Source organism: Lepisosteus platostomus, chromosome 16, assembly GCF_059453375.1.
Source record: "Lepisosteus platostomus isolate fLepPlt1 chromosome 16, fLepPlt1.hap1, whole genome shotgun sequence".
In the NCBI taxonomy this organism is placed as follows: domain Eukaryota; kingdom Metazoa; phylum Chordata; class Actinopteri; order Semionotiformes; family Lepisosteidae; genus Lepisosteus; species Lepisosteus platostomus.
The window spans coordinates 8,965,699-9,037,496 of NC_142626.1; the positions used below are offsets into that span (position 1 = coordinate 8,965,699).

At 40.2% G+C, this 71,798-nt stretch overlaps 1 protein-coding gene, 1 long non-coding RNA gene and 1 pseudogene across 3 annotated transcripts; all 3 read left to right on the plus strand.

Moving 5' to 3' along the window:
- Positions 1 to 21,629: 21,629 nt before the first annotated feature.
- LOC148646817 (uncharacterized) lies at positions 21,630 to 34,274 on the plus strand. Its single transcript, XR_015927709.1, has 4 exons — positions 21,630 to 21,892; positions 23,167 to 23,268; positions 25,546 to 25,572; positions 33,875 to 34,274. It is a non-coding gene; the product is annotated as an uncharacterized LOC148646817 (long non-coding RNA).
- Positions 26,332 to 29,218, plus strand: LOC148646818 (uncharacterized). The gene has a single exon (XM_088609009.1). It carries the CDS (start codon positions 26,607 to 26,609, stop codon positions 27,270 to 27,272), a length of 666 nt encoding a protein of 221 aa, XP_088465135.1. The 5' UTR covers positions 26,332 to 26,606; the 3' UTR covers positions 27,273 to 29,218.
- Positions 34,275 to 51,311: 17,037 nt separating the features above from the next.
- LOC148646819 (uncharacterized) lies at positions 51,312 to 58,884 on the plus strand (annotated as a pseudogene). The gene is made up of 3 exons (XR_015927629.1): positions 51,312 to 51,444; positions 52,706 to 52,807; positions 54,857 to 58,884. The product of XR_015927629.1 is annotated as an uncharacterized LOC148646819 (transcript).
- The last annotated feature ends 12,914 nt before the right edge of the window (positions 58,885 to 71,798 follow it).

The window sequence follows — 71,798 nt, forward strand, 5'->3', positions numbered from 1 at the left end:
CCCGTGGTCTGTGATCAAATCCCACTGTGGAACCATGACTCTTTTTTTAACAAACAATTCTTTGAAAAAATGAAACGTTTCCCTTGGTCAGAGATTAAATAAAACCTCACTCGCACCAAACAAATTTATATTTCTAAATATCACAACATGATCGAATTTAAGTCATTTTAATAACAATTTGGGTGTCTCCTCTCGCCAGAAAGCTCTAAATTGCATTTTGAGTGCGGTTTTTGACTTTTTCTAAATTGCAACCCATAAATAAAGTTGATACAGTTTAGACTTATTTTAAACTGTATTACAGCAGCACAATGGACAATGCAACGTAAATTGCAAAAATGCACTTGGAATCTGTCCAAGCCCTACTTTGTCAGGCATTTTCTTTTACTGCAACGGAGATAAAAACCCTTGCTTTTAACAGACGTTTCATAATTTCTAGCTATGAAAATTATTTAAACTGCGACACTTATCATTCATTCCATTCCATTCCATTATCAGTCTTCCATTTCTCCCTAAACATTTTAAGCATTAAATTTTTATGAAACGGTACCCAAATATGCGATTGCTGTATGGAATGAATTTTAATTTTAAAAAATTATTTAACACGAAAATTAAGCTCTTTGCATCTTTCGCCTGAGAACAGTCACCCGTTGCTACCCAACGCAGAAACACAGCCACTAACTAGCAAAGAGAGGACATTACCTAGCCAATATGATAAAGAAATAAATGATTATTTTGTTTATTTCTTTTGCACATTTATTTGAACATTTCCATCGATTGTACGAGCACTTGGAAACTGTCCAATCCCTAGTTCATCAGGCATTTTCTTTTACGCTGCGGGCATTCTCCTGGCCTGACGCCGATCTATGTCTTCTAGGATATAATGCGAGCGAACTCTTGTTTTTATGTCCACTATAACAGGCAATCTCTTTTGCTTTTAACCGAGCGTCTAACCCCTCTGACTGGAGAAAAAAGACGTGCTGGTTTGCTATACATACTGTACCAGGAAGATGATTTCTTTCTATTCGAAACGTGTATTTTAAAAGTTTAAGAAGTAAAAACCTTACAGCGTACACAGATTTCTAAACTGATCAGGATCGTTATCTTTGTCTTATCCATAATAATGTTCACCACTCTGTCCAGCAAATTAATAATAAACTTTATTTTATATAGCGTTTTAAGCGAATAGGTAATTAGATTGCTCATAAACCTAATCACTTTTTCTACATAAACACAGCATGATTGCTCTCTGAAAATGCTTTTTCTTTTTATTTAGGCAGATTTCAACTATAGATCGTATTATTATAAACTTTCTTGGTAAAATGTATTTTATGTAAACCATGTTTGCTATTAATTCATTTAGGGCTAGAATATGTTCATTGTCTTCCAATCGAGTCGAGTTGACATTAGAAGCTTGCCACGCCCAGACTGTTACACCAACGCATTAGCATGTTAAAGCGATTTCATTGAGGAGCCTAGCTTTCTTAACTAGTAAGTACTGAACTTCCTTGGCTTTGTAGGGGGGAGGTGTCTTTCACTGGAAATCTCGCCCCCTTTTACTTTGAAAATACCTGTGAAACCAGTTTAATTCGTCACAGCCAGCACTCCCGCAGAGAGGGGGGTTGTACTCGTTAATGTCTTAGCCGGAACACATCATTATATCTCATTTTGTATTTCTATAAAAAAATCGTTTGCCCAGCTTAACACTATTGCTGTTGTTTTTATCCTGTAAAGCGCTTTGAGGAGCACAGCTTTTTCACCACTTAGATTACTTTTTGATACCATCCTTACACAAAGCAGAAACTTCTTGTATTTTCCAATGACATACAAGTGGAAAGATTACAGATTTTAATCGTCTTTTTTCTGAACCAGGGAAAATCTGATCATGTTTCTCTGTTAACAATAATAAAAAACTTTATTTTACATATCACCTTTAAAAGTGGCATCTCAAAGCAATACAGTAGATGTAAACCACAGATCACAAAGTAAATACCCAGACAAACGCAAACACGTTTTTAGAGAGAGCGTAAAACCTGGGCGTAACAGCTGTTCCTTTTTCTGATCACTCGCTCTCTGGATAAACGTCTCACCTGTCCTGTTCTTTGTTTTCCTAATTTGCTGATTATGCCTTCTGCGATCCACTCCTGCCCTAAAATGTTTAGGGAGAAATGGAATACTGGTGTGTATTTTTTATTTAAAGTACCGAGACCAGCCATATACTGTATGTTTATGTTCCAAAATTAATATGGCCTTCACACGCGTTACAGTATGCTCCTATTCTTTTTATGCTCAGGTACTAAGATTTCCCTTCAGTGGTAAAATTCCATATAAATATTCAGTGCTAAAACGGGCACAATAAAGACATTTACTGTAAATTTTTCTACGACTGACCAACAGACCACGAGTGCCCCTGTCGGTCAACCAATCACGTCCCTCGGTATTTTGCGTAGCCAATTACCTCCAGTACGTGTCTGTACCGCGCCCTTTGAAAGGCTGCATCTGTATGATATAAACAGGTGTCAGTCAGTATGCCAATGAACTCACAGAGGTACCCAGTCAGCAGCTTGTCATGATTTTTTTTTAATAATCTGATGTAGGACTGAACTTCTCTGTAAAACTGCCAGGTGGGGCAGTGGATACTTAACCCATTAGTGTTTTCATGCACTAATCATACTGTACACATAGAAGCAGGAATACAGTGACTACTTTGTTGAAACAGGAAGTTGTTACCACGTTGCAATCCCAAATAAATATGTCCCAATACTATATAATACCAATAGAATAACTAGGTTTAATTACATACAGTATGGATTTTGATTTTTTGCATCACGTTGTAGATTTCTAAAATATTTTTTTTTAATTTAAAGTAGAACATAGTTTAAAAAAAAGGCTGACTACATGAAAAAAACACTCTTTAATTTCACATTCTATAAAGTATTCTGATAAGTAATTTTCACAGATATCCATGCTGTGCATCAGCTACTGTATTAATGCTACTCTTCTACCGTGCTGTAATAGAGAGCATTATCAGATATGATATTTCAGTGTGGTTTGGTAATCTATCAGTTAATTTTAAATCGCAAATTACCTGCCTCATCCAGACAGCTTTGAAATTCATGGGAGTGAAACAGCACCCCTCCCTGCAGACAATCTTTGAAAAATCCATAATCAAACAGGCAGGGGAAATTATATCAGATCCTTCCCACATCCTCAACTCTGAATATCAACTTCTTCCTTCTGGCAAACGTTTTAGGGTTCCCAAATGTAAGTCAAACAGATACAAACATTCCTTTGTTCCACTATCCATTAAAGCTGTCAACGCAAATGTCAAGGATAAACACATTTTTGACTCTTACAACCCACTTGATTGCAATATGTTTTGTGATGTGTTATAAATGTTACATGTTGTTATGTGTTATACTGTACATGTGCAATAAAATAATGTGCAATGTTTTTTCTTTTCTTCTTTTTTTTGCATTCTATTTAAATGTACAGGAGTGCTGGGTATCCATAAAAAAATTCCCTCAGGGGACAATAAAATCTTATCTTATCTATCTTATTGCCAGAAAATGGGGGAAACATGCCCTAAACCAACCTTCTGGGCATATTAAATAGCCAATAACAGAAATATGCTTGAAATGTAAAAGAAGTATTATACATATATGCTGTATTTCTGTCCAGTGTCCAAATATGGAGTTTGAGGTTAATTTGGGACATGTGTTTAACTTTTTCATAGCTTAAGATGGAGAGGCCAGGATCACCAGATCCCAGTAATCTGTCTATGAAGAGCGATGACTCAAAAGAGCAACACATTGACTTTGGTGGATCCGTCATTCCAGACCCCAGGTGAGGTCACTCAGTCAACCTTTTTGACAGCTGGACAAGGCATAGGACTGTATGTTCCATAAAGTAAAGACTTCATATCAGGTAATGTACATACAAAAAATAGCTGAAAAGCAGTCTGACATAATTGGAGACCATTGTCCATGGATAGTGATATTATAGGGCTAAGTTTGCGAGCAAGGATCTGATGTGCAGTATTAATACATATATACTTGAATACAAATAGAATACAGTGATTGTTCAAGTGGAGAGTCACCAATGAATAAGTACAGATTAATCCTACAGTGAAACTCAAAAAGAAAAAATGTTTAATCTATTGAGCCTCTTCATGTGCTAGGGAATGAGATGAACAGTGCAGGTAATATCAAGCAACATAGGAGAAAAAATGTCCTGTCAGAATTGGCACAACAGATGAAAAAGTGACTAACAAAATGAAAATCTGTTAAAGTGTGAAAAGCTGTAAAATCTATAAACGATTGCAGAAAGAGTAGAGCTTTTCAAACAAATCTATTATTTTGTATAACATACTGTATATGTAAAACAGATATGTTTCTCCCTCATACTTGAAGAAGGCTAAAAAATCAACCAGATGAATTTTTTCTTTGTGCTTTTCAGAAATGTGTGGAATTAACCCTTTACTTTTTTCATGTGCAAAACTGTATTCAATAAAGGCATAAATGTATAAATCAATGCATTCCACAGGCCTATAGTCTATAGACTCAGAAACACAGTATGCTAATGCTATAATCTGCAAACACTATGATACCTAAACAGGCTAAAAAGAGAAAAAAAATGCATCCTCATAAATGGATGCTAAACAGAACTAAATCTTTCTTCCTATGACATCAATAATCTAAGTCTAAAGTAACTGAGAATCACCAAACTGTGGTAGATTGTTTTTAGCTGAAGATAATACAACAAAGGGAATGAGAATTTTCTAAAATAACATGAACACGAACTCTCTGATGATATTCAGATTGCTTAACATCAAGACTAATCAGATCAATGTACTTTGACGTGGTACACATTTTGAGAAAGAGGTGATGTTTCTTCTTCTCTTCATGTCTTCTCTGTTTATCTTTCACCCTGTCTCTTTCCTTCTGCCTCTTTTTTTCTTCCTTTGCTTCTGGATTGATGTTGTTTCCTACAGCTGTAGTGATCTTCATAAAGTGAATTAACCTGAGTAAATCACCAGCAATCGCCTTCAATCATCTATGTTTTCCTGCCTTGTCTCATCTTCAGATATGCAAACACTGTATGCAAAAATAGATTATAAAAGGTTATAAACATACTGTAGGTTATAAAATAGGTTAACATTGATATCGCTAGCTCAAAAACAATGCTTATGCATTTTAAATACCTTGGTATAGTGATCTACCCAAAAATCTTGCAGTCAGGATTTGCGTCAAGGAAAGCCTGCTACATCATTGTATAAAATTGTTTAATTTTGCCAATAGAAGACAAAAACTGAAAGCTGTACTTCACACTGCATGACTGTGTGGCAAACTGCAGGATTTCCATCAGGGTCAGTTAGAAGTAAAGCTGGTGTGAGGGCAGGAAAGAAAATGGGGGAAAAACACCCTTCTCAGTATAATTACTATATATACTGTTAGCAAACAGAAAGACCCCTGGAATGTAAATAAATACACCCATACCCTTGTATCCGAACCTAATTTTCTGAAAATATGTTTGGAAGGCAGTAGATCATAAATTGAAAATAAAAAATATATATTTCTTATGGAGAATATTTCACCCCATTCCGAACTGAAGACAAGTTCACTCAAAAAACACCCTAAACGTATAACACCATACATAGCAAGATTTAGTGAACAACACAGTTCTACTCAAATAAGCCACGTATAGCTGTAAAATAATTAATTATACCATATTTAAATTTTCCATTTTTTGTATAGAACGTTATCAGCTAGAACTATGTGGATGATGTTGACTGTTACCCCATAACGAACAGCAACTACAAAACACAAAAAAATACTTTGAAAAAGAGAGCTACTGTCTCATGGCATCCTTAACCACACCTGCCTGTCACCCACGTAAGAACAAACAGCTGTTTGATGGCGCTGAATTAGCTAAAATTCGTTCTTATAACGAATTACTATGTACAAATTATTTATGTTTGGATTAGCAAAAATTTGTATACCGAGTGTTCTTATACCGGAGTATGAGTGTACAGTATGTATGTAAGATATGTATAATAAATATGTATTTCTGTAAATGTCCAAATATGAAGTTTGAGGTTAATTTGGGACATGTGTTTTATTTCTTAGCTTTACGATACATAGGTTTAAGATAGAGAGACCAGTGTCGTGGGTTCCCAGTGTAGCGGCGAGGCTTATTAATAAGAAAGAATTAAGTGTTTCTGAGCTTTCCCAAATTAGGCCTCATCTCTCTGTTCATCTCTGTGGTGCAGCCACAGAGAAACTATTCATGCAGGCTGATTTAGGGTTCCTTTGATAAGGACAGCTTCCAAAGGGGGATGCACTTAGCTAAGCCTGGCTATCATGATCAATGGTCATCCATTGGTGCCTATCTGTCTAGGGAGTGCCAGATGGACATCAGGACTGCATTCCTAAGTGTCAGGAGTAAGTGACTCATACAAACTGGCTACCACAAACTACCTTGATCAACCAATCAGGGACTGGTAGGGCCGAGTAACCCACGTGTGACTCTGATGCCCATGGAACTTTCAGCCAATCAACGAGCTGAAGTTCCTCCAGGTAAAAACAGGCAAGACAGAGAGCCTGAGAGATTCAGTGAGATTCAGTAAGATTCAGAAAGGATTCAGGAGAATTCTGTGGACTTTTCTAAAGGGAATTCAAAGGAGAATTCCAGGGCAGGACGGCCCAGGAGCAGAAGGCTCCCAAGGGCAGGACATTCTCGCAGCGCGCCTCCTGACCATCCTGAGACTCAGCCCGGACAACCACGGAACGGCCAGTGTGTCCGAGTGCCAGAACTTTCCTTTGTTCTAAGAGTCTAGAGCGGAGGTTGCCAGAGAATAACCAGAGGATCCACCCGAGGTTAGCACCAGCAGCAGGCCTCATGAACAGGTCGGAACTGTGGACAGCTGAATCACTATTCAGAACTAGCTCTTCATCAGGAACGAACCGGTCCTCTTCCTGACTTGCTGGGACCCACAGTCATCTTTTCTCCACAGCCACAGCCTGGCGCGGAGCCAGAGAGCGCGGATTGGACAGCAACAGCCTGCAACTGTTTCTTTGTGCCTGCAGGAGATCTGAATCCCCAGAGATTGGATGAGTATTCAACTTCAATGCATTACAGCTCGAGAATTCAATTGTTATCCCAACCAGTTGATATCAATTTAATTCCTAAGAGTTATGTACTTGTTTTGAGTATCTAATGTAGAAGTTATAACCAAGTTCATTTACGAAATGGTCTTAATGAATGATATACTGAATGTATGTCCTCTTGATATGTGTAACACTTTGTAACTGATTGAATATATACCTTTTCTATTCTGATAACCCTCTTGATAAGATCTGTTAGGTTTATATGCATATTCTATGTATTAATAAATGTATCCTCGTGTATTAGTACCTGTGTGTGTGCGTTGTTTGAGTTATGTCGCATGGTTGGACTCTAAAGCCATCAAAAGAATCAACTATGTGATTTACTGCTACAATTAATAATTGTCTCAGTAAATGCCCAAACCCTACAGAACTGGTGCCTTCAGAGAGCCACTACAGTTACATATTTGGCGTCCCTGAGCCGGTTTTCTTACATTTATGGCGTCCCTGGGTGGGCGTGGCAAGACTGAAATGAGTCAACCAAGCGGAATAATTAAATATAAAACGCCGCGGGTTTCATACACGACAATACAGTGTGCTGAAAGCCGAAAGGAAAAAAGTTCCCCTTGCTCTTTAAGCAGTGCTTGATTGTTTTGTGATCTTTTGCGATCTACCGGGTTGATTGCATACTTGATCTTGTGGTTTTCTGTGGTAAAACTGTGATTTCGTACTTTAAAGTAATACTCTTTAAGTTTAACGATGGTTGCTAAAAGGTCTGAATTCGAGTCGCTATTAAGCGCTCTCTCTAGCAGCGACAGGTCTGACCACGATCTCTTCCATATTTCCGTCAGCAGAGAAGCTAGAATAAATCTCCATTCTCTGAGAGAGCTAGCGAAGGACATAGAGAGATTTGACCCCGCAGTGTCAGAGAATAATATCGAGAGCTATATTCAAGACCTCAGGTATACCCTGCAGTACCTGCCAAACGCCACAGAACAGGAGAAAGTGTTTCTGGTTAGAAAAACTACCAGCAGAGCTGTACATGAGTGGATGGCTAGGCAGATGAAAGAAGTCTGTAATGATTTTGAGCAGCTGTGTCAGGCACTTATCGAAGAATACAGTGCGTTTATTGACCCGACGGCTGCGATAGCCGCCGCCCTTAACATTATGCACGAGAGAGCAGAGTCCCCTCGCGAATATTACGAGAGACTTAGACGAACTTATTTTGCAGGGCGAAATGATGAGGGTTGCGAAGAAAACACACATTTCAAGGGTTTATTCATTGCGAATCTCCACCCATCAGTCAGAAAGATGATCTTAATGCATACAGATGCACAGACCATGAAAATGACTGATATTAAGAGATTCGTGCAGAAAGCCTGGGAGTATGATGTCCAAAGTCGCTCTGAGCAAAAAGCTGCTAAAGCGACTGTGTTCGCCGTCAGAGCCAGCAGGGTTAATTCCCCCCTGCTCGAAGGAGCACAGGCTCCTGAGCTGGCTAAGCCCCGTTCCAAAGCAGGCACACAGGACCGCACCCAGCGTCCTAAGTGCCATGAGAACACCGGGGTAGGGAAAAGGCTAGAAAAGGCTGAACAAAAGGATTCAGTAGCCGCCCACCTGGCCAGGCTTGAACAAGCTTTATTAGGACAGGGACAACTACTCCCCAAGGCTGCCGGAAGCGTGAATGAGCTGATACTCTCCACTGGAGGAGGCGGAGACCCGCCCCCTCTCCCTCCCTCAGTCTATCTGATTGAGCGGAAGGGTTCCTGCCTGGATGAGGTCAGCCACTCCCAAGCGAGTGCTGACTCCACCCCTGAAGTCACAGAGCAGGCAGTAAAACACAGAGGAAAAGCAAGAAGCTTTTACCTCAAGGCTGCCATGGGAGATGTCTTACACAATGAGACACTGATTGACACTGAGGTTGAGAGGTGTTTGATGTCACACGGCAAGCTCAAACGGGTAGAAAAAGAAAAGGGCATGCGACTCAGAGAGGAACTGTTGGTGGATCACCAGAAAGGCAAAGTGTGGAAACAGGTCAAGGCTCCTAAGCCTTCTGTACAGAAGGAAAGGGGGGCCAAGAGGCAGACTGTGCTCACACAGTGCCCACCGAACACAGAAGCCTATGTGAAGATTCCTTCTGTTCCCTCTGGACAAGAAATAAAAATATTTTCTTGTTCCCCGGATGTACAGATGCAGCCATTCAAAATAGGTGAGGTATTTCGCGGCATACCCCGGTGGGCGTGTCGCAGTATCACGCGGTATCACGCAGTTAACGTGGTGTCACGTGGTTTACTATCCGGCGTCACCTTGTAAAACCGCCAGGGGGAGCTTAACCTCTCATGTACAGCATTTGAGCCTTTAATTTTGAACTGTGTATTACAGCATGTTAATCATCAGTCATTAAAATGTTGGTATATTTTATGAAAGCAAGATTGCTCAGTTGGACAAAAGTACACAACCTACCTTTATCAGAAATATTTATGCATCAAAGCCTTTACTGAAGATATTACTAATAGTATTAATAATGGAACAAGTAATAGGTTTATTCCATGCTGAAAAAAAGAAGAAAGAGAACACAACGTTTCGGCCGTGGAGCCTTCTTCAGGTGTGAGAGAGACAGGGCAGTAGGCAAAGGTAAAGTAGCGGGAGAACAAAGGTTGAGAGGGAGGAGGAGTGAGAGGCGGGAGCAGGGGACAGAAAGAGAGGCCAATCAAGAGGTGTGAAGTCAGAATGGGTGCAGAGAGGTGTGAAATGAAACTTCCAATGAATGGAGAAAATTTAAAAGAACAGTAATCTGTCGTTAAGGGAAGGGAGAATGTGTGATCCTAGCTGCAGAATAATTTTAGTTTCGGTGGTCTTTCTGATGTATGAGTTCGGAAAACCGTCTTTGAGAACACAAACGGAGAGATTAGAGTGGTCGTGGCCGTCAGAGGTGAAATGAGAAACAATGGGCTTGGAGAGATCTTTAATCTTCACAGCCCTGACGTGTTCTCTGAAGCGGTCTCCGAGTCTCCTTCCTGTTTCCCCAATGTAGATGGCTGGGCATTTACTGCAAGAGATACAGTAAATAAGGTTGCTGGAGGTACAAGATGCTGTCTGGGTGATCCGGAATTGTCCTGAGGGGCCTTGAATGAGTGTGGTGGTGGCTGTGTACTTGCAGGTGATACAGCGAGCTCTTTTGCAAGGGAAAGTGCCTGGTGTGGATGGTTGCTGAGGGCGGTCAAGGGAGCTGTGGACAAGGAGGTTACGCAGATTAGGTGGTCGGCGATATGAGATGATAGGGCGATCAGAAAAGAGGGCCCCAATGGAGGGATCATCCTGTAGGATGGAAAAGTTCTGGTTAATGGTCCTGGGGATAGGAAGTGTGTTAGGGTGGTAAGGAAGCACCAAAGGAATGCGGTTGTTACGGCGGGAGTTCCTGATCGGGTTGATGGTCCGGGGGGTGTTTTTGGCTCGGGCAAGGGCCCTGTCAATCACACTGCTGGGGTATCCTCTGTTGATAAAAAATGAGTACATTTCGAGGGCTTGGTTTTCGAAGTCGATGTCGTCGCTGCATAATCGTCGTAACCTAAGGAACTGTGAAAAAGGAAGAGAGTTTTTAGTGTGGTTGGGGTGAAATGAGCTGTACAGGAGGTAGCTGTGTGAATCCGTGGGTTTGTAATAAACTGAAGTGGACAGTCGGGGGTAGTTGATAGACAAGTGGATGTCTAGAAACGGAAGAGCGGTGGAAGAAATGTTAACCGTATATTTGAGGGACGGGTGGAAGTTGGTGAAATGGTGCAGGAAGAATTCAAGCTGATCGTTGGAGCATGTGGCGGCACCGACGCAGTCATCAATATATCGTTTGTAGAGGTCAGGGACATAGCCAGTGTAGGAAGCGAAGAAGCGTTCTTCTACCCAGCCGACAAAAATGTTGGCATAGCTGGGTCCCATTCTGGTGCCCATGGCAACTCCACTGACCTGTTGGTAAAAAAGATTATTGAAAGAGAATGCGTTCAGTGTGAGGACCAATTCTGCAAGGCGTACCAGGGTGTGGGTGGGTGGATCAAGCACTGTGCGTTTGTCCAGTGTGTGCTTGAGGGCTGTAAGGCCGTCATTATGGGGAATGACGGTGTACAGAGATGTGATGTCCATGGTAAAAATGTGGCATTCGGTACCCTGAAATTGGAAATCATTGAAAAGTTGGAGCGCGTGGTTGGTGTCTTTGATGTATGAGGGAAGATCTTCAACCAGCGGTCTCATGAGGCTGTCGAGAAAGGCTGAGATGTAAGTAGTTGGACAGTTACATGCTGATACGATGGGGCGTCCAGGGGTGTCCGGTTTGTGGATTTTGGGGAGGAGGTAAAATTGAGATACCTGTGGGTGTTCCATGATGAGCCGGTTCGCCTCCTGGGGGAGCTCGTTGCTGCTGATAAGAAGGGAAATGGTGGATACCACTTCCTTTTGGTAGTCAGTGGTAGGGTCCTGTTGGAGAGGGAGGTAGGCAGAAGTGTCGGTTAGTTGTCTAGAGGCTTCAAAGATATATAGATCTTTACGCCACACCACAACAGCACCTCCTTTGTCCGCTGGTTTTATGACGATATCATCCCTGTTGCGGAGAGACTGGAGGGCCTGATTTTCTCCTTGGGTGATTATTAATTTATTAATAATGGATGACTTTGGACAAGCTGTATACTCAAAGTATAATTTCTTTAGCACATTTGTACAAGCACTTGGAATCTGTCCAAGCCATACTTTGTCAGGCATTTTGTTTTACTTCAACGGGCATAAAAACTTCCTTGCTTTTAACAGGGCGTTTCATAATTTCTAACTACGAAAATGATTTAAAATGCGACACCTATCATTCAACTAGAGCTTAAAATATCACAAGGATCCTCAAGAGCACAGCAAAGAGTGTATTAAAAGACACTTGTATTTATCAACGCTTTCTTTTCCGTATACCAGATTTTATGGAACCACTTCAGAGGGGTGTCAGCCAGTCAGATTCCAGGAATCGGCACTTTAAAGGAAACATACACACCGGTATTCCATTTCTCCCTAACGATTTTAAGCATCGAAGTATTAAACTAGCATGTGAAATAGCGTGTGAAAAAGTGGTAGTTTTAAGCTTTTCTGCTAATATAATATGGAATCGCGTATCTAAAGAATTTAATAACGGTATTCGTGTGCTGCGACAGGGCTGTGTAGGGCTGTTTTGCCTCCCTTTTCATGCAAGCTGTCTTGTAGCCTACTGGTCTACGTGTGTGACTACCAACTGGCAGGTTGTGTGTTCAAATCCAGCTGGTGCTGGACTTTTCTTTTAACAAACATTTCTTCGAAAAAATAGAATAGCGATATTATGGACAATCAATTGACTTTTATATTGCAAAATATTGCAACATGATCGATTCTAAGTCATTTTTGACAACGTCCCTGCTTCTGCTTCCTGCTTCTATTGTGTGTGTGTGTGTGCAACAGAGTAAATTTTTGTAGAGAAATGGAGGCTGGACAGTATGCGTTACAATATAAACATTTATATTGATTTAAATCGTGTTCTGATTTAAATCGCAAACGCGTGTTTAATTATATGTGTTTTTTAATCATAATCAGGCTAATGCAACATAAATTGATACAGTATCTTTGTCTTCTAAGTATCTTAATAAACTTTCAGCATATCTTTCTACCCGTCAAGATTTATATTTCTTGGGATTTTGGGATCAAACGTGGAAGGATTAGATTATAATCGTTTTTATTTGTCAAATACGTGATTGTATTTCTGAATGTTATGTGACACCTACAGTAGTTCACTGCTTTAAATACATCGAATTAAGAAAGTTATGTGTAGCACTTTAGATCTTTTTTCTGAACCAGGGAAAATCTGATCATGTTTCTCTATAACAATAATAAAAACCTTTATTTTACATATCGCCTTTAAAAGTGGCATCTCAAAGCAATAAAGTAGATCGAAAAACAGTTAAAAGGGACCAATTTAAATACCAGACAATCGCAAACGCGTTTTCAATAAAATAATTTTATTCATTCAGCAGTTTGTGAGAGGGACATCCAGCAGAGAGAGAGACACACACCGGTTTTCATTGACAAAATTGTTTTTTTTTCAATTCCTCTTGTCTAACAGGAATGTTTTGTTTGTGGACAGACTGTTGGACTAGAGGAAAAGACCGCCTCCTCCTACGAAGCATTAATCGCGTATCTAAGGAAAATTGCAGTATACCTTTGCTCATGCACATCATTAAACAGTATCTCATTTTGTATTTCGATAAAAAAAATAGTTTGCCCAGCCACTATTGTTGTTTTTGTTTTTATCCTGTAAAGCGCTTTGAGGAGCGCCACACCATCCTTACATAAAGCAGAAACTGATTGTATTTTCCGATAACATACAAGTGCAAAGATTACAGATTTTAATCATCTTTTTTCTAAACCAGGAAAAATCTGATCATGTTTCTCTATAACTATAATAAAAAACTTTATTTTGCATATCACCTTTAAAAGTGGCGTCTCAAAGCAATACTGTAGACCGTAAAAACAGTTAAAAGGGACCAAATTAAATACCAGACAATCGCAAACGCGTTTTCAATAAAATTATTTTATTCATTCAGCAGTTTGTGAGAGGGACATCCAGCAGAGAGAGACACACACCGGTTTTCATTGACAAAAAGTAATTGTTTTTTTTTACATTTTTTTTACATGTTTTGTTTGTGGACAGACTGTCCACAAATGTGAGACTGTCTTTCTCAGACTTACATTCCCGAATGTCCCCCGCCCCGGTCAACAATCCTAGGAAGAACACGAAACAGCCTGTTAATAAAATTGTTACAATTTTGTTCGGTCAGTTCTTCCTCCCAGAATTTATAGATCGCATCGATCAGTTCCTGCTTTGTGACGGGCTTAGCGGTTTTCCGAACGTAGTCTTTCAACGAATGCCAAACCATTTCTATCGGATTTAGATCTGGGGATTCGGCTGGAGTTTTCACCCAGTTCACTCTTTCTGCTATAAGCCTCGCCCTTGCTGCTGTGTGTTTCAGATCGTTGTCTTGAAAGAGACGGTGCCTTGATCCAAACTGCTCCCTGATATATGGGGCAGCATGCTGTGTGACCACGACTTCCTCGAAGAATACACGGTCCATAATTCCTTCGAAAATAAGAAGTGGTTCCGGGCCTCTTCTAGATATACCCCCCCAGACGTGAACCTTCAGTGGATGTTTGGGCTTTGGCTTGTCCACATGTCTCCCCTTTTTGCAAAATGCCATTGTTGAAAACTGTTCCAGAGCCACTGTTGTTTCATCGGTAAAAAGTACATCCTTAAATGCCTCCCCCTGTTCAATCCATTGGAGCGCTTGCTTGAGTCTTTCCTCTTTGTTTTTTAGCCTTATCATGGGGCATGTGTTGGTTTTTCTGTATCTCCATCCAAGCCTCCTGCGTACTCTTCTTATTGATGTCGGGCTTATATTCGCACCTAGGTCAGCCCATAGCCGTCTTTGGACTTGCATCGCCGGTAGCTCATCATTTTCATCGGTCAGTTTGTCGATAGCTCGCACAATAGGACTTGAAAAAAAAGAGATCAGCAGTTAGTTTTAAAAATAATGTGCGTAGTTGTATTTACATGCAAGAAAGGTATTTTTAGAAATTTATTTACCTTTGAATCGTCCTCGGTTTAGATTCTCTTTGCCTCCTCTCCCCTTTATAATGCCGTCTCACTGTGCTTTCAGAAACGATGTCCATCGAAGCCAACTGCTGTACAATGTCCCGTGTTGACTTCCCATTTCTTTTCATCTTCATTATTTGGTGTGAGAGAGACTTCGTGATTTTGGTCATTGTCCGTCCCTTTACCAAAGTGATACAGTGGTGCAGCTTGAATTCTGTACCTATATACTGTATGGTATGGTACAGATAAAACTTACACCATACCGATGAGCTAATGCCAGGGAAAGACACTCCTATTTTATTTAAATCACAATACGCCAGGAAATGTGTCTGATGTATTAGCAAGTTAAAACAATTGGGTCGAAAACCTGGGCGTAACACCATTTCCTTTTTCTGATCACTCGCTTTCTGGATACACATCTCACCTGTCCTGTTCTTTGTTTTCCTGGTTTGCTGATTATGCCTGCTGCGGTCCACTCCTACCCTCACACCTAAAGAATACTATTTTAAATTTCTTGGCGCAGTTCATTAACCCTTGTATGTGCTGTCCGCGCCCAAAATGCAATTTAAAAAAAGTCAAAAACCGTGCTCAAATGCAATTTAGAGCTTAATAAGATACACTCCACAGGCAAAATTAAAGACAATTAAAATCTGCAATGTATTTAAGGGGCTTAAAAGTAAAAGGAGATGCTTCATATTGCTTGACTAATTTTAAAAACTAAGTTATAAATGCAGACGCTCCCTCGGTGCCGCGCCGGGTGTAAATATCAAAGTATACATTCCCAACAAGGATTGTACCCATCTGTCATGCAAATAAAACACCTTGAATTGAATTGAATTGAGGGAGAGAGGGGGGTAGTGGGACAGAGATACTGTAGACAGGACTCAAGGCAAATAAGATACTTATGGGTACGCAGGCATTCACGACAGCAACATACGAAACGTTTGCACGTACTGTATAAAGTTATTACTTGGTTTTCAAAGTGCAATGAAATACAATATTGTTGTTGCTGCTGTTCTGTTTGTTTTTATCCCGTAAAGCGTTTTGAGAAGCCACCTTTAAAGGTGATATATATTGTAGAACCGCTGATTCTTTTGGAATGTGTTCCGCAGGAGATTCAAATTTTTATTTATTTATTTTTTAATCGCGTATCTAAGGAAATCTCAGTATAACTTTGTTCATGAACAAACAGTGGCATGTTACATTATCATTGGTTTTTTTAACAAGGCTCGCCAGCTAATGTGAATCGAAACCTGTCTTGCTAGCTTTTAAAGTCGTGCGAGGTGTAAACGACAATTGAAATAGAGAAAAAGACCTGACTGACAAGCCGATACATACTCTTAGAGTTTGATTAATAGGGAATATAATACAAAAATATAGTACTAAAAAAGGTACTACCACTTTTAAAGGTGAAATGTAAAATAAAGTTTTTTATTATTGTTATAGAGAAACATGATCAGATTTTCCCTGGTTCAGAAAAAAAGATCTAAAGTGCTACACATAACTTTCTTAATTCGATGTATTTAAAACAGTGAACTAGTGCAGGTGTAACATAACATTCAGAAATACAATCGAGAATAGTTTTGTGGTATTTGTTTAGATGAAACGTTCCTAAAACGTATAACGTAATAAAATTAAGACGATTAAAATCTGTAATCTTTCCACTTGTACTGTGAGTCATCGGAAAGTTTCTGCTTTGTGTAAGGATGGTATCAAAAAGCAATCTTAAGTGGTGAGAAAGCTGTGCTCAATGTATTTAAGGGGCTTAAAAGTAAAAGGAGATGCTTCATATAGCTTGACTAATTTTAAAAACTAAGTTATAAATGCAGACGCTCCCTCGGTGCCGCGCCGGGTGTAAATATCAAATATCTACGCCGGGGGTAGGGGGACAGAGATACTGTACTGTAGACAGGACTCAAGGCAAATAAGATACTTTTATGGGTACGCAGGCACGACACGACAGCAACATACGAAACGTTTGCACGTACTGTATAAAGTTATTACTTGGTTTTCAAAGTGCAATGAAATACAATATTGTTGTTGCTGCTGTTCTGGTTGTTTTAATCCCATAAAGCGTTTTGAGAAGCCACCTTTAAAGGCGATATATATTGTAGAACTGCTGATTCTTATGACATGTTACATTATCATTAGTTTTTTTAACAAGGCTCGCCAGCTAATGTGAATCGAAACCTGTCTTGCTAGCTTTTAAAGTCGTGCATGTGTAAACGTCAATTGAAATAGAGAAAAAAAGACCTGACTGACAAGATTTAATTAATGCAGATCAGTAAATCAAGGGACAAAACTACTATTGCGAACGGGTCCTCAATGGGCTTTGACGTGCTAATGCGTTGGTTTAACAGTCCGGGTGTGGCAAGCCTCTAATGTCTCCCGACTTCGGCAAAAGGCACCCGCCTTTCATTGGAAGACAATGAACACACTCTAGCCGTACATGTGAATATAGCATAAAGACACCAAGGGATTGAGTGAGCTCCCATCACAAAAAAAAACTGCGAACCTGCACTACAGCGACCATAGTACAGTATGGAGACCAAGACCTTTTACGGGAAGAGACGGGGTGCTTCAGCCTCCCCAGCTTCCAAAGAGCGAAGGGTAAGCAAATACAGCAGACTTAATCTGAAATACGCGATTACAGCGCATATTACAAGGTATTATTGCCGTTTTGAATTTTGAATTCAATTATAAATATTTCTTCGTAGCCTGTTCTTCAAGAAAACACCGCACAGGCGAAACAATCTACCACCAGGACAGTAAAAAAGAAAGCGGTAAGACGGAAAAAAAGAAAAGTTTATTTTGACTTCTGTTCCGCGACTGATGAATACTACTGTGTGACTTTATTTCTTACATGAATTATGTTATTTTGCCACAGGCCGTGGGTCTCTGCTCTCGGCCACTGGCCAGGGTGCCAACCTGTAGAAGCAGCACCTGTATGGAGACATTTCGGCAGCAGCGGGAGCAGTATGATGCATTACTGGGGAGGATTGGGAGGCTAGAGACACTCCTGAAAATGCAGAGGAAGGAGACAGTATGTTCCAGCAGTCAGTTGAGCAGCTGTCTCCCGAAAAGTGCCTCTCCCCGCCGCGCAGGTTGCAATGCCTGGCGGAAGCTCTGCCCCCCGCAGAGCACACACCGCCTCAGGACACTCCATCCCGGCCTCTCAGTTCACCACCGCGCAGGAATCTGTTGATGCCGTCCCCGCCGTCTATCTCCCCCCAGGAAGCACAGCGGAATTCACAGACGCCAGTGGGACCGATAATTCTCCCAGATGTCCAACTGCTACCCATCACTCAGGAGATGGAGGGGGGGTTGTACCTGCAGTGCATCGGCATAGACGGGAAAGCAAGAGCCGACCGCTACGCCGCCCTCGTGTTTCGAAATCTTGTGACTTTTGAAATTTACTGGGGGTGGACCACGTCTGTAAATTTCGATGGGTCCAGAGGCAAAAGTGCCTTGCCTTGCAATCTCCGGGAAACCATTAGTACGATGGTGAATCGGAGATTCTCAACCCTTGCTGCGTGCGACTGGAAAAGAATTCGTGATCGGATCAACGAAATGCTTCGTAGGAGGAGGCGCTCTTTTCCTCTAGTCTAACAGTCTGTCCACAAACAAAACATTCCTGTTAGACAAGAGGAATTGAAAAAAAACAATTTTGTCAATGAAAACCGGTGTGTGTGTCTCTCTCTGCTGGATGTCCCTCTCACTCTCTGCTGAATGAATAAAATAATTTTATTGAAAACGCGTTTGCGATTGTCTGGTATTTACTTTGGTCCCTTTTAACTGTTTTTCGATCTACTTTATTGCTTTGAGATGCCACTTTTAAAGGCGATATGTAAAATAAAGGTTTTTATTATTGTTATAGAGAAACATGATCAGATTTTCCCTGGTTCAGAAAAAAGATCTAAAGTGCTACACATAACTTTCTTAATTCGATGTATTTAAAGCAGTGAACTACTGTAGGTGTCACATAACATTCAGAAATACAATCACGTATTTGACAAATAAAAACGATTACAATCTAATCCTTCCACGTTTGATCCCAAAATCCCAAGAAATATAAATCTTGACGGGTAGAAAGCTATGCTGAAAGTTTATTAAGATACTTAGAAGACAAAGATACTGTATCAATTTATGTTGCATTAGCCTGATTATGATTAAAAAAACACATATAATTAAACACGCGTTTGCGATTTAAATCAGAACACGATTTAAATCAATATAAATGTTTATATTGTAACGCATACTGTCCAGCCTCCATTTCTCTATAAAAATTTACTCTGTTGCACACACACACACAATAGAAGCAGGAAGCAGAAGCAGGGACCGTTGTCAGAAGGGAAGAAGGTGACTATTCATTGTTATCAAAAATGACTTAGAATCGATCATGTTGCGATATTTTGAAATATAAAAGTCAATTGATTGTCCATAATATCGCTATTCTATTTTTTTGAAGAAATGTTTGTTAAAAGAAAAGTCCAGCACCAGCTGGATTTGAACACACAATCTGCGCGTTGTTAGTCAGGCACATAGACCAGTAGGCTACAAGGCAACTCGTATGAACAGGGAGGCGAAACAGCCCTACACAGTCCTGTCGCAGTACACGAATATAACCATACCTTTATTAAATTCTTTAGATACGCGATTCCATATTATATTAGCAGAAAAGCTTAAAACTACCACTTTTTCACACGCTATTTCACATGCTAGTTAAATTTAATTTATTTATATATTATATTTTTATATCTCTGACCAAGGGAATTTGATTCCATATTATATTCCATATTATATTGCCTATTAATCAAATTCTAAAAGTATGCTTTTGTTTACTCTGATAATGAGCGTATTCGCAGAAAAGCTTAAAACTGTCATTTTTCTCACAAAGTATATTGTAACGCAACGGGGGTTCAGGCGGGCACCCTTGCCGCATTAGGTCGGCCCTCCACGGTCGGGGGCTCGAACCCAGGACTCCCGTGTCACTCAACAGGGACCCAGTCTGGTGAGCCAAAAAGAGATCTCTCTACAGCCTAGTAGCTGTAGTCCTGCTATCACAGGGAAGGGCGGCGACGTCAACGTTCTGGTAAGCCGGCTCTTACACACCCTGATGGCCGTATGCGTTACAATATAAACGTAATATGGTCAGAAGGAAAAATGTTTCCGAAATAACCACATGTAAGACTTTGATGCTTAAAATGTTAAGGGAGAAAGTGGGATACTGGTGTGTATTTTTTCTTTAAACTACCAATACCAGCCATATACAGTTTACATAATAAGTTTATGTTCCTAAATTAATATCGTTGAGCATGTGAAAGGCATGGTGAATCGAAGATTCTCAAGACTTACTTTGTATGATTGGAAATTAATACAGGATCAGATTAACGAAATGTTGTGTTGTTATTTTTTGTCAATGAAAAAATAATGTCTTTTAGTTTACAAACAGTTTCAAAGAGAGTAGACCATGGTAGTACTTTGAGCTTACAGCCTGTCCAAGTTCATTCATTATTAATACTATTAGTTATATCTTCCGTAAAGACTTTGATGCATAAAATATTTCTGCATATTTTTAAATATTTATGACAAAGGTTGTAGGTTGTGTACTTTTGTCCAACTTAGCTATCTTGCTTTTATAAAAAATACTGACTTTTTAATGTTTAATGATTAACTTGCTGTAATACACAGTTGACAATTATTAAAAGTCTGAAGAGTATACAACTTAAATTCTTAATTGGAAAAAGATTGTATTTCAGGAGTGACCGGAATTTCAAAGCATGCATTTTCTGTCAATAGCTCAAATGCTGTACATGAGAGGTTTAGCTTCATTAGTTCCACCTGGCGGTGATTCCTGAAACTATTATCATAATTGCAGTATTATACCATATAACGCGATATGATCCATTATGATGCATTGTGAGGTGACACGCCAACCGTGTTTTACCGCAGCATACCCCGCTCGTTTTGAATGACTGCATCTGTAAAATAGCCAGAGCCTATCAACACTCAGACCAAGGCCTATGTATCCAGATGCTAATAAACCTATGAGTATGTCTTTGTACTATGTGAGGAAACTGGAGCACCTGGAGGAAACATTTGAAGTCCATGTAGATAGCATGATAAGGTCTGTAATGGAGCCCAGGGCTTCAGCTGTAAGAGGCAGCAATACTAACCACCACTGTATCACTCTACTCTTTCAGTTCTTCAAATTACATTAAAATGTTGTTTTAAAGTGAATGCTGAACTGTCACAACCTAGTTTCTATTCCATTGAAGATCTTTCCTCCATCATTCTTGGAGAGAAGGGGGAACACAAATGATTGGTATTAAGAAGAAGGAGAAGGACATATTTGCTCCCAAAGAGAAGCCTTAAGAGTTTCCCATAAAGTTCCATAAGAAATGTCTGGGGTGGTGTTTGTGTCTAAAAGTATTTCTATCTGGGAAATAATAAATTAGATAAAATCCAGGTCAGAGAGCAACAACAGGTTGATTCTCCAAAGGTGGACATGTAGGATCTTCAACTGATAGATTTAGTTCTGTAATAGGGGAGTTTTACTATTTGCAACTGAAAATGAAATTACTGTTTGAGCATTAAATTATTGTGTGAGATAGACATTGTTGAAAGAGAGAAAGGAGGACATTTGAAAACTGCCATGAAAGAGTGTAAGAAAACTCCAGGCATCAGAGATAGTGTAAAAATAAAGAAATGATGTAAAGTTTAATGCAGTCTTATTGACAGGAATACGCCTAGAGGAGCAACAGTTTAATGTAGAGTTTAGAACAAAGTTAGAGTCTCCCTTAAGCATCAAGTGATGAGAATCCAAGAAAAAAGTTAATTAGGCTCCTGTCATCCCTATTAGGGTAATAGACATTTGTTAAGATTACTGGAACATTGATCAATTTACCTGTATTACATACCTTACTTTATGATTTTAGACAACCTGAGATACAATGAAAGGTATAGCCTTGTGCAAAACATCCCGTGGGCCTCTGCAGTTTCGTATCCTCTCCTAGCAGTTTAGCAGTGAATCCAACACGAGCACGGTGTGCAGCACTGGGAACTGAATCTGTCAGCCAGAGTCCACAGACGCACAAGAAGAAACTACAGATTACGTTGCTTGCAGATATTAACACCATAAACAAAGGTAAACAAAACAGTTTTTATACATGTACACATTGTAAACAAGGAAGAAATACCTAACATCTTATTTTAAATTGAGTTAAGAATGTGCTTAAAATATTTTACTTAACTGACTATACAGTAGGTGGTGATTTAATTAGGTCATTGAAGATTTATTATTGTCATTGTTCCCAGATTTGGAGGTGGCTGAAGATGTCCTTACCTTAATCATGCTTCTCCTTTACCAGCTTTGAAGATTAGTCAAAAGACATTTAGAGCATCTGCAATTTTATGTACAAATGAGACTAAGATGAACCTTTCCCAAAGTAATGGAAAGGTAAAATGTTATCAAGAATATGCAGAACCTCCAAAGAACATTACCTCTTCTGTGAAGCAATAACGGCATTATGCTTTGCAGTTTTAATTGTCTGAAATCAACCAAATAGAGACAAAGCAAATATATACAACATTATCATTATTCCTCTTAGATGATTGCAGTGCACTATGTTCAAGTCCAACATATACAGTAACAGTAGTTTAACAGTACTTTTGGTACTTTTTTTCTTCTTTTAAACACTGCCTAATTTCAATGTTATTTTACATAAATACAGTATTTGCTTGATACATAAATTCTGCATTCAATACAGATGTATATATGTTACAAAAGAGTTTGGAGTGGGAAATAAAATGAGTATATTAGTATACACATTTTATTGATTCTATATTTTCTATAGTCAGGATAGAAGTTAATACCATTGCCATAACTCTTTACAAATATTAATAACTGTAGCAAAGCTGAGATTGTAAGCACAGGTAAGTCATCAAAGGGCGGAGTTATTTTTATCAGGAGAGACACATTCTTTGGATTCTCACAGGAAAATCAAGGAATTCGCTGCACCATGTGAGGAACCCAAAGAAGGCTCCACAGCCAAAACATTGTGTTTCCTTTCTTCTCTTTTCAACAGAGAATAAACCTTTACTTGTTCCTTTGCAGCCTACAGATGCTGATGCAGCTACGCACTTGAACTACTTCTTACTTCAAGTAATCCTAGTAAAACATTAATAAAACATAAATGATTTTTTTTTTTGCTGCACAGTAGTTAACATTGCTGCTCATAGAGCTGGGGCCCTGGATTTACATCCTTGGGTGATGTCTACATGGAATTTGTACATCCTCTGCACGTTTGTTTAGGTTTCCACTAGGTACTTACTGTATTGGATAAAAAGTGACTAGAAATGAATGGTTTAGAATACAATGGTATGTGAATGTAAGTGTTTGGCTATCTCATGTTTCCTCAGCTGAGTCTGTGACTTCAGGTGCCCACCCTGATCTTCCTGGCCTCTATCAGTCAGGACTCCACCTTCACTCATTATTGTGAGAGTTTTTCTTGCTGCTGGCTGGTAAAAGCAGTTCTTTTAAGCATTGCAAAACTATGCTATTTCTGCTTTTCTGTGTGTTTAATGTCTGTACTCCAAAATTTAATCTTTCACTGTAGTGATACCTTTCACAACAATTTATAACATTTAAGTCTCTGTATTTGAGATTAACAGACCAAAATAATCTCAAACCATCAAAGGTATTTTGTACCAAGTATATCAATACAATAAGATAATAAGAAAATTGGTCATTTGTACTTTACAAATTATAAAAAGAAAATCTTGTGATAGGAGTTCTATTTGTGATGTTTATAACACTATGACAACAGTGGTGTAGATAATGAAATTTGTTGTTACTTGATCTGCCTTAAGGCACTCACACATATATGCAAGTATATGTACACATAAAGTCTGCATCAGGAGACGTACAGAGTATAGATTAACAATCTGTTTCACAATACTATTCACTGTGTAATTTAAAATCTTATGGACTTTATCATCTCAGACACAATATTTAGGCTACCAAGAGAGACTATAGGGTTTCTATCCATTTCCACTTCTGCTTTTCCTGGTGAGGATTGCGGTGAGGCAAGTGCAAGCCAATCATACATGGGGACAATTTGGAGGCCACGGTAAGGGCCAAGAGGGGAAATTTGGCCTGGACACTGGAATGACCCCCTACTCTTCTCGAGAAATGCCCAGGGATCTTTAATGACCACTGAGAGTCAGGACCATGGTTGAAGGTCTCATCAGAAAGACTATACTGGGGCATTAGGACCCACACAGACTGCAGGGTGGGTGCCCCCCACTGGTCCCACTAACACCTTGTCCAGCAGCAAACGTAGTTTCCGAGGAGGTTTCCCATCCAGGTTGGCCAGGGTCAACCCTGCTTAGCTTCAGTGGGTAGCCAGTTGAGAGCTGCAGGGTGATATAGCTGCTGGCCCATTTCCTTCCATTTTATCCAATACAGTGATGTTGCAGAGCAAGAGCCTATCCCAGCAAGCAATGGGCATAAGGCAGAATACACCCTAGATGGTACACCAGTGCATTACAGGGCACACACAAACACAAAAACAAACTTATACAGTACCAAGGCCAGTTTTCTCAGAAGTCACAATCTAACAGTAAGTTTTTGCATTGTGAAAGGAAACCTATGCAAACACAGAGCAAGGTCTAGAATTAAACTCAGGGCCCCAGTGCTTCAAGGCAGTAATGCTGATCACTGGGTTGCCTGATATACATGTTACTAAGTTTAAATATTATTTTTTAATTTGAGGTAACTTTTATTAATTAAAATAAAAAAGGGCTATTATTGACTTTTGAGAAGTGTCAGAGATATGCAGATCCATACATACAATAGTTTGCATGAGTTAACTTTTGGTACATCCATTCTAAAATCCCTACTCTACAAGTTATTACCTACAGGAGTTGTTTAAGGAGACATACACCTGACATTCAAATGACTTATTCGGTTTTGTTGTCATCTAAGAATTTTATATTAGGTAGAAAAATGTACTCTTCAGCAAGACAATGACCTCTACGAGAGCACGGTCACATTGAAGTTAACTTGCAAAAGGAAAATTCTATAGAAATTCATGGTAAGACTTGGCAATTCCATCAGCTATGCCCAGAAAACTGTAGAACTTTTGCCAGGAGAAAAGGATCAAATTAATTCACATCAGTTTGCTGTAGTTGCTGGTAAGCTGTACTGCAGCATGATGATTGATCAAAACCCAACCACAAATCTCAGTGCACTGCGAAAGATGTTATTATAGAAGCAGTGAATAGCAAGATCAGAAATTCTAAGGGGGATCTTTCATCCACATGCATAGTGTACAGTATATACTGTACACTATGGTAATTGGCTATGTCGGATAAAACGGAATGTCAGATAAATGAAAGTCAGATAAACGCGACTCTATTGTACTGAATTATGGGTCTGAAACCTTTTGCTTATCACTAAACTTCAATTTGTATATCTTCTTACAGTTTTTGCTGACATTCAGCATCCTTCACATTTAATAATGATAAATCAGATCATTACAGCTCTGGATAAAAATAAATACTGTTTCTGCTGCTTGAAACAAAAGTATCCAAATATTTTCTGAACTGATGTTGATACAATAATATAATGCTAAAATTGTAAAATTTTATAAGCCCCCATTTGTCACACAAAATGTTAACAGGATCACCTCCTAACAATGTTATATCCAGAATATTTAGGAAAGGTTTCCATGTGTACAAGTGCACATGAACACATAATTGCAGATCACAAATTGATTTTCTATCCTTTACTCTTAGGAAGAAGAATCATGGAAATAATACAAGGTACCAAAAAAATCACCAAGGCTGAAGATGTACGGAATGACAACAAACTGCTAATGAAACCTTATGCTAATTGGGAAGAGTTTTTTATGCCAGCTCCAATTTCCATAGCCATTTTAGGAGAATTAGTCTTTATCTCTTCTAATACAGACTTTTCTATCAATAAAAATCCCCCAAAAGATGGCTTTAAATTCATTCGTTACCCAGAGTCCTTCCGCGCCTGTCTCATGCAAGTGTGCAATGCTGGATGGGGTGCGTTCAACGAGGCCCATAAGAACATGGACCAGATTCGTCTCCACTCTGCCAATGTGCCAGAGTATGTAAAATTAGCAGTCAAGTTGATTGTCCGAGATGACGACAAGCTCATCGAGCTCATGCTCCCTGACCAGCTAGAAAACATCAGCTCCATAGCAGAGGAGTGTAAAATCCTGTCAGAGCTCACAGAGAAAAAATTCACCTTTGTCATTGATCTGATTCAAGAGCTGATGGAGGCCTGTTTGAATGCTAAGGCAGCCTATAGTGAAGAATTAGAAGAACTGAAGTAGAAAATAGAGGAATCCAAGTTGAGGAAACAAACAGCAGAAGAAGGAAAACGTAGAGCAAATAAGACATTTGAAAACATGCAAAAGCAGTTGGATGAAGCTCAACAAGAATATAAAAAAGCCATGGATTCTCTGCCCTCACTAATTTATTTAATATCTGTTATAGTGCTTGTACTGCAAGTGTAACTGAGCATGGAAGAAAAACAAGTAAGGAGCAAAATCCCATTGCATTAGGCAATGTTTATGCCCAATCACAGGTTCTCTTGAGTCTCCTAGAACTAGTTAAGTCTTTTTTTCATGAAGACAAAATACATTGGGGCGTACTTTATGATCAAAAGAAGGAATGTGCAAAGTCTGAGTGGGTGGCAGATCAGGTGAAAAGAGTTAAGGAATCTTTGGAAAAAGAAGAAGACTGCAAGCCAAAAATAACAGCAGTGCAAATTTGTGAAGACATTCTTACAATCTGCTCTTGTCTAACAGATATTGCTCCAGACAATGTCTGTGAAGAAAGCAATCCTAGTCACAATGAGGAGCTGTGAGGTGAAAGAAATCGACTTCAAGACCACTATTAAAATGCTGACGAAGGGACTGGATGCGATGGGAAAAGTAAAGGAACAATGGGAGAAGATGGTGTTCTTTTTCCAGATGCTCTCCAACATAATCAAAACCAACCTAAACAAACATTTAAAGGATGTTGTCCAAACTGCAGAAAAAGCAGGTTCTTCCAAGCTTGGCTATTCAGCAAAATCATTCCTAAGAGATCTGCTGTATAACCAAGCTTTCCAAGCATCTAATATTGCCAGTTTGGTGAACATGATCTCTGGGACCTACACAGAGATCTCCAACTTGTACCTCATGGATAGAATCAGCTGCTTGGGGAAACTCATGGCCTTAGACCCCAGCAAATCTGACTTTGATACAGAACGGAAAAAGTTACAGATTGGCTGTGAAGAAGCAGAAGCAGGAATAAAAACAATTGTACTGAAAAATAAAATAGAATTTGAAAGGAATACAAAATCAAGAACAGAGAAAATTGAAAAAGCACTCAATGGAGCCTTGCCCCCAGCCTCTGAGGAAGAGATAAAAGAAGTTAGACAATGTGTTGAAGTGGGAATGAAGATGTCAATGCAAGAAGAAGAAGATGAGGGGCAGTATTGTTAGCCCTTACATTTTTCTGCTGAAAATGCAAAGAAATAAATGTACGAGTCCTACAAAATATGCTTCTTTGTCATACAGGCTTATACTATAACATGATAGACGTGGTACTGGAAAACATTGCTTAATAGAAAACTGCAGGATTTGTTCAATGGGAATTAACGGGCTCGGGGTAGTTAGTTTGGATTCACGGAAACTAAGATGTTTTTTTCTGCAGTAATACAGTATACACATTTCTGTAGTATTATTAGTTTGATTATAGCATTACAAATTAATTGGAGTGGAATATATTTTTCTATTTTTATTGCTTATTGCTTTAGGTACATATGTGTTTTCTGCAGGTATTGTGATGATACTTTTATAATGGACAGCCTCAGAGTAGATCTTGTCTATAACAGAATTGTACACAATATGATAAATGTGTTTGCTTAGTCGTGATTTGTTTCTAAATCTTTGAAATTTCATTTGCTGCTTCTACAGTTTGCTTCCTCCATATCTGAAAATATGACCATTTCAATATTTAAACAGGAACCTAGATCACAGATATAAAAATAATAAAGAGCAGTGGTCCTAGTAGAGATCCCTGTGGTACTTGATTATATCACGTCAAACTAACACATCCTTATCTGTATCATCTGTTTTCTGTTTAATAATTAATTCTCACTTGTTTCCTTGAATCCCTACCAGATGTGAGAATTAATTTGAGAATTAACCTGTTCTTTTTATATACATTTGTAGCGGCAATGCTTATTAATAAGACAGAATTAAGTGTTGGTGTGCTTCCTAAATGAGGCCCCATCTCTCTTTCTCATCTCTGTGGTGCAGCCACAGAGAAGCTACTCATGCAGTTCTGATTTAGATTTATACTTGAGATATGAAGCAGTTTTCAAATAGGGATGTGCCCAGCCATGCTTGGCTATCATGATCAATGGCCATTCCTGGCACCTATCTGTCAGTAAAATTCTTGGGAACATCTGGATTGCGGTCCTAGATGTCAGAGGTCATTGTGACTCTTCTCTCACTTTGACCAACCAATCAGGAACCTGCAGGGCGTGGTAACCCCATGTGGGTCAGAAATGCCCACTAAACTTTCGACCTATCACCACCTGTCTTGGTCCTGGTTTAAAAGACACCGCACAGCTCAGAAATTTTGCTTCTCTGGCCACTTTTCACACCCTCAGAGACAATCACGTGACGGTGAGTGCTGTCTGGGACTGGAACCTTGTTTCAGCAAAGTGTCAGCCCAGGGAATGCCCGTACATAAATTGCTAGCCGACACCAACGTGGACGCTTCGCTTGATCACCGGAGTATACGTTTGGACTCTTGTCGACAGCTTGAATACGTTTTTATTCAGCAACAGCGCTACACCTCTAAAAAGTGACTTGCTTGGACCCGTGGTCACCCTCTGTGCATAGAGACTTTCTACTAATCAGCCAGACTACTAGTAGGTTCCTGAGAGAGACACTGTCGGCATGTCGCCACAGCAGAAATCTCTCCTCCTAATTCGTCCATCTCCAAGCTGCACCAAGACTGGTTGGAAAAAAGCCAGAGGACGCCGGGACGATGCCTATTGGCAATTGGACGCAGCCGCTAGCTGGTCTTGGTGTCCGTACCAGGAAATACGAATCCACATCTGGATAAGTAACCCCAATGTTCTACATTGCATCTATAGAATTCAACTGTTACCTCAACACAAGTTGATATCAATCCAATTCATATGAGTAATGTATTTACTTTTGAGTAGCTAATGTAGACTGATTAACGGTAGTATAGCCCAATGGTATACTGAACATATTTTTTGTTTGTATCTCTTTGTGTTTTGCATCTCTTCGTGATTATATACCTTGCATTTTGATAACCCTCACAGTAAGATCTGCCACCTGTATCCAGGCAGACTGTTATATGTTTTATGCACAATTTATGTATTAATAAATGTATCTCGTTTATTGAATCTATGTGTGTGCGTCACTGATTGATTGATTATCTAAAAGCCATAACGAACCACCTGGTGATTGCTGCTACAATTAATAAATTGCCCCAATAAATTCACAAAACCCCTACAGAAGGTAAAAGGGGATGCCCGATGTGAGTGAAAGTGGGAAGTCGATAATGTGTACGCTTTTGATGTTTTTATTGTTTGTGAACATACACACACAACACTCAAACATAAACCCACCTCATAATAAAAGAGCAAATCACTTAGTAGGAGGATTTAAAGGACATTGGGAGCCGAGAATAGCTCTGACTGGAGCCTAGTGCGTAAGTCCACCCTGGGGCAAAAGCATCAATGCTGGCGTTCTGGGGATGGTAAGTTACTTATCTGGGAGGAGAGTTGCACGTGTTCTCGTTCCTTACTTGTGAACAGTGCAAGATACAGTAAGTCCTCTCTAAAGACTCTGGGAAGCATTTAGATCTGGAGGTAACAGACGCCCCTAGTTACATGACTGCAGCAATGCACAGTTTTTTTCCAAGTGTAAAGCAATTGTCTATGAGCTGTTACCTCACATGACACAGTAAGAAACTGTACATGTGTGCTAACTGGCTGTCTGATGAAGCAGTGGAGGTGTCTGATTATGTATCAGACAAATGCAAGTTAAAGAATGTGAGGAAAAGCTGAAAAAAAGCACAGACTCTCAGATGGTGTTTGGGCTGAACAGTGGTGTAAGGATAAACAGACAGATATTGGAATAAGTGATATTGTGTTTATAAAAAGTTACACTGTTGAAGGAGATACATGTAGAGGTGAAACAAAATACAGTGCATTTACGCTAAAACCAAAACTATAATGTTCATGAGGTGTAACACATAATCTAATAATTTAAGGGTGTAGTACAAAAAATATTCAATAGTTGTATGTGTGTTTTATGAATTTGTGTGCCGACGTGTGTGTGTGTAAAAGACCTCGGTGCGTAACTGTGAGTTTTGGTACAGTAAATGACGCTGCGAGTGTGTTTAGCCAGCCGGACTGGCTAGAGACTTAACTAAAGAAACTTGACTAAAGCAAATCAAAATCAACTTAAGTGACTAGAAAACATAAGAGCGTCTAAAACGTATAAGTACAAATACCAGCACAGTACAGGTGGACCTAAATGAGTTATCTAAACATAGTATTTGTATAAAATTAATTTAAACAAAAGTTGAAATATATTAAGACAGTACAGTCCCACAGTGGTTAGCATTTGTGCTTTGTACTACTCAGGCTTGGGTTCAATTAAAGGGGTGATTCCTCATTGGTAATTAAGCAGAATTATTTGAGTGGCTTGAAACCAGATATCGCTAAAATGCTGTAAATTCAGAATCATAACTGCTGGATAACACCACTGTGAAATTTGCAGAACTGGCTAAACTCTGCCGACAGATTGAAATAAATAAGGTGGCTAAGGTACGGAAATAGACAGGGTAACCAGGGGAGATCTCTGGTTTGCAATTATTGTAAAAAAATACAGGTCATTTTAAGAGAATCTGTAGACAGTGCATGCAGGATGAAGAAAGCAGGGATTTGCCCTGTGGTTCATTTGACAGGGAAGAACAGGAAAAAAATCATCTCCCAGCTAAGAGATTTGTCTGATGAGGATAAACGGTCTTTTGAGAGAGCTCCCTTGTAGCCACCCTTAGTCTATCCCAGTCAATTGGGCAAAATGAGTTCAAGCTAAAATGTACTATTAATGGGGTGTCTGTTTCTCTGTTATGGGATACTATAGCACAATTGTCATGCTTCTCTCATTTCACTGCTCAAAGGTGTGGTGTAGAGTATATGGGGAGACAGCAGGAGGCCACAGGAGTAGGGGGGCAGCGAGCTGTGCTCTCTAAATACAAGGTCGTTACATTGATTTAGGAGTAGACGTGCACTTTATCACTCAAATGTGGGTGGGTTCCACTGGGATGCCCTGCAGCATTTACAGGGATTTACTTTATACAGAACAGTGTATCAGACAGCACTTACATGACCTACCGCAACTGACCTCTGTGATCATTCAGTATGTCGATGATATTCTGATTGCTTCCCCTGATGAGGAAACCCACAAGTCTGAGCTACATCAGGTTTTGGAGATTCTAGCTAAAAAGGGACATAAAGTTAGTTACGATAAGGTCCAACTGTGTTTAGGATTGTGTAATTTTAACAAGGCCTGGATGGACTCTTTCTACAGAGTGAGCACACCTCATAACAGATCTGCTTAAGGGGGGAGTGCAGTCCAAGAACAAGATTGCCTTGGATACAGCAGCAAAAGCTGCCCGTAATCATTTGAAACAAGCTCTTTTACAGGTGCTAGGACTGGAGTTTCCTCAGATGGATCAACCATTCCTTTGTATGTAAGTGTGGAAAATGGGTTCTGGGCAGCTGTGCTAACGCAGGAGCATGGAGGTAGGCACCTCCCGGTGGGATACTATTCAGGACCATTAGATGCTGTTGCCAAAGGGTGGGGTGGCCTTGAAGATTTAATGAAGATTTAATACTGTTTACCGATGGGTCCTTTCTGGTGCATGAGGGAGGCGGGCAGCCCTGGGAGTGCAGGAGTCTCTTGAGACCTCTGTTGGTAGAAAAGGGACAGTTACAGGACATTCAGGCTGAGGCCTCCAGAACAGAGAAATGCAAATGGTTAGAAAAGAATGTGGGGCTGCATGATAATTATGTCAACTACAGCTCAGGTGCGGGTGCTACAGCTCAAACGTCCTGCTCCTGAGGGACCTTTCATGCACTGGCAAATTGACAATTGTAGCTTGCCAGTATGTAAAGGGAAAACTGGACTCTTAAAGATTGTGGATCTGTTTTCCCGGTGGGTTGAGGCCACTGCCTCTTTAACTGCCCAGCCGCTTGGATTCTGATCAAGGGACATACTTAACAGGGAAGGTGTGTCAGGCTGTGGCTGCGTTGTTAGGGGTGAGATGGGACCTTCATTGCCCCCATCACCCTCAGTCTGCAGGAACGGTGAAACGAATGAACAGAACTCTGAAAGACTGACAAGATGTTATCTAATGACTGAAGGAACACTGTGGGTAGATGCTCTGCCTACGGTCCTGTGTAGCCTGCTGGCTGAATCAAACAGAACTGTGGGACTGAGCCCATTTGAGTTCATCATGGGCCGACCAATGAAACTCCCTGGAGGGCCAAATTTGGCTAATAGATTGTTGAGTTTGCTATCTAATTCTCTATTGCAGTATTGTAGGTTCTTAACTAAAGTGGTGCACGGGGCTGGTGAACAGGTGCTGGATGCTTGGGGACTTCCAGTTGTAGGTGTTTGATGGGTTTACTGAGACAATTATTAATTGTAGCAGTAATCACGAGATTGTTCGTTGGGGCTTCTAGAAAATCAATCGTCAGAACAACTAACAACGCACACCGTTCAATACACGAGATACATTTATTAATATAAATTGTGCACCAAACATATACTAGTCTGCCTGGATACGAGCGGCAGACCTTACTGTGAGGGTTATCAATATACAAGGTATATAATCTCGAAGAGATGCAAACACAAAGAGATACACAACAGAGAATATATGTCAATATATATAGTTCGGTTACCAAATCGCTTATCAGTGTTATTACCCACTGTTACTCTAAACTTGGAAGTAAATACATTACTCATGAATTAAATTGATAACAACTTGTGTTGAGGTACAATTGAATTCTCGAGACGCAATGTAGAACATGGGGTTTACTTATCCACTGTGTATGGATTTGGAATTTCCCGGCACGAACACCAAACCAGCTGACAGGCTCTGTTGCAGCCTCTGTTCCAGCGGTTGTCCAATGGACGTTGTGTTGGCGTCCTCTGGCTACCGGCCAACCAGTCGAGGTGCAGCTCGGAGTAGGACAGGCGGAGGAATCTGACTGCGGCGCGCAGGGCAGTCGTTGCTCCGAGGGGATCTACCAGCAGTCCGGCTGGCTAGTAGAAAGTCTCTATGCACAGAGTGTGACCGCGAGTCCTCACAAGTCACTCTTTTGCCTGGGAAGAAGCTGGTTCGTTCCCGGTCCAGCGCTGTTTCTGAATAAGCTATTCAGGTTGTCGACGAGGGTCCAACTGTAGGCTGCCGTTGATCAAGCGGAGCATTCACGTTGGTAGAATTCTGAGTACGTACGGGATCCTCGGCCTCGCGCTTAGAACAAAGTCCAAGTCCTTTTGCAGACAACAGCAGTTGTCACGTGATTGTCTCTGAGGATGCACGAAAATGGCCAAGGAGAGCCCCGATCTGAGCTTGCGCTCCCTTTTTGACCAAGACACAGATGTGTGCTGATTGGTTGAGAGTTTGGCGGGCATTGGAGAGCCACGTGGTATTACCACGCCCTGCCAGTCCCTGATTGGTTGGTCAAGATGAGATATAAGTCACTTACTCTTGACACTTAGGAATGCAGTCCAGATGTCCATTCGGCACTCCCTAGACTGATAGGCGCCAATGGATGACCATTGATCATAATAGCCAGGCTTAGCTAAGTGCATCCCCGTCTGGGAGCTTGTTCCTTATCAAAAGAAAACATCTTAAATCAGCCTGCATGAATACTTTCTCTGTGGCTGCACCACAGAGATGGAGGGTGAGATGGGGCCTTCTTTAGGACAGCGTACCAACGCTTAATTCTGTCATATTAACAAGCATTGCCGCTACACAGTAGAGGGAAGACATGACCTGATACCTGACGAGTGGGAGTGAGTGAAAAAGATGCCCTGACTGACATTGCAACCCAGCTGAGAGGGACCATACCAAGTGCTACAGACTACCAACTCTGCCATCCGAATGACTGGGCGAGATCGCTGGATCCATGCATTGCACTGTCACCGAGCCACTGCACCAGAGACTGAGTGAACAGAAATAATGCTGTTGCTATTTTTTCTGTGTCTTACGGGCTTCCTAAGAGCGGCCAACAGTGTGCTTGTTAGGCCTGAGGAACATCACTCTGATATTGGGGAATATGGTATCAACACATTCTTGGCATTGTCATATCTATCAGCCACAAATTATAATCAAAGTTAATGTTGGGTCTGTATTGCTATACCGAGATCCTGATGATTGATCTCCAAATGGCTGAAGTCTGTGTTTGGGTTCTGGGGTGGAACTTTGTTACAGTATCTATTTGTAGGGTTAGTATTGCTTATACAGTATGTGCAATTGTAGTCGTCACTTGCGGTAAGACTTTAATCACATCTTGCTGTAATCGTGCAACTCACAAAGTCATGGTAATGCATGCCTGTACTCCTAAAAAGGCGAAGTCTGCCTCATGTTGTTTGTGTAGTACTGAAGGGGGGGAATGAAGAAAGATAGGAAATGTGAAAAAATTGTTTACTTGTTTCTTTATGCACAAAAACTTCTTTTGCTACAAAACATTCCATGCTTAAGCTCTTTTGAGTTATGGCAGGGATGGGAGTTAACTGATAAGAGATTCCAAGTATGAGATAGAGACTCCCTAACTATGGGAAGATAAGACTGGCCATTCAAAGTGTTCAAGATCTAGAGAATGTCCAAACACAGGTGACCTTCCCCCATTACCACTGTAACAATTTGCGTCAGAAATGGATGAAGTTTGCTATACTGTATAAACTGGAGCTTTGTACCTATAATTTTGAACAACTCTTTGAATATACTGTACCTAGCATGCAATTAAACTCACTTGTTTCAACTTCATCTCGGGGTCCAGAACTTATTTGTTTGTTACAACAATGGTAACCCCCCTACATCTCAGCAAACATCCCCTTCTGTTTTAAAGATGGAAATGTTTACAATGTCAGGTGTTGCACACTTTATCTAAACTCTTAGAGACACTTCCTAGTCACCTATAGCAGTAACAATACTAACATAAATCTCAATCACAATAGGTAAATTTAAAAAATAAAATGAATGAAAATGTAGCAAATTTGTTTTTAACAGTAACAGTAACAGTTTTCAGTTACTTTTTATTAAGGCAAACAATTGGTGTGCTCTATTAGGTATCTTAAGAAGTGTACAGTATATTTACTTAAAGTGGCAAATTTCCTCTTCAGATTAATTTCACCCATACCTCTTTTTATGAATGTAATTAATTCCCTGAAACCCATTCATCTATATTTCATATCACACATGGCTTGTACTACTCCATAGGCTCTCTGCTAGCTCTCACACATACTAGTTAGTGGAATATGAGGTGTACACTCGATATGAAATGAGTTGCATGACACCTTCCTTTTTACTCTCTACATTTGCCGGAGCTTTCTAAATTTCTTTAAATTGCTTCTTCATAGTTTGAATTCACCTTTCATTAATTCAAATTTGGGTAACAATTCATGTTCCAAAGCATTGCATTTTCATAAAAAGAACATTCTTAACAATAGGTATGGGTCTATTAAACTTATGATTCGTGTAAGGTAGGGGTGTCAGCTGACTGCTGCAATTTTTTGTGCACAACTTACTGAAGTTTTAACTTTTATATTTTTTTCACTGTTAGTGGAGTGAAATACTGTAGATGTTAACTTGGTTGGTTTATGATACACGCTGCTAGCAGGCTGTGAAGCCTAACTATAGGTAACTATAAAAATCAAGGAAACGACAACATGAAGTGTATTAATATGGTTTAGGGTCACAATGTGACACCAGAACAGCTTCAATGTGCCTTGGCATAGATTCTACAAAGATCTAGAACTCCACTGGAGTGATGTGACAGTTATTCAGCATGATTTTGTAATTATTGTAATTATTTATCTTGTCCTCTTGTCCTCTAGGGGGATTGAGTGGCACCTCACACAATTACAGAGCCACCAGAATCCTTCACCATGGCAAACAAGAACTTAAGCCTGTTGACTTCATTTGGAGTGGACAACATATGTACTCATCTGCATGTACTCACTCATCTGACAACTTCAGTAATTCATTGTTTATCCTTAAAGATTTATTTTTAGATTTAAGAATTATTGTTAGGTGTAGTTAAACACTTCATATCTGAAGAAAGATACAAGATGTTAACTTTAAGTTCATTCTGCATGAAGATTAGACTTCTAAGCAACAGGAGTTTATGGCAGGAAAGGGAGAACTGATAAGGATTCCAGATGCAAGCTAAAAGAGCTAGGGAACTCCCTGGGGACTTAATCCTTGACCATTTGGCCAAAAAGCTGTAAACTGGCCAAATACCATGACCCCCCTCTTTACCATAATACCAAGTGATGTCAGAAGCGGAAAGAAAATACTAAATAAACTAAAAGTTTGTACCGGCACATTGAACAATATTTCGGTTTTGTTGTTTCTTGCGGGGAAACAAGACTTCGGCTTTATTGTTCCTTGCATGCAATAAACTCATCTGTTTAACTTCATCTCGGGATCCAGAACCTTATTCTTTCTGTTACAACATATCCCTGACATATATAAAATATACAAGATTGTTTACAGATTACAACGTTAAAAAAAAACTTTTACTACTTATTTTCCAACGTGCATCTGTAGCGGCGAGGCTTATTAATAAGAAAGAATTAAGTGTTCTGAGCCTTCCCAAATGAGGCCCCATTTCTCTGTTCATCTCTGTGGTGCAGCCACAGAGAAACTATTCATGCAGGCTGATTTAAGGTTTCCGAGGACAGCTCCCAAAGGGGGATGCACTTAGCTAAGCCTGGCTATCATGATCAATGGTCATCCATTGGCCCTATCTGTCTAGGGAGTGCCAGATGGACATCTGGACTGCATTCCTAAGTGTCAGGAGTAAGTGACTCATATCTCACCTTGATCAACCAATCAGGGACTGGTAGGGCCAAGTAACCCACGTGGGACTCTGATGCCCATGGAACTTTCAGCCAATCAACGAGCTGAAGTTCCTCCAGGTAAAAACAGGCAACACAGAGGGCCTGAGGGATTCGGTAAGATTCAGGAGGGAGATTCAGGAGAATTCTGTGGACTTTTCCAAAGGGAATTCAAAGGAGAATTCCAGGGCAGGACGGCCCAGGAGCAGAAGGCTCCCAAGGGCAGGACATTCTCGCAGCGCGCCTCCTGACCATCCTGAGACTCAGCCCGGACAACCACGGAACGGCCAGTGTGTCCGAGTGCCAGAACTTTCCTTTGTTCTAAAAGTCTAGAGCGGAGGTTGCCAGAGAGTAACCAGAGGATCCACCCGAGGTTAGCATTAGCAGCAGGCCTTGTGAACAGGTCGGAACTGTGGAAAGCTGAATCACTATTCAGAACTAGCTCTTCATCAGGAACGAACCGGTCCTCTTCCTGACTTGCTGGGACTCACAGTCATCTTTTCTCCTGTGTGCAAACTTTGCTAGTTAAAGCCAACACTAACTAGCCGGTCAGTGAGCATCAGCAGCGCACCGTCGCAAGCCGCACAGCACAGCCTGGCAGGGAGCCAGAGAGCGCGGATTGGACAGCAACAGCCTGCAACTGTTTCTTTGTGTCCGCAGGAGATCTGAATCCCCAGAGATTGGATGAGTATTCAACTTCAATGCATTACAGCTCGAGAATTCAATTGTTATCCCAACCAGTTGATATCAATTTAATTCCTAAGAGTTATGTACTTGTTTTGAGTATCTAATGTAGAAGTTATAACCAAGTTCATTTATGAAATGGTCTAAATGAATGATATACTGAACGTATGTCCTCTTGATATATGTAACACTTCGTAACTGACTGAATATGTATCTTTTGTATTCTGATAACCCTCTCAATAAGATCTGTTAGGTTTATATGCATATTCTATGTATTAATAAATGTATCCTCGTGTATTAGTACCTGTGTGTGTGCGTTGTTTGAGTTATGTCGCATGGTTGGATTCTAAAGCCATCAAAAGAATCAATTTTGTGATTTACTGTTACAATTAATAATTGTCCCAGTAAATTCCCAAACTCTACAGAACTGGTGCCTTCAGAGAGCCACTACATTACATTTTGGCTATGGCAACGTTACACATCATTGCATTAACTTTCACCATTTGTTTTTGTATTGCAGCTGCAACAGTCACAGATTTTTGCACAGGGACTATTCTAGCTGTTATTTTAGCATTCACAGCCACCTCTGGGACTGTCGACAATAACAATAGAAGATTTGGTGCACAGTTCCAATAGTTCATTAGATATAGTCAGTTAAGTTAAATAGTTTACAAGGAAAAACTACAATAACAACTCAAATTTACTCACAAAGTGTTGGGTATGTATTTTTCTAACAATCAGTGCTTTTCTCAGATTAAAAGATGTTTTCTTTAACAATTGAATTGTTGTTGCTTACCTTTGTTAACACTGTTAAGATCTGTGAGTAGTGTAATCTGTAGATAGATTTTGTGCTTCTGTGGGCTCCTGGCAGAGAGATTCAGTTCCCAGTACTGCACACAATACCAATACAAAGCTACAGAGCTTTTATATTAGAGAGATGCACTTTCACTTTCAATTTCCTGTAACTGGTGTTGTGTATTAGTTTACATATTCCATTACTTTTAACTTTTAAGAATTTATTTTGATTTAATGTTTAATATTTAACTGTAGCATTTGGAAAGAAAAATACACTTTTTAGTTACCTAAAGACATTTATTAAGTTGCAATATGCATTTGGAATACTTAATACAATTATATTTTTATTTATGACTGAACATTTAGTACAATTTATAAAGCAGGGGATGATTTAGAAGGGCTATATTAAATCAAAATAAATTCTTAAAAGTTAAAAGTCATGGAATATGTAAGTTAATACACAGGACCTATTACAGGAAATTGAAAGTGAAAGTGCATCTCTCTTTGTATCAGTATTGTGTGCAGTACTGGGAACTGAATCTCTCAGCCAGGAGCCCACAGAAGCACAAGAACAATCTACAGATTGCACTTCTCACAGATCTTAACAGCATAAACAGAGGTAAGAAACAACAATTCAATTGTTAGAGAAAACTTTTTAATCTGAGAAATGCAATGATTGTTAGTAAAATGCATACCCAACACTATGAGTAAATTTGAGTTGTTATTATAGTTTTTCCTTGTAAACTATTTTACTTAACTGACTATATCTATTGAACTACTAGAACTGTCCACCAAAATATTCTATTGTTATTGTTGACGGTCCCAGAGGTGGCTGTGAAAGCTAAAATAATAGCTAGAATAGTCCCTGTGCAAAAATCTGTGACTGTTGCAGTGGCAATACAAAAATAAGCATATTTCATGTCTTGTAATCTGTGAACAATCTTGTATATTTTAATTATATCAGGGATATGAAGTGTTTAACTATACAATAATTCTAATCTTAAAGGAAAATCAATGAATTACTGAAGGGTTTATCAGGCTAGAGCTCCACATGTATCCTATATCTTGTCAATTAAGGCAGGGGCACTCGTGGTGCATTGGTCATTAGTGAAAAGATTTAATCATTTAATATCTTTACTGTGCATGATTTAATCCGCTTAGTATTGAATATTTATATGGAATTTTACAACTAAAGGGAAATTCTGATAGCTGTGCATAAAAAGAATAGGAGCATAACACGTCTGAAGGTCATAAACAATATAAAATTAGGAACATAAACATTATGTAAACTGTATATGGCTGGTATTGGTAGTTTAAATGAAAAAATGCACACCAGTATTCCACATTCTTCCTAAACATTTTATGCCTCAAAGTTTTGCATTCAGTTACATACTGAGGTTATTTTGGAAAAGTTTTTACGTGCTCCTACCAACCATATTAAGTTTATATACTTTGTAAAAAAGTATAATGTTTTAATCTTTTCTGCAAATACGCTCGTTATTGCAGTAAACAAAAGCATACTTTTCAGAATTTGATTAATAGGGAATATAATGTGGAATCACGTATTTAAAGAAATTAATAACAATAAAGTTATATTCATGTACTGTAGCTCAACCAGTAGTATAATACACTTTCTATGTGTGCTTCAGTTTCAGTGCTTCCCGTGTGATGGCTTAAGTGCTTGTCTTATGAGCCTGAGGTCTGGTTTTTAAACCCAGCTATTGCCATAAGTTTTCTTTTAACAAATAAACATTTCTCTGAAAAACTAAAATAGAAAATGTTATGGACACTACTGTATATTGACATTTTTTTATATTTCTAAATATCACAACTGTTCGAAGCTAAGTCATTTACTAACAACAACGAATAATTTGAAGCTGCGCATATTGTCGTTATTATTGATAATAAATATTGTCGACACTATATTGAATTTGTTGGTATTTCTAAATATAAAAAAATGTTCAAAGTTAAGTGATTACCATTTTCCATGTATACTTTCGCTCATTATCACAATAAAATAAACTCATACTTTTCAGAATTAAATTATTTAAGCAATAAGGCACTCGAGACCTGTGCTATATTGTGGATATAGCCACAGTTAAAAGGTGTTGTTAGGCCCGACGCGATGTGGAGGGTTTTAATAAAAAGTTATAATGTTTTAACCTTTTCTGCGAATACACTCATTATCGGAGCAAACAAAATCATACTTTTGATTTGATTAATTTGATTAATTTAATTTGATTAATGGTGAATATAATATGGAATAGCGTATATAAAGAAATTAATAATTCTACAATTACAGATGCAGCCATTCAAAATGGGTGGGGTATTTCGCGGTATACCCCGGTGGGCGTGTTGCGGTATCACGTGGTATCATGGGGTTAATCCCGTCATTTGACGTCATGCCGGAAAGTATCCGGCATCACCTTGTAAAACCGCCAGGAGGAGCCAATAAAGCTTAACCTCTCATGTACAGCATTTGAGCTTTTAAATTTAAACTGTGTATTACAGCATGTTAATCATCAGTCATTAAAATGTTGGTATATTTTATGAAAGCAAGATTGCTGAGTTGGACAAAAGTACAAAACCTACCTTTATCAGAAATATTTATGCATCAAAGCCTTTACCGAAGATATTACTAATAGTATTAATAATGGATGACTTTGGACAAGCTGTATACTCAAAGTATAATTTCTTTAGCACATTTGTACAAGCACTTGGAATCTGTCCAAGCCATACTTTGTCAGGCATTTTGTTTTACTTCAACGGGCATAAAAACTTCCTTGCTTTTAACAGGGCGTTTCATAATTTCTAACTACGAAAATTATTTCAAATGCGACACTTATCATTCAACTAGAGCTCAAAATTTCACAAGGATCCTCAAGAGCACAGCAAAGAGTGTATTAAAAGACACTTGTATTTATCAACGCTTTCTTTTCCGTATACCAGATTTTATGGAACCACTTCAGAAGGGTGTCAGCCAGTCAGATTCCAGGAATCGGTACTTTAAAGGAAAAATACACACCGGTATTCCATTTCTCCCTAACGATTTTAAGCATCGAAGTATTTAACTAACGTGAAATAGCGTGTGAAAAAGTGGTAGTTTTAAGCTTTTCTGCCAATATAATATGGAATCGCGTATCTAAAGAATTTAATAACGATATGATTATATTCATGTACTGCGACAGGGCTGTGTAGGGCTGTTTCGCCTCCCTGTTTATGTGAGTTGTCTTGTAGCCTACTGGTCTATGTGCCTGACTAGCAACTCACAGGTTGTGTGTTCAAATCCAGCTGGTGCTGGACTTTTCTTTTACCAAACATTTCTTCGAAAAAATAGAATAGCGATATTATGGACAATCAATTGACTTTTATATTTCAAAATATCGCAACATGATCGATTCTAAGTCATTTTTGATAACAATGAATAGTCACCTTCTTCCCTTCTGACAACGGTCCCTGCTTCTGCTTCCTGCTTCTATTGTGTGTGTGTGTGCGCAACAGAGTAAATTTTTATAGAGAAATGGAGGCTGGACAGTATACGTTACAATATAAACATTTATATTGATTTAAATCGTGTTCTGATTTAAATCGCAAACACGTGTTTAATTATATGTGTTTTTTAATCATAATCAGGCTAATGCAACATAAATTGATACAGTATCTTTGTCTTCTAAGTATCTTAATAAACTTTCAGCATAGCTTTCTACCCGTTAAGATTTATATTTCTTGGGATTTTGGGATCAAACGTGGAAGGATTAGATTGTAATCGTTTTTATTTGTCAAATACGTGATTGTATTTCTGAATGTTATGTGACACCTACAGTAGTTCACTGCTTTAAATACATCGAATTAAGAAAGTTATGTGTAGCACTTTAGATCTTTTTTCTGAACCAGGGAAAATCTGATCATGTTTCTCTATAACAATAATAAAAAACTTTATTTTACATATCGCCTTTAAAAGTGGCATCTCAAAGCAATACAGTAGATCGAAAAACAGTTAAAAGGGACCAAAGTAAATACCAGACAATCGCAAACGCGTTTTCAATAAAATTCTTTTATTCATTCAGCAGAGAATGAGAGGGACATCCAGCAGAGAGAGACACACACACCGGTTTTCATTGACAAAATTGTTTTTTTTTTCAATTCCTCTTGTCTAACAGGAATGCTTTGTTTGTGGACAGACTTTTAGACTAGAGGAAAAGAGCGCCTCCTCCTACAAAGCATTTCATTGATCTGATCACGAATTCTTTTCCAGTCGCACGCAGCAAGGGTTGTAAAGCGCAAAGTAATGCGCTGATTCTTATGGAATGTGTTCCGCCGGGGATTCAAAACAATTTTTTTTTTTAATCGCGTATCTAAGGAAAATTGCAGTATACCTTTGTTCATGCACATCATTATACAGTATCTCATTTTGTATTTCGATAAAAAAAATCGTTTGCCCAGCCACTATTGTTGTTATTGTTTTTATCCTGTAAATCGCTTTGAGGAGCTTCACACCATCCTTACACAAAGCAGAAACTGATTGTATTTTCCGATAACATACAACTGCAAAGATTACAGATTTTAATCGTCTTTTTTCTGAACCAGGGAAAATCTGATCATGTTTCTCTATAACAATAATAAAAAACTTTATTTTACATATCACCTTTAAAAGTGGCGTCTCAAAGCAATACTGTAGACCGAAAAAACAGTTAAAAGGGACCAAAGTAAATACCAGACAATCGCAAACGCGTTTTCAATAAAATTCTTTTATTCATTCAGCAGCGAGTGAGAGGGACATCCAGCAGAGAGAGACACACACACCGGTTTTCATTGACAAAAAGTAATTGTTTTTTTTACATTTTTTTTACGTTTTGTTTGTGGACAGGCTGTCCACAAACGTGAGACTGTCTTTCTCAGACTTACATTTCCGAATGTCCCCCGCCCCGGTCAACAATCCTAGGAAGAACACGAAACAGCCTGTTAATAAAATTGTTACAATTTTGTTCGGTCAGTTCTTCCTCCCAGAATTTATAGATCGCATCGATCAGTTCCTGCTTTGTGACGGGCTTAGTGGTTTTCCAAACGTAGTCTTTCAACGAATGCCAAACCATCTCTATCGGATTTAGATCTGGGGATTCGGCTGGAGTTTTCACCCAGTTAACTCCTTCTGCTATAAGCCTCGCCCTTGCTGCTGTGTGTTTCGGATCATTGTCTTGAAAGAGACGGTGCCTTGATCCAAACTGCTCCCTGATATATGGGGCAGCATGCTGTGTGACCACGACTTCCTCGAAGAATACACGGTCCATAATTCCTTCGAAAATAAGAAGTGGTCCCGGGCCTCTTCTAGATATATCCCCCCAGACGTGAACCTTCAGTGGATGTTTGGGCTTTGGCTTGTCCACATATCTCCCCTTTTTGCAAAATGCCATTGTTGAAAACTGTTCCAGAGCCACTGTTGTTTCGTCGGTAAAAAGTACATCCTGAAATGCCTCCCCCTGTTCAATCCATTGGAGTGCTTGCTTGAGTCTTTCCTCTTTGTTTTTTAGCCTTATCATGGGGCATGTGTTGGTTTTTCTGTATCTCCATCCAAGCCTCCTGCGTACTCTTCTTATCGATGTCGGGCTAATATTCGCATCGAGGTCAGCCCATAGCCGTCTTTGGACTTGCATCGCCGGTAGCTCATCATTTTCATCAGTCAGTTTGTCGATAGCTCGCACAATAGGACTTGAAAAAAAAGAGATCAGCAGTTAGTTTTAAAAATAATGTGCGTAGTTGTATTTACATGCAAGAAAGGTATTTTTAGAAATGTATTTACCTTGAATCGTCCTTGGTTTAGATTCTCTTTGCCTCCTCTCCCCTTTATAATGCCGTCTCACTGTGTTTTCAGAAACGAAGATGTCCATCGAAGACAACTGCTGTACAATGTCCCGTGTTGACTTCCCGTTTCTTTTCATCTTCATTATTTGGTGTGAGAGAGTCTTCGTGATTTTGGTCATTGTCTGTCCTCTTACCAAAGCGATACAGTGGTGCAGCTTGAATTCTGTACCTATATACTGTATGGTATGGTACAGATAAAACTTACACCATACCGATGAGCTAATGCCAGGGAAAGACACTCCTATTTTATTTAAAACACAATACGCCAGGAAATGTGTCTGATGCATTAGCAAGTTAAAACAATTGGGTCGAAAACCTGCGCGTAACACCATTTCCTTTTTCTGATCACTCGCTTTCTGGATACACATCTCACCTGTCCTGTTCTTTGTTTTCCTGGTTTGCTGATTATGCCTGCTGTGGTCCACTCCTACCCTCACACCTAAAGAATACTATTTTAAATTTCTTGGCGCAGTTCATTAACCCTTGTATGTGCTGTCCGCGCCCAAAATGCAATTTAAAAAAAGTCAAAAACCGCGCTCAAAATGCAATGTAGAGCTTAATAAGATACACTCCACAGGTATTCACAACAGCAACATATGAAACGTTTATTTTTTAATCGTGTATCTAAGGAAATCTCAGTATAACTTTGTTCATGAACAAACAGTGGCATGTTACATTATTATTAGTTTTTTGGTTTACAAGGCTCGCCAGCTAATGTGAATCGAAACCTGTCTTGCTAGCTTTTAAAGTCGTGCATGTGTAAACGACACTTGAAATAGAGAAAAAAGACCTGACTGACAAGCCGATACATACTCTTAGAGTTTGATTAATAGGGAATATAATACAAAAATATAGTACTAAAAAAGGTACTACCACTTTTAAAGGTGATATGTAAAATAAAGTTTTTTATTATTGTTATAGAGAAACATGATCAGATTTTCCCTGGTTCAGAAAAAAAATCTAAAGTGCTACACATAACTTTCTTAATTTGATGTATTTAAAACAGTGAACTACTGCAGGTGTAACATAACATTCAGAAATACAATCGAGAATAGTTTTGTGGTGTTTGTTTTAGATGAAACGTTCCTAAAACGTATAACGTAACAAAATTAAAGACGATTAAAATCTGTAATCTTTCCACTTGTACTGTGAGTCATCGGAAAGTTTCTGCTTTGTGTAAGGATGGTGTCGAAAAGCAATCTTAAGTGGTGAGAAAGCTGTGCTCAATGTATTTAAAGGACTTAAAAGTAAAAGGAGATGCTTCATATTGCTTGACTAATTTTAAAAACTAAGTTATAAATGCAGGCGCTCCCTCGGTGCCGCGCCGGGTGTAAATATCAAAATATACATTCCCAACACTGATTGCACCCATCTGTCATGCAAATAAAACACCTTGAATTGAATTGAATTGAATTGAGGGAGAGAGGGGGGGAGGGGGAGAGAGATAGCCAGGACTCAAGGCAAATAAGATACTTATGGGTACACAGGCATTCACAACAGCAACATATGAAACGTTTGCACGTATAGTTAAGTTATTACTTGGTTTTCAAAGTGCAATGAAATACAATATTGTTGTTGTTGCTGTTCTGGTTGTTTTTATTCTGTAAAGCGTTTTGAGAAGCCACCTTTAAAGGCGATATATACTGTAAAACCGCTGATTCTTATGGAATGTGTTCCGCAAGGGATTCAAATTTTTATTTATTTATTTTTTAATCGCGTATCTAAGGAAATCTCAGTATAACTTTGTTCATGAACAAACAATGGCATGTTACATTATTATTAGTTTTTTTGTTAACAAGGCTCGCCAGCTAATGTGAATCTAAACCTGTCTTACTAGCTTTTAGAGTCGTGCGATGTGTAAACGACAATTCAAATAGAGAAAAAAGACCTGACTGACAAGATTTAATTAATGCAGATCAGTAAATCAAGGGGCAAAACAACTATTGCACCCGGGTCCTCAATGGGCTTTGACGTGCTAATGCGTTGGTTTAACAGTCCGGGTGTGGCAAGCCTCTAATGTCTCCCGACTTTGGCAAAAGGCACCCGCCTTTCATTGGAAGACAATGAACACACTCTAGCCGTACATGTGAATATAGCATAAATACACCAAGGGATTGGGTGAGCTCCCATCACAAAAAAAAACTGCGAACCTGCACTACAGCGACCATAGTACAGTATGGAGACCAAGACCTTTTACGGGAAGAGACGGGGTGTTTCTGCCGCCCCAGCTTCCAAAGAGCGAAGGGTAAGCAAATACAGCAGACTTCATCTGAAATTCGCGATTACAGCGCATATTACAAGGTATTATTGCCGTTTTGAATTTTAAATTCAATTATAATTATTTCTTCGTAGCCTGTTCTTCAAGAAAACACTGCACGGGCGAAACGATCTTCGAAATCTACCACCAGGACAGTAAAAAAGAAAGTGGTAAGACGGAAAAAAAGAAAAGTTTATTTTGACTTCTGTTCCGCGACTGATGAATACTACTGTGTGACTTTATTTCTTACATGAATTATGTTATTTTGCCACAGGCCGTGGGTCTCTGCTCTCGGCCACTGGCCAGGGTGCCAACCTGTAGAAGCTCCACCTGTGTGGAGACTTTTCGGCAGCAGCGGGAGCAGTATGATGCATTACTGGGGAGGATTGGGAGGCTAGAGACACTCCTGAAAATGCAGAGGAAGGAGACAGTATGTTCCAGCAGTCAAACAGTTGAGCAGCTGTCTCCCCAAAAGTGCCTCTCCCCGCCGCGCAGGTTGCAATGCCTGGCGGAAGCTCTGCCCCCCGCAGAGCACACACCACCTCAGGACACTCCATCCCGGCCTCCCCGTTCACTACCACGCAGGAATCTGTTGATGCCGTCCCCGCCGTCTATCTCCCCCCAGGAAGCACAGCGGAATTCACAGACGCCAGTGGGACGAATAATTCTCCCAGATGTCCAACTGCTACCCATCACCCAGGAGATGGAGGGGGAGTTGTACTTGCAGTGCATCGGCATAGACGGGAAAGCAAGAGCCGAACCGCTACGCCGCCCTCGTGTTTCGAAATCTTGTGACTTTTGAAATTTACTGGGGGTGGACCACGTCTGTAAATTTCGATGGGTCCAGAGGCAAAAGTGCCTTGCCTTGCAATCTCTGGGAAACCATTAGTACGATGGTGAATCGGAGATTCTCAACCCTTGCTGCGTGCGACTGGAAAAGAATTCGTGATCTGATCAACGAAATGCTTCGTAGGAGGAGGTGCTCTTTTCCTCTAGTCTAACAGTCTGTCCACAAACAAAACATTCCTAGACAAGAGGAATTGAAAAAAAACAATTTTGTCAATGAAAACCGGTGTGTGTGTCTCTCTCTGCTGGATGTCCCTCTCACTCTCTGCTGAATGAATAAAAGAATTTTATTGAAAACACGTTTGCGATTGTCTGGTATTTACTTTGGTCCCTTTTAACTGTTTTTCGATCTACTGTATTGCTTTGAGATGCCACTTTTAAAGGCGATATGTAAAATAAAGTTTTTTATTATTGTTATAGAGAAACATGATCAGATTTTCCCTGGTTCAGAAAAAAGATCTAAAGTGCTACACATAACTTTCTTAATTCGATATATTTAAAGCAGTGAACTACTGTAGGTGTCACATAACATTCAGAAATACAATCATGTATTTGACAAATAAAAACGATTACAATCTAATCCTTCCATGTTTGATCCCAAAATCCCAAGAAATATAAATCTTGACTGGTAGAAAGCTATGCTGAAAGTTTATTAAGATACTTAGAAGACAAAGATACTGTATCAATCTATGTTGCATTAGCCTGATTATGATTAAAAAACACATATAATTAAACACGCGTTTGCGATTTAAATCAGAACACGATTTAAATCAATATAAATGTTTATATTGTAACGCATACTGTCCAGCCTCCATTTCTCTATAAAAATTTACTCTGTTGCACACACACACACAATAGAAGCAGGAAGCAGAAGCAGGGACCGTTGTCAGAAGGGAAGAAGGTGACTATTCATTGTTATCAAAAATGACTTAGAATCGATCATGTTGCGATATTTTGAAATATAAAAGTCAATTGATTGTCCATAATATCGCTATTCTATTTTTTCGAAGAAATGTTTGTTAAAAGAAAAGTCCAGCACCAGCTAGATTTGAACACACAACCTGCGAGTTGTTAGTCAGGCACGTAAACCAGTAGGCTACATGACAACTCACATGAACAGGGAGGCGAAACAGCCCTACACAGCCCTGTCGCAGTACACGAATATACTCATACCATTATTAAATTCTTTAGATACGCGATTCAATATTATATTCCCTATTAATCAAATTCTAAAAGTATGCTTGTTGGCTCCGGTATCACGTTAGTTAAAGACTTCAAAGCTTAAAATGTTTAGGGAGAAATGGAATACTGGTATGTATTTTTTTCCAAGTACCAAGACCAGCTATATACTGTATGTTTATGTTCCAAAATTAATATTGTTTATGGCCTTCACACGCGTTACAGTATGCTCCTATTCTTTTTATGCTCAGCTTCTAAGATTTCCCTTCAGTGGTAAAATTCAACGGGCACAGTAAAGACGTTTACTGTAAGTCTTTCTACGACAGACCAACGGACCACGAGTGCCCCTGTTGGTCAACCAATCACGTACCGCGGTACCCCGCGTCATCTTGCGTCATGATACGCGACACCGCAGCCAATTACCTGCGGTACGTGTCTGTACCGCTCACTTTGAATGGCTGCATCTGTAGTGTCCATAATATTTGCTATTTTTTGTTTTTCAAAGAAATGTTTATTTGTTAAATGAAAACTCATGACAATAGCTAGATTTAAACACCCAACTTCAGGCTATCACTTAAGCCAGAGCTTCAGTCACTTAAGCCATCACACCACAAAGAGTTTGTGCGGCGTTAGATTAATATAATTATATCGTTAATTTCTTTAGATATGTGATTCCATATTATATTCCCTATTAATCAAATTCTAAAAGTATGCTTTTGTTTTCTCTGATAATGAGCGTATTCACAGAAAAGCTTAAAACTGTCACTTTTCTCACAAAGTATATTGTAACGCAACGGGGGTTCAGGGGGGCGCCCTTGCCGCATTAGGTCAGCCCTCCACCGTCGGGGGCTCAAACCCAGGACTCCCATGTCACTCAACAGGGACCCAGTCTGGTGAGCAAAAAGGAGATTTCTCTACAGCCTAGTAGCTGTAGTCCTGCTATCACAGGGAAGGGCGGCAACGTCACCGCTCTGGTAAGCCGGCTCTTACACACCCTGATGGCTGTATGCGTTACAATATAAACGTAATATGGTCAGAAGGAGCACGGAAAAACGTTTCTGAAATAACCACATGTAAGACTTTGATGCTTAAAATGTTAAGGGAGAAAGTGGGATACTGGTGTGTATTTTTTCTTTAAACTACCAATACCAGCCATATACAGTTTACATAATAAGTTTATGTTCCTAAATTAATATTATTTATGAGCATGTGAAAGGCATGGTGAATCGAAGATTCTCAAGACTTACTTTGTATGATTGGAAATGAATACAGGATCAGATCAATGAAATGCTGTGCTGTTATTTTTTGTCAATGAAAAAATAATGTCTTTTAGTTTACAAACAGTTACAAAGAGAGTAGACCATGGTAGTACTTTGAGCTTACAGCCTGTCCAAGCTCATTCATTATTAATACTATTAGTTATATCTTCCATAAAGACTTTGATGCATAAAATATTTCTGCATAATTTCAAACATTTATGACAAAGGTTGTAGGTTGTGTACTTTTGTCCAACTTAGCTATCTTGCTTTTAAAAAATACTGACTTTTTAATGTTAAATGATTAACTTTCTGTAATACACAGTTGACATTTATTAAAAGTCTGAAGAGTATACAACTTAAATTCTTAATTGGAAAAAGATTGTCTTTCAGGAGTGACTGGGATTTCAAAGCATGCATTTTCTGTCAACAGCTCAAATGCTGTACATGAGAGGTTTAGCTTCATTAGCCCCACCTGGCGGTGATTCCTGATACTATTATCATAATTGCAGTATTATACCATATAACGCGATATGACCCATTATGATGCGTTGTGAGGTGACACGCCAACCGTGTTTTACTGCAGCATACCCCGCTCATTTTGAATGACTGCATCTGTAAAATAGCCAGAGCCTATCAACACTCAGACCAAGGCCTATGAATCCAGATGCTAATAAACCTATGAGTATGTCTTTGTACTATGTGAGGAAACTGGAGCACCTGGAGGAAACATTTGAAGTCCATGTAGATAGCATGATAAGGTCTGTAATGGAACCCAGGGCATCAGCTGTAAGAGTAGCAATACTAACCACCACTGTATCACTCTACTCTTTCAGTTCTTCAAATTACATTAAAATGTTGTTTTAAAGTGGATGCTGAACTGTCACAACCTAGTTTCTATTCCATTGAAGATCTTTCCCCCATCATTCTTGGAGAGAAGGGGAAATACAAATGATTGGTATTAAGAAGAAGGAGAAGGACATATTTGCTCCCAAAGGGAAGCCTTAAGAGTTTCCCATAAGGTTCCATAAGAAATGTCTGGGGTGGTGTTTGTGTCTAAAAGTATTTCTATCTGGGAAATAATAAATTAGATAAAATCCAGGTCAGAGAACAACAACAGGTTGATTCTCCAAAGGTGGACATGTAGGATCTTCAACTGATAGATTTAGTTCTGTAATAGGGGAGTTTTACTATTTGCAACTGAAAATGAAATTACTGTTTGAGCATTAAATTATTGTGTGAGATAGACATTGTTGAAAGAGAGAAAGGAGGACATTTGAAAACTGCCATGAAAGAGTGTAAGAAAACTCCACGCATCAGAGATAGTGTAAAAATAAAGAAATGATGTAAAGTTTAATGCAGTCAGTACCTGTATTACATACCTTACTTTATGATTTGAGACAACTTGAGATACAATGAAAGGTATAGCCTTGTGCAAAACATCCCATGGCCCTCTGCAGCTTTGTATCCTCTCCTAGCAGTTTAGCAGTGAATCCAACACGAGCACGGTGTGCAGCACTGGGAACTGAATCTGTCAGCCAGAGTCCACAGAAGCACAAGAAGAAACTACAGATTACATTTCTTGCAGATATTAACACCATAAACAAAGGTAAACAAAACAGTTTTGATACATGTACACATTGTAAACAAGGAAGAAATACCTAACATCTTATTTTAAATTGAGTTAAGAATGTGCTTAAAATATTTTACTTAACTGACTATACAGTAGGTGGTGATTTAATTAGGTCATTGAAGATTTATTATTGTCATTGTTCCCAGATTTGGAAGTGGCTGAAGATGTGCTTACCTTAATCATGCTTCTCCTTTACCAGCTTTGAAGATTAGTCAAAAGACATTTAGAGCATCTGCAATTTTATGTACAGATGAGACTAAGATGAACCTTTCCCAAAGTAATGGAAATGTAAAATATTAACAAGGATATGCAGAACCTCCAAAGAACATTACCTCTTCTGTGAAGCAATGACGGCATTATGCTTTGCAGTTTTAATTGTCTGAAATCAACCAAATAGAGACAAAGCAAATATATACAAAATTATCATTATTCCTCTTAGATGATTGCAGTGCACTATGTTCAAGTCCAACATATACAGTAACAGTACTTTAACAGTACTTTTGTTACTTTTTTTCTTCTTTTAAACACTGTATAATTTCAATGTTATTTTCCATAAATATAGTATTTGCTTGATACATAAATTCTGCATTCAATACAGATGTATATATGTTACAAAAGAGTTTGGAGTGGGAAATAAAATGAGTATATTAGTATACTCATTTTATTGATTCTATATTTTCTATAGTCAGGATAGAAATTAATACTATTGCCATAACTCTTTACAAATATTAATAACTGTAGCAAAGCTGAGATTGTAAGCACAGGTAAGTCATCAAAGGGCAGAGTTATTTTTATCAGGAGAGACACATTCTTTGGATTCTCACAGGAAAATCAAGGAATTCGCTGCACCATGTGAGGAACCCAAAGAAGGCTCCACAGCCAAAACATTGTGTTTCTTTTCTTCTCTTTTCAACAGAGAATAAACCTTTACTTGTTCCTTTGCAGCCTACAGATGCTGATGCAGCTACGTACTTGAACTACTTCTTACTTCAAGTAATCCTAGTAAAACATTAATAAAACATAAATGATTTTTTAAAAGTTAACATTGCAGCTCATAGAGCTGGGGCCCTGGATTTACTTCCTTGGGTGATGGCTACATGGAATTTGTACATCCTCTGCACGTTTGTTTAGGTTTCCACTAGGTACTTACTGTATTGGATAAAAAGTGACAGAAATGAATGATTTAGAATACAATGGTATGTGAGTGTACGTGTTTGGCTATCTCATGTTTCCTCAGCTGAGTCTGTGACTTCAGGTGCCCACCCTGATCTTCCTGGCCTCTATCAGTCAGGACTCCACCTTCACTCATTATTGTGAGAGTTTTTCTTGCTGCTGGCTGGTAAGAGCAGTTCTTTTAAGCATTGCAAAACTATGCTATTTCTGCTTTTCTGTGTGTTTAATGTCTGTACTCCAAAATGTAATCTTTCACTGTAGTGATGCCTTTAACAACAACTTATAACATTTAAGTCTCTGTATTTGAGATTAATAGACCAAAATAATCTCAAACCATCAAAGGTATTTTGTACTAAGTATATAATTACAATAAACTAATAAGAAAATTGGTCATTTATACTTTACAAATTATAAAAAGAAAATCTTGTGATAGGAGTTCTATTTGTGATGTTTATAACACTATGACAACAGTGGTGTAGATAATGAAATTTGTTGTTACTTGATTGCGGTGAGGCAAGTGCAAGCCAAACATACATGGGGACAATTTGGAGGCCACGGTAAGGGCCAAGAGGGGAAATTTGGCCTGGACACTGGAATGACCCCCTACTCTTCTAGAGAAATGCCCAGGGATCTTTAATGACCACTTAGAGTCAGGACCATGGTTGAAGGTCTCATCAGAAAGACTATACTGGGGCATTAGGACCCACACAGACTGCAGGGTGGGTGCCCCCCACTGGTCCCACTAACACCTTGTCCAGCAGCAAACGTAGTTTCCGAGGATGTTTCCCATCCAGGTTGGCCAGGGTCAACCCTGCTTAGCTTCAGTGGGTAGCCAGTTGAGAGCTGCAGGGTGATATAGCTGCTGGCCCATTTCCTTCCATTTTATCCAATACAGTGATGTTGCAGAGCAAGAGCCTATCCCAGCAAGCAATGGGCACAAGGCAGAATACACCCTAGATGGTACACCAGTACATTACACAGGGCACACACAAACACAAAAACAAACTTATACAGTACCAAGGCCAGTTTTCTCAGAAGTCACTTAATCTAACAGTAAGTTTTTGCTTTGTGAAAGGAAACCTATGCAAACACAGAGCAAGGTCTAGAATTAAACTCAGGGCCCCAGTGCTTCAAGGCAGCAATGCTGACCACTGGGTTGCCTGATATGCATGTTACTAAGTTTAAATATTATATTTTAATTTGAGGTACCTTTTATTAATTAAAATAAAAAGGGCTTTTATTGTGTCAGAGATATGCAGATCCATACATACAATAATTTGCATGAGTTAACTTTTGGTACATCCATTCTAAAATCCCTACTCTACAAGTTATTACCTATAGGAGTTGTTTAAGGAGACATACACCTGACATTCAAATGACTTATTTGGTTTTGTTGTCATCTAAGAATTTTATATAAGGTAGAAAAATGTACTCTTCAGCAAGACAATGACCTCTACTAGAGCACAGCCACATTGAAGTTAACTTGCAAAAGGAAAATTCTATAGAAATTCATGGTAAGACTTGGCAATTCCATCAGCTATGCCCAGAAAACTGTAGAACTTTTGCCAGGAGAAAAGGATCAAATTAACTCACATCAGTGTGCTGTAGTTGCTGGTAAGCTGTACTGCAGCATGATGATTGATCAAAACCCAACCACAAATCTCAGTGCACTGCTAAAGATGTTATTATAGAAGCAGTGAATAGCAAGATCAGAAATTCTAAGGGGGATCTTTCATGCACATGCATAGCGTACAGTATATACTGTACACTATGGTAATTGGCTATGTCGGATAAAACGGAATGTCAGATAAATGAGTCAGATAAACGCGACTCTATTGTACTGAATTATGGGTCTGAAACCTTTTGCTTATCACTAAACTTCAATTTGTATATCTTCTTACAGTTTTTGCTGACATTCAGCATCCTTCACATTTAATAATGATAAATCAGATCATTACAGCTCTGGATAAAAATAAATACTGTTTCTGCTGCTTGAAATAAAAGTATCCAAATATTTTCTGAACTGATGTTGATACAATAATATAATGCTAAAATTGTAAAATTTTATAAGCCCCCATTTGTCACACAAAATGTTAATAGGATCACCTCCTAACAATGTTATATCCAGAATATTTAGGAAAGGTTTCCATGTTTACAAGTACACATGAACACATAATTGCAGATCACAAATTGATTTTCTATCCTTTACTCTTAGGAAGAAGAATCATGGAAATAATACAAGATACCAAAAAAATCACCAAGGCTGAAGATGTACGAAATGACAACAAAATGCTAATGAAACCTTATGCTAATTGGGAAGAGTTTTTGATGCCAGCTCCAATTTCCATAGCCATTTTAGGAGAATTAGTCTTTATCTCTTCTAATACAGAGTTTTCTATCAATAAAAATCCCCCAAAAGATGGCTTTAAATTCATTCGTTAGCCAGAGTCCTTCCGCGCCTGTCTCATGCAAGTGTGCAATGCTGGATGGGGTGCGTTCAACGAGGCCCATAAGAACATGGACCAGATTCGTCTCCACTCTGCCAATGTGCCAGAGTATGTAAAATTAGCGGTCAAGTTGATTGTCCGAGATGACGACAAGCTCATCGAGCTCATGCTCCCTGACCAGCTAGAAAACATCAGCTCCATAGCAGAGGAGTGTAAAATCCTGTCAGAGCTCACAGAGAAAAAATTCACCTTTGTCATTGATCTGATTCAAGAGCTGATGGAGGCCTGTTTGAATGCTAAGGCAGCCTATAGTGAAGAATTAGAAGAACTGAAGCAGAAAATAGAGGAATCCAAGTTGAGGAAACAAACAGCAGAAGAAGGAAAACGTAGAGCAAATAAGACATTTGAAAACATGCAAAAGCAGTTGGATGAAGCTCAACAAGAATATAAAAAAGCCATGGATACTCTGCCCAGTGGTTGGGATATTGTTGGCATGAACTTTGTGGAGGGCCTCACTAATTTAGTTAATATCTGTTATAGTGCTTGTACTGCAAGTGTAACTAAGCTTGGAAGAAAAACAAGTAAGGAGCAAAATCCCATTGCGTTAGGCAATGTTTATGCCAAATCACAGGTTCTCTTGAGTCTCCTAGAACTAGTTAAGTCTTTTTTTCATGAAGACAAAATACATTGGGGCGTACTGTTTGATCAAAAGAAGGAATGTGCAAAGTCTGAGTGGGTGGCAGATCAAGTGAAAAGAGTTAAGGAATCTTTGGAAAAAGAAGAAGACTGCAAGCCAAAAATAACAGCAATGCAAATGTGCGAAGACATTCTTACAATCTGCTCTTGTCTAACAGATATTGCTCCAGACAATGTCTGTGAAGAAAGCAAACAAAAAGAGTTAATAACAAAACTAAAAAAGTTGAAAACACAGGCTATGAAGTTTGATACCGAGAGTAAAGGCTTCACAGGTGCCTCTGCCTTTCCTGTAACCCCCCCACAACTGGCCAAACAGCAAGAGGAGCAAAGTACACAGAGAAAAAGTGTAGGTGACGTCGCAGCTGACAACGCCCGTTTTCGCATAGAGCAGAGTCGAGCTCAGATGAATCAAGCACAAGAGATGTTCCAGAAAAGCTTGGAAAATCTGGACAAATACCACAGTGACCTGACTGAAATCCTAGTCACAATGAGGAGCTGTGAGGTGAAAGAAATCGACTTCAAGACCACTATTAAAATGCTGACGAAGGGACTAGATGCGATGGGAAAAGTAAATGAACAATGGGAGAAGATGGTATTATTTTTCCACATGCTCTCCAACATAATCAAAACCAACCTAAACAAACATTTAAAGGATGTTGTCCAAACTGCAGAAAAAGCAGGTTCTTCCAAGCTTGGCTATTCAGCAAAATCATTCCTGAGAGATCTGCTGTATAACCAAGCTTTCCAAGCATCTAATATTGCCAGTTTGGTGAACATGATCTCTGGGACCTACACAGAGATCTCCAACTTGTACCTCATGGATAGAATCAGCAGCTTGGGGAAACTCATGGCCTTAGACCCCAGCAAATCTAACTTTGATACAGAACGGAAAAAGTTACAGATTGGCTGTGAAGAAGCAGAAGCAGGAATAAAAACAATTGTACTGAAAAATAAAATAGAATTTGAAAGGAATACAAAATCAAGAACAGAGAAGATTGAAAAAGCACTCAATGGAGCATTGCCCCCAGCCTCTGAGGAAGAGATAAAAGAAGTTAGACAATGTGTTGAAGTGGGAATGAAGATGTCAACTCAAGAAGAAGAAGATGAGGGACAGTATTGTTAGCTCTTACATTTTTCTGCTGAAAATGCAAAGAAATAAATGTACGAGTCCTACAAAATATGCTTCTTTGTCATACAGGCTTATACTATAACATGATAGACGTGATACTGGAAAACATTGCTTAATAGAAAACTGCAGGATTTGTTCAATGGGAATAAACGGGCTCGGGGTAGTTAGTTTGGATTCACGGAAACTAATATTTTTTTTTCTGCAATAATACAATATACACATTTCTGTAGTAATATTATTAGTTTGATTATAGTATTACGAATTAATTGGAGTGGAATATATTTTTCTATTTTTATTGCTTATTGCTTTAGGTACATATGTGTTTCCTGCAGGTATTGTGATGATACTTTTATAATGGACAGCCTCAGAGTAGATCTTGTCTACAACAGAATTGTTCTACAACAATATGATAAATGTGTTTGCTTAGTCGTGATTTGTTTCTAAATCTTTGAAATTTCATTTGCTGCTTCTACGGTTTGCTTCCTCCATATTTGAAAATATGACCATTTCAATATTTAAACAGGAATCTAGGTCACAGATATAAAATTAATAAAGAGCAGTGGTCCTAGTAGAGATCCCTGTGGTACTTGATTACATCGCGTCAAACTAACACATCCTTATCTGTATCATCTGTTTTCTGTTTAATAATTAATTCTCACTTGTTTCCCTGAATCCCTACCAGATTTGAGAATTAATTTGAGAATTAACCTGTTCTTTTTATATACATTTGTAGCGGCAATGCTTATTAATAAGACAGAATTAAGTGTTGCTGTGCTTCCTAAATGAGGCCCCATCTCTCTTTCTCATCTCTGTGGTGCAGCCACAGAGAAGCTATTCATGCAGTTCTGATTTAGATTTATCTTTGAGATAAGAAGCAGCTTCCAAATGGGGATGTGCCCAGCCATGCTTGGCTATCACGATCAATGGCCATTCCTGGCGCTTATCTGTCTGAAAGATTCTTGGGAACATCTGGATTGCGGTCCTAGATGTCAGAGGTCATTGTGACTCATCTCTCACTTTGACCAACCAATCAGGAACCTGCAGGGCGTGGTAACCCCATGTGGGTCAGAAATGGCCACTAAACTTTCGACCAATCACCACCTGTCTTGGTCCTGGTTTAAAAGACACTGCACAGCTCAGAAACTTTGCTTCTCCGGCCACTTTTCACACCCTCAGAGACAATCACGTGACAATGAGTGTTGTCTGGGACTGGAACCTTGTTTCAGCAAAGTGTCGGCCCAAGGAATGCCCGTACATAAATTGCTAGCTGACACCAATGTGGACGCTTCGCTTGATCACCAGAGTATACGTTTGGACTCTTGTCGACAACTTGAATATGTTTTTATTCAGCAACAGCGCTACACCAGAAGCAAACCGAGTTTCTTCCCTCTAAAAAGTGACTTGCTCGGACCCGTGGTCACGCTCTGTGCATAGAGACTTTCTACTAATCAGCCAGACTACTAGTAGGTTCCTGAGAGAGACACTGTCGGCATGTCGCCACAGCAGAAATCTCTCCTCCTAATTCGTCCATCTCCAAGCTGCACCAAGACTGGTTGGCAAAAAGCCAGAGGACGCCGGGACGATGTCTATTGGCTATTGGACACAGCCGCTAGCTGGTCTTGGTATCCGTACCAGGAAATACGAATCTACATCTGGAAAAGTAAACCCAATGTTCTACATTGCATCTCTAGAATTCAACTGTTACCTCAACACAAGTTGATATCAATCCAATTCATATGAGTAATGTATTTACTTTTGAGTAGCTAATGTAGACTGATTAACGGTAGTATAGCCGAATGGTATACTGAAGCATATTCTTTGTTTGTATCTCTTTGTGTTTTGCATCTCTTCGAGATTATATACCTTGCATTTTGATAACCCTCACAGTAAGATCTGCCACCTGTATCCAGGCAGACTGTTATATGTTTTATGCACAATTTATGTATTAATAAATGTATCTCGTTTATTGAATCTATGTGCGTGCGTCGCTGATTGATTGATTATCTAAAAGCCATAACGAACCACCTGGTTATTGCTGCTACAATTAATAAATTGCCCCAATAAATTCACAAAACCCCTACAGAAGGTAAAAGGGGATGCCCGATGTGAGTGAAAGTGGGAAGTAGATAATGTGTACGCTTTTGATGTTTTTATTGTTTGTGAACATACACACACAACACTCAAACATAAACGCACCTCATAATAAAAGAGCAAATCACTTAGTAGGAGGATTTAAAGGACATTGGGAGCCGAGAATAGCTCTGACTGGAGCCTAGTGCATAAGTCCACCCTGGGGCAAAAGCATCAATGCTGGTGTTCTGGGGATGGTAAGTTACTTATCTGGGAGGAGAGTTGCACGTGTTCTCGTTCCTTACTTGTGAACAGTGCAAGGTACAGTAAGTCTTCTCTAAAGACTCTGAGAGGCATTTAGATCTGGAGGTAACAGACGCCCCTAGTTGCATGACTGCAGCAATGCACAGTTTTTTTCCAAGTGTAAAGCAATTGTCTATGAGCTGTTACCTCACATGACACAGTAAGAAACTGTACATGTGTGCTAACTGGCTGTCTGATGAAGCAGTGGAGGTGTCTGATTATGTATCAGACAAATGCAAGTTAAAGAATGTGAGGAAAAGCTGAAAAAAGCACAGACTCTCAGATGGTGTTTGGGCTGAACAGTGGTGTAAGGATAAACAGACAGATATTGGAATAAGTGATATTGTGTTTATAAAAAGTTACACTGTTGAAGGAGATACATGTAGAGGTGAAACAAAATACAGTGCATTTACGCTAAAACCAAAACTATAATGTTCATGAGGTGTAACACATAATCTAATAATTTAAGGGTGTAGTACAAAAAATATTCAAGAGTTGTATGTGTGTTTTATGAATTTGTGTGCAGACGTGTGTGTGTGTAACAGACCTCAGTGCGTAACTGTGAGTTTTGGTACAGTAAATGACGCTGCGAGTGTGTTTAGCCAGCCGGACTGGCTAGAGACTTAACTAAAGAAACTTGACTAAAGCAAATCAAAATCAACTTAAGTGACTAGAAAACATAAGAGCGTCTAAAACGTATAAGTACAAATACCAGCACAGTACAGGTGGACCTAAATGAGTTATCTAAACATAGTATTTGTATAAAATTAATTTAAACAAAAGTTGAAATATATTAAGACAGTACAGTCCCGCAGTGGTTAGCATTTGTGCTTTGTACTACTTAGGCTTAGGTTCAATTAAAGGGGTGATTCCTCATTGGTAATTAAGCAGAATTATTTGAGTGGCTTGAAACCAGATATCGCTAAAATGCTGTAAATTCAGAATCATGACTGGTGAATAACACCACTGTGAAATTTGCAGAACTGGCTAAACTCTGCCGACAGATTGAGATAAATAAGGTGGCTAAGGTACGGAAATAGACAGGGTGACCAGGGGAGATCTCTGATTTGCAATTATTGTAAAAAAATACAGGTCATTTTAAGAGAATCTGTAGACAGTGCATGCAGGATGAAGAAAGCAGGGATTTGCCCTGTGGTTCATTTGACAGGGAAGAACAGGAAAAAAATAATCTCCCAGCTAAGAGATTTGTCTGATGAGGATAAACGGTCTTTTGAGAGAGCTCCCTTGTAGCCACCCTTAGTCTATCCCAGTCAGTTGGGCAAAATGAGTTCAAGCTAAAATGTACTATTAATGGGGTGTCTGTTTCTCTGTTATGGGATACTATAGCACAATTGTCATGCTTCTCTCATTTCACTGCTCAAAGGTGTGGTGTAGAGTATATGGGGAGACAGCAGGAGGCCACAGGAGTAGGGGGGCAGTGAGCTGTGCTCTCTAAATACAAGGTCGTTACATTGATTTAGGAGGAGACGTGCACTTTATCACTCAGATGTGGGTGGGTTCCACTGGGATGCCCTGCAGCATTTACAGGGATTTACTTTATACAGAACAGTGTATCACATGGCTTTGAGACAGCACTTACATGACCTACCTCAACTGACCTCTGTGATCATTCAGTATGTCGATGATATTCTGATTGCTTCCCCTGATGAGGAAACCCACAAGTCTGAGCTGCATCAGGTTTTGGAGATTCTAGCTAAAAAGGGACATAAAGTTAGTTACGATAAGGTCCAACTGTGTTTAGGATTGTGTAATTTTAACAAGGCCTGGATGGACTCTTTTTACAGAGTGAGCACACCTCATAACAGATCTGCTTAAGGGGGGAGTGCAGTCCAAGAACAAGATTGCCTTGGATACCGCAGCAAAAGCTGCCCGTAATCATTTGAAACAAGCTCTTTTACAGGTGCTAGGACTGGAGTTTCCTCAGATGGATCAACCATTCCTTTGTATGTAAGTGTGGAAAATGGGTTCTGGGCAGCTGTGCTAACGCAGGAGCATGGAGGTAGGCACCTCCCGGTGGGATACTATTCAGGACCATTAGATGCTGTTGCCAAAGGGTGGGGTGGCCTTGAAGATTTAATGAAGATTTAATACTGTTTACCGATGGGTCCTTTCTGGTGCATGAGGGAGGCGGGCAGCCCTGGGAGTACAGGAGTCTCTTGAGACCTCTGTTGGTAGAAAAGGGACAGTTACAGGACATTCAGGCTGAGGCCTCCAGAACAGAGAAATGCAAATGGTTAGAAAAGAATGTGGGGCTGCATGATAATTATGTCAACTACATCTCAGGTGCGGGTGCTACAGCTCAAACTTCCTGCTCCTGAGGGACCTTTCATGCACTGGCAAATTGACAATTGTAGCTTGCCAGTATGTAAAGGGAAAACTGGACTCTTAAAGATTGTGGATCTGTTTTCCCGGTGGGTTGAGGCCACTGCCTCTTTAACTGCCCAGCCGCTTGGATTCTGATCAAGGGACATACTTAACAGGGAAGGTGTGTCAGGCTGTGGCTGCGTTGTTAGGGGTGAGATGGGACCTTCATTGCCCCCATCACCCTCAGTCTGCAGGAACGGTGAAACGAATGAACAGAACTCTGAAAGACTGACAAGATGTTATCTAATGACTGAAGGAACACTGTGGGTAGATGCTCTGCCTACGGTCCTGTGTAGCCTGCTGGCTGAATCAAACAGAACTGTGGGACTGAGCCCATTTGAGATCATCATGGGCCGACCAATGAAACTCCCTGGAGGGCCAAATTTGGCTAATAGATTGTTGAGTTTGCTATCTAATTCTCTATTGCAGTATTGTAGGTTCTTAACTAAAGTGGTGCACGGGGCTGGTGAACAGGTGCTGGATGCTTGGGGACTTCCAGTTGTAGTGGTTTGATGGGTTTACTGAGACAATTATTAATTGTAGCAGTAATCACGAGATTGTTCGTTGGGGCTTTTAGAAAAACAATCGTCAGAACAACTAACAACGCACACCGTTCAATACACGAGATACATTTATTAATATAAATTGTGCACCAAACATATACTAGTCTGCCTGGATACGAGCGGCAGACCTTACTATGAGGGTTATCAATATACAAGGTATATAATCTCGAAGAGATGCAAACACAAAGAGATACACAACAGAGAATATATGTCAATATATATAGTTCGGTTACCAAATCGCTTATCAGTGTTATTACCCACTGTTACTCTAAACTCGGAAGTAAATACATTACTCATGAATTAAATTGATAACAACTTGTGTTGAGGTACAATTGAATTCTCAAGACGCAATGTAGAACATGGGGTTTACTTATCCACTGTGTATGGATTTGGAATTTCCCGGCACGAACACCAAACCAGCTGACAGGCTCTGTTGCAGCCTCTGTTCCAGCGGTTGTCCAATGGACATTGTGTTGGCGTCCTCTGGCTACCGGCCAACCAGTCGAGGTGCAGCTCGGAGTAGGACAGGCGGAGGAATCTGACTGCGGCGCGCAGGGCAGTCGTTGCTCCGAGGGGATCTACCAGCAGTCCGGCTGGCTAGTAGAAAGTCTCTATGCACAGAGTGTGACCGCGAGTCTTCACAAGTCACTCTTTTGCCTGGGAAGAAGCTGGTTCGTTCCCGGTCCAGCGCTGTTTCTGAATAAGCTATTCAGGTTGTCGACGAGGGTCCAACTGTAGGCTGCCGTTGATCAAGCGGAGCATTCACGTTGGTAGAATTCTGAGTACGTATGGGATCCTCGGCCTCGCGCTTAGAACAAATTCCAAGTCCTTTTGCAGACAACAGCAGTTGTCACGTGATTGTCTCTGAGGATGCACGAAAATGGCCAAGGAGAGCCCCGATCTGAGCTTGCGCTCCCTTTTTGACCAAGACACAGATGTGTGCTGATTGGTTGAGAGTTTGGCGGGCATTGGAGACCCACGTGGTATTACCACGCCCTTCCAGTCCCTGATTGGTTGGTCAAGATGAGATATAAGTCACTTACTCTTGACACTTAGGAATGCAGTCCAGATGTCCATTCGGCACTCCCTAGACTGATAGGCGCCAATGGATGACCATTGATCATAATAGCCAGGCTTAGCTAAGTGCATCCCCGTCTGGGAGCTTGTTCCTTATCAAAAGAAAACATCTTAAATCAGCCTGCATGAATACTTTCTCTGTGGCTGCACCACAGAGATGGAGGGTGAGATGGGGCCTTCTTTAGGACAGCGTACCAACGCTTAATTCTGTCATATTAACAAGCATTGCCGCTACACAGTAGAGGGAAGACATGACCTGATACCTGACGAGTGGGAGTGAGTGAAAAAGATGCCCTGACTGACATTGCAACCCAGCTGAGAGGGACCATACCAAGTGCTACAGACTACCAACTCTGCCATCCGAATGACTGGGCGAGATCGCTGGATCCATGCCACTGTCACCGAGAAACTGCACCAGAGACTGAGTGAACAGAAATAATGCTGTTGCTATTCTTTCTGTGTTTTACGGGCTTCCTAAGAGCGGCCAACAGTGTGCTTGTTAGGCCTGAGGAACATCACTCTGATATTGGGGAATATTGGGGAATATGGTATCAACACATTCTTGGCATTGTCATATCTATCAGCCACAAATTATAATCAAAGTTAATGTTGGGTCTATATTGCTATACCGAGATCCTGATGATTGATCTCCACATGGCTGAGGTCTGTGTTTGGGTTCTGGGGTGGAACTTTGTTACAGTATCTATTTGTAGGGTTAGTATTGCTTATACAGTATGTGCAATTGTAATCGTCACTTGCGGTAAGACTTTAATCACGTCTTGCTGTAATCGTGTAACTCACAAAGTCATGGTAATGCATGCCTGTACTCCTAAAAAGGCGAAGTCTGCCTCATGTTGTTTGTGTAGTACTGAAGGGGGGGAATGAAGAAAGATAGGAAATGTGAAAAAATGGTTTACTTGTTTCTTTATGCACAAAGACTTCTTTTGGTACAAAATATTCCATGCTTAAGCTCTTTTGAGTTATGGCAGGGATGGGAGTTAACTGATAAGAGATTCCAAGTATAAGATAGAGACTCCCTAACTATGGGAAGATAAGACTGGCCATTCAAAGTGTTCAAGATCTAGAGAATGTCCAAACACAGGTGACCTTCCCCCATCACCACTGTAACAATTTGTGTCAGAAATGGATGAAGTTTGCTATATAAACTGGAGCTTTGTACCTATAATTTTGAACAACTCTTTGAATATACTGTACCTAGCATGCAATTAAACTCACTTGTTTCAACTTCATCTCGGGGTCCAGAACTTATTTGTTTGTTACAACAATGGTAACCCCCCTACATCTCAGCAAACATCCCCTTCTGTTTTAAAGATGGAAATGTTTACAATGTCAGGTGTTGCACACTTTATCTAAACTCTTAGAGACACTTCCTAGTCACCTATAGCAGTAACAATACTAACATAAATCTCAATCACAATAGGTAAATTTAAAAAATAAAATGAATGAAAATGTAGCAAATTTGTTTTTATAGGCAAATCAATACACAAATGTTTACAGTAAGAAAACATGGATTCATTTTTTGTTACTATTTCATTTCCAGAGTGCTGTTGTCAGAGTGCTCTGAGTCTCTTCACCCAGTAGATTTGTTACAGCTATGCACTGGCTGAAAACTGGCCAGGCTCCACAGCTCCTGGTTTATGATGCAACAAACATTCAGTCAGGAGTTCCTGATTGATTCACTGGCAGTGGGTCTGGAACAGCCTCTACACTGATAATCATTTTGTGTGTGTAGATGTATTTAAGTACTAAGCTTAGCAGGCTATTGTTGTAACAGAAGAAATAAGGTTCTTGATCCCGAGATGAAGTAAAACAGATGAGTTTATTGCATGCAAGGAACAATAAAGCCGAAGTCTTGTTTCCCGCAAGAAACAACAAAACCGAAGTATTGTTCCCCGTACTGTTACAAACTTTTGGGTTATATACTGTTTTCTTCTCCGTTTCTGACGTCACTCGGTCTGATGGTAAAGAGGGGGGTTCATGGTATTTGGCCAGTTTACGATGTTCTGGGCAAATGGTCAGTTTAACATTACACCCAGGGGGGTTCCTAGCTTGCATCTGCAATCCTTATCTGTTAACCCCCTTTCCTGCCATAAACCCCAGCTTGTGACTTAGAAGTCTAAACCCCCTACAGAAAAGATTAAATTCAAACCCCCGTCTTCACATCTTTCTTCATTCCCCCCTTATAAAATATGGCATACGTCAGTACATACAATGTCAGGGCAGATCTTTCCTTTCTTGGCGAACAGGTATGTATTGCCATGACATTGTACGTTCCACGGTTATAGCAAGATGTGATACATGTTTTTGTGCACGTGATGATTACAATTATACATATAAACAATACTATTCCTACAAATAAACACTGTAAAAAAGTTCCGCCCCAGGCCCCAAACACAGACTTTCCCCAAGATCCAATTCCCCAATTTTCAGTATAATAGTCCTGATATTTCTGTCCCTCATTGTAAATGTGTTGGGCCAGATCTGAGATGTGCTCAGAATTATCAGGGATATATGTGCAGCATTCAGTGCCAATTACTGCACAAGTTCCTCCTTGGGCCGCCAGTACATAATCTAAAGCTAGTCGGTTCTGCATGGCCACTGTTCTGAGGGCTACCATCTCATCATTAACAGCCTTCAGACTAGATGAGGTAGAATTTGCTAATTCTTCTAAAGTCGAGGCCATTTGAATTAACTCTTGACTCAGAAAGTTCATGCCGGCTTGTGGAAATATTATACCTAAATAATATTCCCAATCAGCCAATTTTCTTTGTGGTCTGTGGTTAGGTCCGAAGGGGCTGTGGGTTTGAACACGGATATGAGGAACCACATATCCTAAATAACATGAGCCAGACCACTGGGCTGGCAACCATGGGTAGGCTCGTTTCCACAAATGAAATATGTTCCGTTTGGCGCTCCCCATGCCTCTGAAAATAAGAAACTTATACCGAATTGTGGGGTGTGCCGATCCCATCCTGGAATTTGGAAGGTAGAGGTGGATATATTTGCAGCGATGGTAAGGTTGCAACGACTCCATCCAACCAAGTGCAGACCATTAGTGTGCTGAAAACATATGTTTCCCTCACGTTCCTTATTTAGAGTCAGGTATGGTGGTGTATGGCTTCTGTTATATTTAGGAGCATAAGAGCCTGTGAAACTCGTGGGCTCTAAGCCTCGCTCCTGTAGATATTGTAATGTTGTGCAGGTTAAAGTCGTGTTATGGCAACCCCCATAGTTTGTCATATTAAAATCTCCTAAATTATCCCTCCAAATGATCATGCCTATGACTTCCTCGAGACGCCAAGGAATGGCCCCCATAGGAAGTCCTCCCTGTACATATTTGGGTAATGCGGCACACACCCAGCAGGCACTTTGGTTGGTTTTCATAGCTGTCAGATAGGAGAGGCCTAAAAAGGAATTAATTCCATGTTCTCCTTTGTGGGAGAGATGATCATTAATCCCTGCGGAACATAGTCCTACAGCAACAATTATCATTATTGACAGAAATGATTTCATTCTGGGTCTGGGGATGAGGCTCGTCGGCAGTGTGATGTGTGGATCCAGCGATCTTTTCCTTCCACTCGAACCGCAGACTCGGTTGTCAACAGGATCTGGTAGGGTCCGTCCCACCTGGGCTGGAGAACCTGTGAAGGAAATTTCCTGATCCACACCCACTCTCCTGGGATGAGGTCGTGCCCTCCTTCAGGTGGTGGTCCCCACGCCTCCAGGACCTGCTCGCGGGCTCCTTGGGTGGCCTCTGTCAGCAACTTGCAATAGTAGAGGTAGAATGGTTGATCTGTCTGAGGAAACTCCAATGCAGGAACCTGTAACAGAGCTTGTTTTAAATCATTAAAAGCATGTTCAGCTTCAGGACTCCAAGCAATAGGATCAAGGGACCTCCCTCCCCCCTTTAATAGGTCTGTAAGTGGTTTGGCCCTTTCAGAAAAAGCATCAACCCAATTTCTATTGAAATTGCACAGACCCAGAAATGATCGGAGCTCTCTCACCGTATTGGGACTAGGGTGTGTTCGGATTGCCTGGGCCCGATCTTCTGTCAATTCCCTTTTTCCCTGACTAATCTTTTGTCCCAAGTAAATTACGGTGTCTAGGCATAACTGTGCTTTGCTATAACTAGCCTTGTGTCCTTTTTTAACCAAATGGTTGAGAATAATTTGGAGGTCCTTCTTGTGGGTTTCCTCGTAAGGAGACGCTATTAAAATATCATCCACATATTGGATAACGACGGAGGACACTTGAGGCAGCTCCCGGAGATGCCTCCGAAGTGCCATGTGATACACGGTGGGGCTGTTATGAAACCCCTGTGGTAACCTGGTCCAAGTATATTGTTCTCCATCTACAACAAAAGCGAACCAATCTTGTACCTCTGGGTGTAGAGGAACAGACCAGAACCCATTAGCCATGTCAATTACTGAAAACACCTGGTGCTCAGGGGTCAGTAGTTGAAAAATAGCAGAGGGGTCTGCTACTAAGGGGGTGAGACGGTTGATGTGTTGATTAGCTTTTGAGTAATCAACTGTGAATCGCCATGCTCCGCTGGCTTTCTTTACGGGCCATATTGGACTGTTGCTTGTACTATGTGTTTTTCGTACAATGCCTTGAGTTAATAGTTTTTGTATTACTGGTCGAACCCCTTCCTCCATCTCTTTGTTGATTTTATATGGCTTTGTGTATGGCGGGGATTTCCCAGTAAATGTGGCGGGTTCCATATCCAGAAGCCCGCATTCGTCCTTATCCATAGTCCAAATTGAATGCCCTTTTAGTTCGTCTTTTTGGAGGGACCAGATGTTTACCTCCACCCTCTCCTCATGTACGGTTAATGTAACCCCTTGTAGGTATTTCAGAGCATCCCATCCCAACAGATCTGGGGTAGATCCTACCCACATGACAGCATTAAATGTTACCTCCCCATCTCCTAGTCTAATCTTGAGTTTTTGAGTTTCTCTGAGTGTTATTCGATTACCCCCTAAACCAGTGGCCTCCAGCTCCCTCCCTGTGAACATGACACCACACCGTTTGGCTGACTGTTCAGATAAACACGATAATTGAGCCCCAGTGTCCCATAAAAGTGACATTTGAATCCCATTAATCGTGCATTGTAATTTGAGCTCTTTTTCACTCAGTTCCTGAGATAGGCGTAGGGAGGCCACTAGGGGGAGTCCTAATTTAAAAGCTCCCTGATAGCGCGTTTGTCTGCTTCGCTCAAATCCTGTAATTGTGACAACAGGTTTTTTTGCCCCTCTCGATTCGAGGGATTGAAAGGGGGATCTCGGTATCTTCCAATCCTGCCCTCACTGGCTAATCGCTTTTTGCAATTCTTTTGCCAATGTCCGAAATTTTTACAATAATGGCACCGAGTTGTAATTTCGCCTTTTGGATTTAGTCAGGTGTCAGGGCCAGCTCCACCCTTCAGTATGTGGGGTGTCCACCCTGTTTGTATTGCCCGCACCTTAGCATACATATTTCTCTCGATTTGCCGTGCCATTTTAACTATTTCCTCAAATTGTTTAGTCGTATCTTGCCCTGTTTCGGGCTCTTTTAACTGAAGGGCTTTGGCTATATCAGGCTTAAGACCGCCCAAATAAATTTGTTTAATTACAGCAGAGGCGTCGCTATTCACATCATCTTCGTCACTTAGTCCTGAGCATTCCAGCCAGAGTGTGACGAAGTGGTCAGTGAAGTCAGCCACATCCTCGCTTTCTTTTTGCTGATACGCAGATATCTTTTTCCACTCTGTCTTTGGTGGATAATTTTGTTTAAGCCATCGCCAAACCCATTCCCATCGCCCTCCCCTGCCGTTATCCTCACACAATTGTTTAAGTTCTCCGACACGCTTTTCCCCTGTCCTTCTGAGGATCATAGCGGCAGTCAGGGGGGAGATACCATAAGTATCTTTTAATTCCTGAAGCGCACTCCAGGTTCGCTGCATCCCTAATTTTGGGTGCGGTACTTATCTAGCCCACCGGTCAATTTCCTCCGGTTTTGGATTTGATCGTATTGGGGGTTCAGGGAAGGTAGGTGCGAGAACGGACCCCCTCGGCGGGGTGCGAGACGGAGTTAGAGTGGCGCTGTCATCAACGGCACCAGCCCCTGCTACATCAAGTCCTTTCCCACTTCGAGTGAGAGTACAGACCTGCGGGCGCCCTCCCTCTAACAGGGGAGACCCTGATCCGTCTTTATCACACTCATACCAAGTGTTATCCCAATCAGACCCCCCTTCTCCATATGGCCACTGAGGGAATTGATCCCAATTATTTTCGTTTCCTGCCTGTTTGTTCCCCTGTGGGAGAGCAGGATATAACTTAGTCGCCGGCTGTAGCACATTAACCAGTGCAGCGTGACCAGGAGTTAATTCCTTCTTTAATTTCTCATTCTCCTGTACTGCCTCTTTTAGTTTTTTTTCTAGTACCTCTTTTGCCGCGAATAAATTATCTTTCCTCTCATTTAACGCTTTTATTTTTTCTGTGAACTCCTTCTCTTTTCTATCCCATTCTGATTTCTCCTTCATGCTAATCTGCCACCTCAGGTGTCGGCCGATCACCAGGGCTGCAGCTAAATCTTTGTTTTTGTTCCAATGTTCATACGCTTTTTTACAGGCATCTTCGCCCCAAACTCCTTCTGACAGACTCAGCTTCTTCCTATATTTCTCTTCCCTTTCAGTCAATTTACACTTTTCCGATATGTAATCAGATACTTCCACCACTTTCTCAAACACCCAATTAGCACACATGTTTGGTTTCTTTAAGATTTACTTTTGTCGTGTGTGAGGTAACAGCTCATTCAGTAGGGGGATGTTTTCACTTGGAAAAACCTGTGCATTACTGCACTCATTCAGCTAAGGGCGTCTGTTACCTCCAGATCTAAATGCCTCTCCGAGACTTTAGAGAGGACTTACACCGCACTGTTCACAGGTAAGAAACGAGACCTCGAAAACCCCCTTTCTTGATCAGTAATTCACCATCCCCAGAACGCCAGCATCGCTGCTTTTGCCCCGGGGTGGACTTACGCACTGAGCTCAATCAGGGCGATTCTCGGGTCTCAACGTCCTTTAAATCCTGCTACTTAATGCTTTGCTCTTTTATTATGAGGTGTGTTTATGTTAGTGTCGTGCGTGTGTATATGTATTTCACAAACAAGGAAAACACCAAAAACATACATACATATATCTCTTCTACTCCTGTTTCCTTTAAAACAAAAAAAAACCACGCCACGCCAATCTGTGCACGATCAAGGCGTAGCTAATCTCAGGACCCCGGGCGTAATTAAAGCCCACACCAATCCTGGATTATACGTGCATTTAATGCACCACTCAGCTCCAGAACCCCGGGCGCAATTAAGGCCCACACCGATCCCGAGCCACAGAACTCCGGGTGCAATTAAGACCCACACCAGTTCTGACCTTCAGAACTCCGGGTGCAACTAAGACCCACACCAGTCCTGAACTACGTGCATTTAATGCACCACTTGCTCTAGAACCCCGGGCGCAATTAAGGCCCACACCGATTCAGAGCCTCAGAACTCCGGGTGCAATTAAGACCCAAACCAGTTCTGACCTTCAGAACTCCGGGTGCAATTAAGACCCACACCAGTCCTGAACTTCACGGTAAGGGTCCAAAACCAGTTCAAAACTCCACGCGCAATTAAGGCATACACCAGCTTCGAACGCCTGTACACAATACCGCGGAACCCCTGCCAGACCAAATTCTGGGCTTACAGCAAACAACCCATTACATACACCGGTGCCTTCCCCGGGCCAGAGGAATTCAGAAACTCACGTTTACTCCGTCATCTCGGGCGATTCTCGCAGGGAGCAGAGATTTCCCAATCAGTCAGAGAGAGTCGGGACTTTTAAATAAGAGAGGAGTCCTTACCTCTTAGTTATGTGCGCGCTGACCGTCTCTCCTGCCGATGGGAAGTTCTGCGCCTTCTGGAGCATCCGCCGACTACGCCAAATTTGTTGTTACAGAAGAAATAAGGTTCTTGATCCCGAGATGAAGTAAAACAGATGAGTTTATTGCATGCAAGGAACAATAAAGCCGAAGTCTTGTTTCCCGCAAGAAACAACAAAACCGAAGTATTGTTCCCCGTACTGTTACAAACTTTTGGGTTATATACAGTTTTCTTCTCCGTTTCTGACGTCACTCGGTCTGATGGTAAAGAGGGGGGTTCATGGTATTTGGCCAGTTTATGATGTTCTGGGCAAATGGTCAGTTTAACATTACACCCAGGGGGGTTCCTAGCTGGCATCTGCAATCCTTATCAGTTAACCCCCTTTCCTGCCATAAACCCCTGCTTGTGACTTGGAAGTCTAAACCCCCTACAGAAAAGATTAAATTCAAACCCCCGTCTTCACATCTTTCTTCACATAATAGATCAATAGTTAAGGACCTTCTCCAGCTTTCTGCTAGGACCAGGCTAACTCATTGTTACCATACACTGTAGAACTGGTCT

Excerpts from the sequence above, each read along its gene's own strand:
- LOC148646818 (XM_088609009.1), top strand. The coding sequence starts at position 26,607 with ATGTCTGTGAAGAAAGCAATCCTAGTCACAATGAGGAGCTGTGAGGTG.